Genomic DNA, 71,333 nt, shown 5'->3' on the forward strand with positions numbered 1-71,333 from the left:
ACAACTGATCTAAGTGGTCATATTTATGAGTCTAGTGTTGCTCATATTAGCCTTTTATTAACCTTTTCAGGCCTGCAGGGCATGCAGTAACATCTCTTGTTCATTCCTAATGATAAATCGGTGTCCTCACTTTTTTTGGTCAGTCTTGCGAAAGGTTTTTTGAATTTATGGATTTCCCCCACAAAGAACTAACTCTTTGGTTTCATTGATTCTAAAAAAAAAATTTTTTTGTTTTGCTTCCGTATAAGTTATTTTCTGCTCTTATCTTGCTCTCTTTTTTCTTTTCCTGAGTTTAAGTTCGTTTTGCTCTTTTCCTCTAGATTGTTGAGGTGGGAGATTAGACCACCGAGTGGAGACTGTCCTTCTTGTCTACTGCGTGTACGCGCTGCTCTCCGCAGTGGGTTAGCCGTGTCCCGCACAGCTTAAGATGTTACGCTTTCCGCTCCATTGCCTTCCATTTTGTTTCCCTGGGACTCACCCTTTGACCCATTGATCACTAAGAAGGGTGTTGCTCATTTCCTAGTGTTTAGGGGGTTTTCTGTCATTGACTTTGACCTTGATTCCACCGTGGTAGAAGAACACATGCTGTATGGTTTCAACACTTTGATTTTGTTGTCGTTTGTCTTGTGGCCCTGGACAGGCTCTATCCATCTTGTTCTGCTTGATCTTTGTTCCACAGACACGTGAAAAGAGTGTGTATTTGTCCTTTCTGGGTGGAATGTTTTATAAATGCCGATCAGCTCCTGCTGCTTGACAGTGATCGGGAGTTCTGTGTACTTGCAGGTTGTCTGTCACATTGTTCTGTTGCTGAAGCGGAGTGCGCAAGTCTCCAGCAGAAGCTCGTGTCAATGCTCCTTCGGTTGATCAGTTTTGCCTCATATTTTTGCAGGTCTATTGCTTGGTGCATGCATATTGGGATAAAATGTTCTTCTCTATCACTGGGAGCTTTCTTTGTTCTGAAGTTTATTTTATTTGATCGTAATATAGATAATTTTGCTATCTTTGATTAATGTTTGCCTGATATCTTATTCCGTCTTTTTACTTTCAACTTGACTGTTCAATCTTAAGTTGATATTTTTTAATCCACTCTGCCAATTAATGAGTGTGTTTAGGTCATTTATAGATACTGTAACATTGATCATACTAATGCCAATATTTAAGCTTTTCAATTTATTTTGTGTTTCTCTTCTCTGTTTTTTTCATTGTTTCATTTTTTTCTCCCATTCTGTGAGTCACCCGAACATTTTTCAGAATTCTATTTTGATTTCTTTGTGATATTGTGCACATATGTTTATGTAATGGTGCGTTTCCTTCCCTTTGTGTTCCTGGAGGAGGCTGGAGGGTAGTGGTTAGGACCTGGCCTAACCACCAGGGGCCCTGCAGGAGAAAGACGGGGCTTTCTACTTCAGGAAAGAGTTCCGGTTTGGGAACTCCCGGAAGCAGTCTGCCGTGTCTTAGAGAGGTGCTGACAGTCAGCATTGACTCAATGGCAGTGAGTTTGGTTTTTGGTTTGGTGTGTCCCTCCCTGAAGGAGATGAGACAACGCCCCATCTCATTTCATCATATTTTATAATTATACGTACATAAATGTTCAAAGTCTACTAGTGTCATATTTATCAGGTTGAATAAAGTTTTAGAAACTTTACTTCCATTTACTGCCCCCAATCTATGACACAATTATCTTAAATCTTTCCTCTACATGCATGTAGAACCATATAAGGTAGCAATATAAGTTTCTCTTTAACAATAAAATCTAATTCTTAAAATGCAAGAGAGAAGGGTACGTCTATTGTACTTAGCCATGTTTTTGTTTGTTACGCTCTTTTTTTCCTTCATGATGCTCTGTGTCCTTCTTTCAGCTCCCTATTTCCATTTAAACTGGCCCTTTTGCCACGCTTAGAGCAGCAGGCCTGATAGCGATACATTGGTGTAGGTTTCATCTGAGAACCTTGATTTCCACTTCCCACTTCAAGGTTATGTTCACAGGAGTAGGATTCTGAATGGAGTGCTCTTTCTTTCAACATTAGGAAAAGGTTGTGGTACTCAGAAAGGGGAGGGATCCATTGTACTGTGTACAAAAGCAGGGTATTGAGTGGGGGGGGGGGAGGTGCAATAGGAACTATTAAGAGAGGGCACCCATAAATCGAGCAGGTCACCTTCTTTGTCTAATCTTAAAGGGGCCACGCTCCCTGGGCCCAGGGCCCACTTACCAGTCAGAAAGAGTCAGGTGGCAGTGTTGCCTATTCCTAATGTTCCAGGCAGACTTCCTCCACAGGGGCTGGAGGAAAGGGAGACAGTGCTGTCAGCTGCGGCCACGGCTGACTCCCTCGTGTGTAGTGTTTCCCTCATGATCACCTGGCAGTGAGGGTGGCCATGCTCAGGAAATGTCAGGGAAAAAGATATTTTCTTTTGCATGACTTTGAATTGACTAAGGAACTAAGCACAGTAGGAATAGGAGACAGATATGAAAGTCGAAATGGTGGTGATAGCTGTATTTAACCTTTCCTAAAGGAACAGTAAAGAGGCATTAATACTTTCATAGCGGGGGGGGGCACCCCAATGTGTGCAAGATGAACCAGGCATTGCTGACAGAGCGACTTTCCGCCTGAAGGAACCGTGCCAGAATCCATCTCTAATCCGAGAGAAGGGTAATGAGCGCGCATTGTGGATGACGGTCACGTTCTACATCCCTACAGGCCTCGCTGGACAGACTGTCAATTACCCTGACCTTAAAGGCAATGTCCACACGAAGGCTTGGGTTTTTATGAACAATCTATCTGGATAGTCTGACCTGGCTTTAGATAAAATAAGAAATACGTAATCCATGAAACCAACTGAGCCACACAGAGCCAGGGTGTAGCGTGATGATTGAGTCTGACGGTTTTCTTACTGCACACATTCACAGGGGGAGGAATACTATTTCCATAAACAATAACCAAATCCAAGTGCAGTTCGGAAAAGCTACGCTTTGTCCCCTGCTTGTTTGGGCTCTTGTTAAAATGAATAGGCACTTGGGGTTTTCCTTCAGGTTTCCAGACCCCCGTTGACAGCACCATTGCATGTTTGTTTGTGGGCAGATGATTGACAGTGTGCTAGGCCGGGCTAGGGGGTGGAGGGGTGGGAAGCAGTAAGTGCTGGCAGAGGGAGCTCAAGCCTAAAAGGTCTGTATCAGGAGGAGGGTGCCTGGGGAATGAGGCACTGAGATGCTATGCCCACAGGGACCTGCCTGCTCGGCACACCACCGTGAGTACTGCAGGCCCCACCCCTGTTGTTTCCCTGTGGGCTCCTGAGTGACGCTGCTGCTCTGAACTGTCCATGGCAAGCCCTCGGTCGCGCTGGACTTGGTGCTAGTGGCCAGCTGATCAGTCCCTTCAGCTTCCACTCCGGCAGGAACAACTTTTAGGCCATCTTGAAGCCCCATTGCCACACTTGAAGCTTCCAGGGAGCCAAGATTTTCCCACACAGAAAATGGGGTGGGGGTGGTGATCAGACACTGGTATTCACTGTGGCTGAGTTAGAAAAATAAACAAACAAAAAGCAAAGTGTCCCCATCTGCCGTTACTATCTCTACCCATTGAAATCTGGCCATTCTTAATAAACTCTTCTCCAAGAAGCTGTCCTCAATCTCCTGAGGACTTCTCCCCCTCGTTTCTGATCCTTCGGTGGTCTTGACGGAACTCAACAGCAGGGAAGTCATTAGGGAGCAAGAATCTTCACCTGACAGCGCCTTGCACCCTGTAGGTCTTCTGTAAATAATCATTTGCAAGAGCAAAATGGAACTCTTCATGGCAAACTCATGTAGCACCTTATATATAGTAGCTGTCTAAGAGCCCTCCCTTGACAAAGAGGGAGATTTGCATTTATAGTAGAGTCACCCAAATAAAATTTGGGTTCTACATCTCGCATGCTATACAAAATCATCACCGATACAAAAGGAATGCTTAAAACGCTGTCAGGAAAGAGCCCGGCTAGAGACTGACTGCATAGGTTTTCCGAAAGTTTAACACAACCATTTTTTCCCTTTGACTATTGTTTCTTGGGTTAAGGACTGGATAAAAAGCTCTGAATAACACACCTGTGTTATATTTAATGAAGAAATGACCTATTTCTAAACTCTAAATCTCATTTAATGAGGCAACAACTCATCTTAGGGGAAGTAAAAATAAACCAAGGACAGTTACCTCCCATAAAGAGTTACAGTCTTGGAAACATGGGGTCACTATGGTAGACTCGATGGCAGTTTTTGTTTTTGTTTTGAGCATGTCCATGATGTGGAACAGCGAGCATCATTTTGGGGGTTTTCCCCCCGGAGTTCAAATAGCTGAATTCGTGTAAATTTAAATATATGATGCAATCCTACTGTGTAACACAGACTAAGGAACTCACCCAGTCAACTCACTGTGAGTTCTGCTTAGGATCTTGTCCAGCACACTAGCTTTTCAGTGGATTGTTATTGGAAGCGGTAGGGATGAGACAATGGGGGCATAATTCATTTGTGGAAAAAAAATGGCCTAAAGCTGCATTATGAGACCTTTTATTGTAATCTTGACTATTTGAAAATATGGCTATGTTTCTTTCTACCTTCTGTCCTAATGACAGGAGCCCTGGTCGTGTAGGGGTTATGCATTCAGCTGCGATCTTAAAGGTCAGCAATTTAAAACCACCAGCTGCCCCTCGGGAGAAAGGTGGGACTTTCTACTCCCGTAAAGAATTACGGTCTCAGACACTCACAGGAGCAGTTCCACCCTGTCCTATAGGCAAGGACCCAATGGCAGAGCGTTTGCTTTGGTTTCGTCCTAATGACTAAAGCAAAACTGATGTTCTTCCTCCTCCAGAGCTCCTAAGCGGCGCATGCTGCTCACATTCTCCTTAGTGTGCCGCAGGCGGTGGCCTACTCTGGGGGAACATCCGCCCAAGGAGGGGTGCTTGTGCGCGTAGGTGATGCTGACACATACAGAGGGACACTTGGTCCTTCGTATTTTTTTGTTTGATCATTTGGCTGCAAGCCTCTGAAATCTATAACTAGCCCTACTCTCTTTGCTGTAGGAAGAGTGATTTTATAGTTACTTCAAAGAATAATCATCCTGGATATATTTTGACATCAAAAACTATTATATTAATACGGTATTTTTATTATTGTAACAAGCTTCTTTAGAGAAGGGATGTTATCTATTTTCAAATCCCCATTTAGTGGTTATGCATTGGGCTTAATCCACAGGGCCGGCAGTTCGAAACCACCACCAGCTCCAATGGAGAAAGACTGGGCTTTCTACTCCCATAAAGAGTTACGGTTTCAGAAATCCATAGGGGGTCGCTATGAATCAGCACTGACTCAACGACACAGAGAATATCTACCCCCATAACTTCACATGATTCTTAGAACATAGTAGGGCCACTGGGAAATGTTTAATGATATATTGCATTATCTATATTACAAACTGGGTGCTTGGGGTTTTAACTTTGGTCCATAAAGCTTGAAATCGTATAAAAAACTGTGTGTATGTATTACTCTGGGTACTTTAGAGAAACAAATACACAGAAACTCATGTATAAGAGAGAGTTTTATATAAAGGGTCAGTGCGCATCAAGAAAACATCCCAAGCCAGTGCTGCCCAAGCCCTCAAATACAACATTAGCCCATATGTCTGACACAAATCCACAAAGTCCTCCTTCATCTCACAAAACACATGCAATGATGCCAACTGCAGGAGGAAAGCTGAATCAGTGAACGTGTAAGCATCTCAATGCTGGTAGTTGTCTCCACACGGCTGCTCTAGCACCCAGGGCTGCATCAGGGCAGGTCCATGTGGCTTCTCCTCAGGGATGTCTTGCAGGAAGTGAGCCTTGCCAGCTAAAGCAGGGAACTGGCTAAGGCAGCTGCACTCTGATAAGATCATCAGAAAACAAGAGACCCAAGAACTTGAAAGGTGAGGTTCACCGAGCCATTTATATCTCCTCCCTTCAATTAGCCCCAAATGTGTTTCTCGGCCAGGTCAGGTTGGCACAATAAATGTTAACTATCTCAGTGCACTTCTTTCTTCCCATGGAGAAGAGTTCCTGGTCTTCCCAAGGGACATTAGTAACTGCTGTCTGCCTTTCCCTCATTTTCGGATCTGTATGGTGGGGAAAATGCAGGGAAAAGTTGAAGGTACGTGATTGAAAGTCAAGGTCCAGGCAAAGCCAGATAAAACAACAAAGGAAGTCAAAACCAACAGAACAATAACAACAACCAATAACAAAAACAAAATAACAATAACAAAAAGAAAACCACTGACAAAATGGAAAAGCTTATAAATAGTTCAAGGTCTGTTGGCCTTTACGAGTGTTTTCCAGTGACGTCTGATGGGGTGCCACACTCTGTCTCCCAAGTGTATTTTTGGTATTCCCCGGGGTTTCATCACTCTGCTCCCCCTGCTGCATGCCCCCAGTGCCTTGCCCCAGCGTGATGGGGCCAGACCATGCACTATTCCTGCACTGTTTCCAGTGCTGTCCCCTGAAGCACCATGGTTCAGTGAGGGACACCATGTCCCATGGTGGGGCCAGCCCTACAGTACTCCCCATGCATTGTCTGCTCTGAGCAGGAACACCGTCCTTGGGGCTTGGTGGGCCAGGATGTCCTCTCCTCCCTCTCCATTCCTTTGCGTTTCTCCCATGTACTCTAATCCGATGTGCCCCTCTCCCCAAGCTATAGCCCCAGTGCTGTCCTCTGAAGTGCATTCTTCTGTATCATCTGTCTAGATAAGATAGGTGGGATAAATTATTCAGAGATGAAAAGAACAGGCCCAATGGTTCCAGGGCAATACATGAGAAGGGGAGGTGGGAGAAAGGAAGGGGATGGGGACCAACCCAGGAACAAGGGAACAGCAAGTGAACTAAAATCAATGGAAGGAAGGCAGTAGGCTGCCTAGTGGGGCTCAATCAAGGGCAATGTAGCAGTGAGGAATTACTAAACTTGAATGAAGCCTGAACATGATGGTGGGACAAGAGGAAAGTGAAAAGGAAATAGAGGAAAGAACCAGGAGGCAAAGGACATTTAGAGAGGTCTAAATACAAGCGTGTGTGTGTGTGTATTTATAATGAGAGGGAAATAGAACTATGTACTCATATCTATATGCTAAGAGTTAAGGTTGCAGATGGACATTGGATGTCAACTCAAGTACCCCCTTAACACAAGAACACTTTGTTCTAACAATCCAGCATTCTGTGATGTTTACCTTCCTGACACAATCGCTAAAGACAAAATGGGTGCATAAACAAATGTGGTTAAGAAAGCTGATAGTGCCTGGTTATCAAAAGATATAGCATCTGGGGTCTTAAAGGCTTGAAGATAATCAAGCAGTCTTCTAGCTCAGCAACAAAGGCCACATGGAAGAAGCACACCAGCCTGTGTGATCATGAGATGTCAATGGGATCAGGGATCAGGCATCTAAGACCCAAAATAAAACGTTACCCAAGGTGAAAGGGGGTGGGGTATGGAGTGGAGACCCAGTGCCCATTTGTAGACAATTGTACATCTCATCAGAGAGGGGTCACGGGAAAGAGATAATCCAGTCAAGGTGAAGTATATCACCGATGAAACACACAACTTTGCTCTAGCTCTTTGATAGTTCCTTCATCCCACTATTATGACCTCAGTTCTACCTTATAAATTGAATTAGACCAGAGCGTGCACACTGCTATAGATAAGAGCCTTCAACACAGGGAATCCAGGATTGATAAACCCCTTAGGGCCAACAAGCAGAATAGAAATACCCGGAGGATTAGGGGAGGGTGGAGGGAGCAAGGGGGAATCGATCACAAGGATCAACCTAGAACCCTCTCCCAAGGGGACAAATAACAGAAAAGTGGGTGAGGGGCGAGGGAGGATGATGTAAGAGATGGAAAAAAACAATCTAAAACTTATCAAGGGTTCGTGAGGGAGGGCAGGTGGAGAAGGGTGGGGAAGAAATAGGGAGCTGATATCAGGGGCTCAAGTGGGAAGAGAATGCTTTGAAAATGATGATGACGGCATATGTGCAAATATGCTTGACATATTGGAGGAATGTATGGATTGTGATAGGAAGTGTAACAATCCCCAATAAAAGTATTATTTTAAAGAGAAAAGAAAAAAGAGTCAAGGTCACTGGAAATGCACATGAGGGGGGAAATTTGTGAAAATGTTATCCTGTGACATCACTGGGAGGCCGTTCTCACCTCCTTTCAGAATGTAGCTCTGCTGTGTGCTACTGTTACACTACACAGGTCCTTGAAAATTCAGCCTAGATCTCTTCTCTCCATTTTAATTCAGACTAACATCATCAGTCTTGGCTTTCATCTTCAGAATGCCTTTATTAAGACTCAATTATAAACTCCCTCAGAGGCTTCTGCTTTCTGTTAAGGGCAGGCTAAGTTATTCAAATTAGCATTCTTGCTGAACACACAAATAGAAATTCTGGTCAAATATATTTAAATAAATATCACTACCTTAAAGGAATCAAAGATCTGAACATATTTTCTAGGTCTTTCAGGTCCATATCTGGGTGAAAACCTTTCCCCAAAATGATCAGACTATTGGATGAGAGGAACCTAAGGGCATTTGAAAATACTATTATAATCCCCGGGTGCTTAAAGGTCATAGCCTGGGGAGCACAGGAACTAGAGTGTTACAAGAGATCTTCACTAAGTGAACACACTCTTCGATTAAGGATAGGGGCCCTGGTGATACAGTGAGTCACACATTGGGCTGCTAGCTGCAAAGTCAGTAGTTCAAAACCACCAGTCACTTCGTGGGAGAAAGATGCGGCTTTCTACTCCTCAGCAGATTGGCAATCTCAGAAATCCACCAGGGCAGCTCTCCTCTGTCCTACAGGGTTCCTATGAGTCAGCCTTGTCTCCGAGGCAGTGAGTAAGTTTGGTTTTAGAGATTAAGGATGAACCAGATCTAAATCTGCCTCCACTGCCCTCATTCCTAGGGGCTTCAGGAAAGCATGCCTTGGCATTGGACAAATAGGGGCGAGGGCAGTTCATGAGAAGCCTTGGCCATGTGAAACTGTACCTTGGGCTCACTTAGCCTGGGCAGGTTAATGGCCTTTCAGCCTGGAAATGGTGTGAGGGTACCTCAACTGTTATTGCCCCAGGTGCCTTGTGAAAAACAAAAGAAAAACTCATCAAAGTAGGATATATCCAAACCAAGCTTCATAGTATCTCCACAAATATTTTAAGAACAATGACCAGCAATGAAAGACAACCAGGCATCAACAGAACAAGAACCAATAAATGACAGAGAGAAGAAACAGACCTTCACATACTTCAACTATCAGACTTAGGCTTAAAAACAACTGTTTTAGTATTAAAAGAAAGAAATTATGAAGTTGAAAAATGATAGAATATAAAAAGTTACATATTATATTTGAAAAAGAACTAAATTAGAAATGATGGCAACTGAAACAAAATCCCAATGATTACATCTGTGACGTGTTGACAATGAAAGGGAGAAGTAATGGACTGAAATGGGAGCAAAAGACATTACATAGAGCAGGGGTCCTCAAACTTTTTAAACAGGGAGCCAGTTCACAGTCCCTCAGACCTGTGGGAGGGCCGGACTATGGTTTAAAAAAAAACAACCCCTATGAACAAATTCCTATGGACACTGCACATATCTTATTTTGAAGTAAAAAAAAAACAAACAAACAGGGCAAAAACACCCAGCTGGACGGATAAATGTCCTCGGCGGGCCACATGTGGCCCACGGGCTGCAGTTTGAGGACCCTTGATATAGAGTGTAGTACAAAAAAGTTTGTAATGAAAATATTACATAAATAAGCATGAGAGATATGGGAAATAGAGCACAAAGTTCTGACATCGGCATGCCAGCAAGAAATGAAAGAGAGAAGAGGGTAGAAATTGAGAACTTTTAAGAATTTATGACAGACACCAATGCACGGCAGAAGAAACTCATTGAATTCCCAGCAGAACAAATGGACAGAAACCTACCCCTAAAAGCCTAGTAATGAAAGGAAATAAAGCCGACGGCATGTAAAGCAGCCAGCAAGGGGAGAAGCATGTACAAATGAGCGACAACTGATGTTCAACAGCAAACATGGAAAGCAGGAGAGCATGGACTGATGAAGCTTTGGTGTGCTGAAAGCACATTCGTGTAAACAGAATTCTGCAAACACACAAGAAAGTACCATTCATGGATGAAAGTATTCTTTGGTGGCCTATTAGATTCCAGACCCAGAGGAAGAGGGTTGGAATGTATGTGGTTACAGAAAGTGCAGGGAGGATTTAACTGGAGAGAGGGCTGGGCTTCTGCTGCACAGACTGATGCAGGATGTCCTGCCTGAGCGGTAGTGTCAGCTGGTGGACAGATTGACTCCAAGGTGTTCACACTGATGTGTTGGGCAGATAAGAAAATTTGTAAAACAAGTTCTAGCTCCTTGGGATCCTAATTAAGCCACAGAGGGAGGAGTTACCACAGAAAAAGAAAAAGCGAGAGGAAACCGTAAATAAACTCTGAAAATTGCCTGCCTATAAGATTTTTGGGTTTGATTTTTGAAGAAAATAGTACAGACAAAAACATCAAATGCTGTGAAAGAAAGTTAATAACCTTGAAAATCCCATTGCCTAAACAAAAAAATCACAAGCCATACGAAGAGCCGCAAAATGATGCCCTTTCAAAATAAAAGATTTCTTGTAGGTGTGGCAGGGAGAGACTGGGGGGAGAGGTGGAACAAAGAGCCAGTAACAATGAGTGCATGAAAGAACAACATGTTCTAAAACGGATTGTGGTCATCATTGTACAACTGTTCTTGATGAGCTTCAATTATTGAACTGTGTGTTAAGCCGGGTTGACTAGAGAAACAAATCCACTGACATTCATATATGTGTAAGAAAGAATTTCCTATCAAGAAGCTTTATGTATCAGGAACATATCCCAGCCCAGTCCATAAGTTTGCTTCTATTCCATAAGTCCATCTTCAGACTCATGCAGTCACAAGCAATGTTGCTGAATGCAGGAAGATCACAAGCCAGTGGGTGCAAAGTCTTGTGAATCCCATGGTGGTGGATGCAAGCACAGGGCTCTGGCTGGTATCACAGTGGCTCGCCAGTAGGAAAGTGAAGGCAGAGAGAATGAGGGAGGCTCCCAGGATCCTCCATATGAGAAGGTCATGCCCACAAGGAGAAACCATCAGGGCTAGGCTCCACCCCTACATTCCTATATAACTAGTTGACATGAAATTATGTAACAGCCACAATTGTATGAGATACAGATTATGCACCAATAAAACTATTCTTTTACAAAGAAAATACCAAAAGATAGTGTAATAGTTAAGGTTTATTGTGCCAACCTGGCCAATAAACACATATGGGATTAATTGAGGGGCAGAGAAATAAATGGCTCGGTCAGCCTCGCCTTTCTTGTTCTCTGTTCTCTTGTTCTCTGATGGGCAGACCAGTTGCAGCTGCCTTAGCTAGTTCTCTGCCTCAGCTGGCAAGGCTCACTTCCTGTGAGACAGCCCTCAAGAGAAGCCACATGGACTTACCCCGATGCAGCACTGGGTGCTGGAGAAGCTGCGTGGAGACCCCTGCCAACACTGAGATGCTTACCGGCTCACTGATTTGGCTTTCCTCCTGCATTTGGCATTATTGCATGTGTTTTGCAAGTTTGAAGAAAACTTTGTAGATTGGTGTTGGACATATGGGCTAATGTCAGACTTATAGGCTTGGACTGACCTGGTTTGGGATGCTTTCTTAATGTACACTTTCTTAATGAACCTTTTACATAAAACTCTCTCTTATATACATGTGAGTTTCTGTGGATCTGTTTCTCTAGTCTACTCAGCCTAACACAAAAAGAATATATAAAGATGTAGATGCATTACATGTTATAAAACAAAGGGGTTTTTTTTGGGAAATAAAAAGAGAAAAAGAGCATCTAAACTAGCAGTTCTCAACCTGTGGGTCACGGCATTAGGAAGGTTGAGAACCACTGAGCTAAACCAAACCAAATCCCCTGCAATCAAGTTGATTCCACACTTAGTAATCGTCTATGACAGTGTTGACATGCCCATGTGTGTCTTTGAAGCTGTAAACTTTTATGGGAGTAGACAGCCTCATCTTTCTCCCTAAAAATGGCTGCTGGGTTTGAACTATCCACCTTGTGGCTAGCAATCCAACATATAACTTATTATTATGCCATCAGGGCTCCGTGAGAGTACATTTCCAAAACCAAACTAAACTCACTGCCAAGTCAATGCTGACTCATAGCAAAACCCCGTGGTTTTCCAAGATGTAATTGCTTATAGGAGGAGAAAGCCCAGTCTTTCTCCCTCAGCTTCTGGTGGATTTGAACTGCCAACCATATGGATTGCAGCCCAACGCATAACCACTACACCACCAGGGCTCCCCAGAAAGTACATCTAGAGATGACCAAATACACCTACCTCTCGCTTACCAACTATCTCATTATCTGACATGTTGCACTAATGAAAAAGTTTGCCAATGGTCTAGGCCTGACATAAAGATATAGCTAATCCTAGGTACCCTGCACTGGCCCTGCTAGACAACATGCCACAGGCCCTGGTGACAACCACACCACATGAGGAATGGCAGCTGGGCCGTAAGGTGTGAGTGCTCTCTTTTGTTCACAATTATCTCAGTCTGGCCACTGAGGGTGTGGGGAAAAACATGAGTTCATGGGTAGGATGGAGGAGACTGGGTGAAGGTTTGAATGTCCTAAAGATGTTAGTGCGGGAAGGGGGTAAGGTGGAAAGGGAGGGGACTGCATATGCCTGTCATGATAGGCAGGTGGAGAATGAGTGGGGTCCCCACCTAGGGTGGGCAGTAGAATACAGTGGGAGGTGACAACACCTAACCACCACCAACAACCACCCCACCCCCTGAGTCCGCCATGGTTGTGGGGAAGGCATATGAGAAATGGGTGCCACTCCAGGAGCATCGCAAGACCCTCGAGGGCCACCTGAGGGACAGTGATCAACCTGGGGCACATTGGTGCTGAAACTAGGATAGACCGTGACCCTCACCACCTACTCAACCTCGCTCGAGGAGATAGAAGATCTCAACAGACTCATTCCAAGTGAAGACATCAAACAAGGGCTCGAAACCCCCCAACAAGAATTGTAGGCTTGGACCACATGGCTTCACTGGGGAGTCTCCTAAATGTGTAAAGAACTGACACCAACGCTGTTTAAACTTTCCCAACATAGAGAGAAAGAAGAACCAATCCATAACTCATTCTGTGATACACACATAACCTTGATATGAAAACAATGCTGAAAACTCCAAGATTTACAGGCTTGGAAACACCACATAGGGTCACTACAAGTTCGAATTGATGTAAAGACAGTCATTTGGGTCTGGGTAACTGTGCCGGGTCTTGATATAGATCTCTTTGGGTTTTCCTGCTTTGGGATTAGCAGCCAAACACTTAATCTACTGAGTCAGTAGGCCTCCTAAAGCCATATAATAGGTTAGCTTAACTAGCAAAATATCTTCGTTGAGCATTATACTTCTGCAATATCTATATATATGGAATTAAAGAGACAATAACTCAAGAGATGAGATAGGAACTTTAGGGAGCAGTGAGAGAACAACTCAGGAAAGGAGGCCGAGAAGGGTCGCAGAACTCAGAGGGCCATCCATGCCACTGAATTGTGCATGCAGAAATGGTTTAATTAATATATATTTTCTTTGTCTATTCTCAACAATTTTTAAAAGGTGGTGAGGTAGGTAATGAGTCCATCAGATTTATGTTTGATAAAGCTACAGAACAATGCTCTGAAATGACACACAAAGGGAAACAGGGGTGTTATCTGAGAGTTTGGAGATTGTTGCCAAAGATTCATCAGCCCGACTTTATCATTTGTCCTATTGTGCATATGCCTTTGCTGTAAAGCACCCGATTTCTCCTTTCATTGACTTCTATCTTGAGGCATAAAAGACCCTTCATTTGCCTTACCTTACAAGCATTCATATTAAAAATATTTAACAATACCAGGACCCAGGTGCTCATCAGTCAGAAGAGATCCCCAATAACAGACTAGAGACTGGCTGTTACATTGGATTATTACCCCGTTAGTGAGGAAGATCCCTGATTGTGCGATGGGCTGTGATTCGAATGGTGGGCAGTTCAAAACCACCAGCAGCTCTGTGGGAGAAAGACTGAGATTTCTACTCCCGAAAACACTTACAGTCTCAGAAACTCACAGAGGGGGTCACTGTGAGTCAGCATTGACTCAATGGCAGAGAGTTTGGTTTTGGGTTTCAGTGGGTAGGTTGTGCAGTAGCAAAGGGCAAGGACTTGCCCTGCTAGGCAGTGGAGACATTCACGGCAGCAGCTATTTAACAACTAGTAAGGAAGAGATGCTCTATTTTAATGCATGTGCGGCAGAACCAGGACATACTAGCTGAGGATTCTCTCTGCCTGCAGTCCTTGCACCAGGATCACCGGATGGGCTCATCCTTCCTCTGCACCCTGATCACCGGGCTCACCTTCCTCTTGCAACTTTAAACCTTCCAACAAAGTTATTCTCCATCCAAGTGTACTTGGATGAACCCTTAACAACACCAAAATCCACAAGACAACTTTATTTGGAACATTCACAGAGATGGCATTTTCCCATAAGTCCAGTGTATGTCCATTAATCCCTCTCCAGACTCACATAGAACATGAAATACTGCCGAATGCAGGAAGATAACGGGCCAGGGGGAGTAAAGTCTGTGGTTCCCATGACCGTGGAAGCCTCTCCAGGGCTCTTGCTGGTCTCAGTGTGGCTCCCTGTGACTCGTCAACAGAAATGGGAGAGTAGAGAGAGGGGTTGTCACAGGTCTCAACAAGTGTCTGAGTGTCTTGTCAACAGGAAAGTGAAGGTAGAGAGAGGCTGGCTTCCAGAGAGCCATTTATCTCGGTCACCCTCCAATCAAGCTTTGAAGTGTTTGAAAGACTAAATCCCACCACTTCACTCTTAATAACCTCAAGTTGGCACGAGCTTATGTAACTACCACACTCGACATAGCCATATCTTTTTGGGAGGGAAATAAAAATCCAGATTAATGCACTATCTCAGAGGTATATCCTTACACGTGGATTAAAGCCTCCAGTGAATTCCCTCTGACCACAGACCGGGGATGTAAGTAGATGTGCTGTTATGCAGAGTGTTTGGAAAAGTAGATTAATATAGATGCAGTTAGGTAAAAACTAACATGCATTCTTATATAACCCTTCTCAGGACAAATTACATCTATCTTCATTGTCAATGTCGTGCCAATATTAAGCAGAAGAAACCATTTCTTCTCTCTAGACACCCCTCCCCTTTTTTCTTGAGTGAATGCATCAAGCACTGTCAAAGTGAAGTTGCTTTGCCGTCAGATGAAGACTTGTGCTGCAGTGCCGCCCAATAAGATGCGGACTAGCACCTTCCGGTACACAAGCTCCTTTTGTGTTCAGAGCCCATGGACTTCATCTGCAGGCCTGGGGCTGGGACTGCACTTGAATTCAAAGTGAGCCATGCCCTTAGAACAACTTCAGCTGACACATTCTTTAGAAGCGAGTGGAATAAGGCAATTTGATGAAAATTACACTGTGCGGTGCCTTGTCACTACAAATATTTCACTGCTACGTTAAATATTTTTTCAATTAATTTAAAGGTAACTGCTAGATGCCAGATAGCCAGGCTATTTGTCATTATTATTCAGTTATTTATATGCAGCTCTGTCATTTACAAGGACATAATTCTTGAGAAGACCTAATTGCTCTAAACCTATCAAGTTGCTTACGCAGAACTTGGCAGAATCTTTCCCCTGGTAAGGAAGTCAAGAACTAGATGCAGGGGAATGTTCTCTGGGAAACTCTGCATGGCATGCACGCTCGGACTTCTGCTCCTGGCCCCCTGTTCACCAGCTCCCTAACCTGAGCCCGCCGTCCTGGGGTGTTCACAGTATCATCCTAAGCAGAATGAAACCTCAACAATATTTTGCTGATTGAAGGTAGCTTCCAGAGAAGAAAGGGCCGTGCATGCCATAAAGTACGCGGTGGGAGCCATCACCTAAACGAGCAGCGTAAGAACAAAAACAAGTGTCCACTGATGGGCACTGCAGCGACTCCCTCCACAAGGCCATTTAGCAGAACATAAAAACCTAGACACCACAGGCGAATAAAGCTTGGGGTAGGAGGGCCCTTGGAGCCCCTGCTGCCTAACATGACTTTGGAGACGATGGAACTACAACCCAGAGAGGTCATTCTACAAGCTAGCCCGTGGATAGCAAGTCCTCAGTTACTGGTCAGAACTTACCAGCTCCTCTGCCCCATGTGTAAAGAGGAGGGTACAGAATTGGAGCCCCTACGGGGGTCCCTAACCCCGCAAAGCTCTACTTTCTTCTCTGCAACGTGCGCCAATTCCCCTCTAGGAAACTGTTTCCGTCAGTTATTCACAGCTGACTGTACACCCTACGTGCTCCCAGCATTTGTATCAAAGAGACTTGGAGGTAATGCATTGAAGGGTAAAACTATGCCGACATCAAAAGCAGGACCAACAAGTCTACATTTGGGAGTAAAAACATAATTTTTAGGTCCTCTTGCATTAACGGAATTAAAATCTTCGAAAGAATTCCTAGGAAGCGCCTAGCACATGTAGTTGGTCAATGCGTTTGCCATCAAACCTTTGCCTCGAGCGTCAGGACAACCAGCTCAGTGGAACGCTAACTCATTTCAGTGTGCTGATGGCTAGGATATGACTAGGTGGTCACCACTCACTTTCATTCACTTCGTGTAGAAATCTAGCCGATCCCCTTAACATTTCCCTTAATGGAACAAGGAACTGACATGACACGATCAATCAGTAATGGAGCATGAAGATTATCTGCTTATCATTCCCCAGTGGCTCCTCGGCGTCTTCAGGATAAGGTCAGGCTCTTTAAACTGGCACGCGTGGATTAGGAGTTGAGCCACATCTGGGTTTATAGGGCGATTTCTCAACTCCCAGTCCCTTCTCACTTTCTGGCTTAGTTCCCTGGGAAAAGCAAACCCTGTTCCCTCCATTTAGAATGCCCTCCCCTTCCTCTCTCAACATTAGCCTGGCGAATGCCTACTCATCCTGCAAACACCCGTCCGTTTGCCTGCAGACATCGATTTCTAGTGTCATCATGAAGAAGTTACTGTCTTAACAACATCCTAAATACAGGAACAATTAACCTACATTCAGCGAGACACCTCGCACCTCAACATGTGCCCTTTCATCACCAATCTCATGGTAACAATCTTTTATCCTCTGCCGCTCCATCCTCCCGCCGTCCTCACTCTCCTGCATACCGGCTTTCCCCAGCACCTCTCAGCTGACAGCTCTTGGGGTCCTCCTAGTCTTTCTATTCATTGGCAAGTTTTCCTAAATATTCCTTAAATTTTCTAAGCCATCCAGACTGCTAATCACCCTGTTCTCTTCCCTTCTGTAGCGTTTCCTGGACTCTCCTTACTCCCATCATCCTTTCTCTGTCATTTACTAGCTTCACTTCTTCCACCAGTTCTCTAATTAAAGATACTCCTCTGGGGTCATTAGATTCACAACATCAAGACAAGGTCATTTTGTTACACCGTAAGTGGGCCACTGTGTCAAGTGACAATTCGGACAGGTGCTTCTTTACAGTCCAATCCATAATATACTTTCTTCGAATGGCAAGCTCTTTGGACAAAACACATTTAAATAATTTGTGTATCCAGTTGATTCTACATTCTCAGGGAAAAGGAGGACATCCCAGTCCAGTAAAAAGGGCACCGGTTTTAGAGACGGACTTTGGTTCAGATCCTGGGTTTGCCATTCCTTCTCAAATGTGTGGCATTGAATATGCTACATAATCCACTTGAGCCTCAGTCTATCATCTATAAATTAGGGAAGTGTTTTAGGGTTCGAAAGAGGCCCCGCATTTTGAATGTAATTTGAGGAGAACATTTGTTCAGCCGTAAACAGAAAAAGACAAGACTAAGACACATCTGGCTGAAGGAGACCATTAGCCCCAGGTCGTAATACGGAGAACCGCTGCCTCAAATAAGGCTCGGGAGGACAAGGAAACTGTCTTAGCAGCATGATTGCTGGCAGATCCATACCTCACAGCTGCAGGCAGGATTCTAGAGATGCAAAGAGGAACACGACTGGGACAGGTGATGAGGCTAGACGGGAGAGCTTACAAAACAGATAAGAAAGACCATCAGGACATGATTCCTGACTATTTCCTATCAGTGCCTCAGTCTCCATTAAGGGCAAACCCAAGCCAGCCCTTTCCCCTCCCTGGGCTGTTTGGGGAGCTGTAATAATCCACTTTCTAAGCAAACTGCGCAAGCCCAGAGTGTTCACATTCTGGCTAATGTTAATGGTCAGAAAGAATTCAGTGGTGGCATACTCCACGTGGGGATTCCGCGTGGGGATTTTGCGCCTTTCACTGTTATCTGTAAACAAATGCAAATAGTGCTCAGAATTTTAGCTCTAATACAGAAGATGATACCGTTCAGAATTACCATCTGACTGGCAAAGAATACAAAGTGCACAACTCAAGGCCGGGTACACAGTAGACCCTCCAAAGTTGGTGACTGGCACTATGGTTTCCAAACCCCGTTCCTCCACACGTGTATCCTCCTGGTCCCAATGAATTCCGTCTCAGGTGCTGTGCCTATCAACAAAAGGGAAACAGCCTTGACCCCAGATAGCAGCAGATTTCTTTTTGGACTCAAAGTTTCCCAGTTGCTCGCTGAATAATAATAATGAAAATAAAACAAACAAAACCCCTTAAAAACCAAATTGACTACTATCGAGTCCATTCTGACTCCTGGTGACCCTTTAGGGTTTATGAGACTAACTCTTTACAAGAGTAGCAAGTCTTATATTTAGGAATCTTCAGGCTCTGAATGAAGCTCCAGCCACCCCCGCCCCCCTTCCAGCCTCTTCTCACCAATTTTCTAAAAGAACGTCTTTCTCCATGCAAATGGCTTTTCCTGAAGCACACGGTGCAGTCTTCATCTCAAGGGAAAATGCACATTTTACCCTCTTTATGGAACCGGTCATCTCTCCAGATGGATATTGTATTTCCCGAGTATCTTCTGGTAATTCTCTCTGAGGACAAAGGCGTTTGCAAATGGCCAGCTAGAATATCGCAGGTTTGAGTCCACCCAGGGGCTCTCCAGAAAAAAAGATGTGATGGTCTATTTCTGAAAAATCAGCCACGGGGAACCTCGGGAGCGCGTTTCTGCCCCTTGACATAGATGAATTTGCCTGCACTTGGAACCGACTCAAGGGTAGCTGTTTTTTACCCCCTCTGACGGCATTCATATCACGCCAGTTATGCATTTATTTGTGCATGACGGACCTGCCTGTGTACAGATCATCATCCCATTAAAGGGACAAACTGGGTTCTCATTCCTGCGCTGACTCACCCCTTTGCCAAATTATGAGGCATGTGGATTCACACACACACACACACACACATACACACACACTCACTCACACACACACACACTCACACACACACACTCACACACACATACACACACACTCACACACATACACACACTCACACACACTCACACACTCACACACACTCACACACACACACACACTCACACACACACTCACATACACACACATACACACACACATACACACACACTCACACACACACACACTCACACACACTCACACACACTCACACACACATATACACACATACACACACTCACACACACATACACACACACTCACACACACACACTCACACACACATATATACACACACACATACACACACACACACTCACACACACATATATACACACACACATACACACACTCACACTCACACACACTCACACACACACATACACACACACATACACACACGCTCACACACACATATACACACACATACACACGCTCACACACACACTCTCACACACACACTCACACTCACTCTCACACACTCTCACACACTCACACACACACACACTCACACACACATATATACACACACACACTCACACACACACATACACACACTCACACACACATACACACACATACACACACACACACTCACACACACATACACACACACTCACACACACACACACTCACACACACACACATCTGTAAGATATTATTTTCACTTCCTCAGCTCCTCAGGAAGCATGGGGCTAGGCCTGGGAGGGAAGGGCGCCTGCAGGGGATAGTGCTGATGGAGGTGCTGCTAGCTGAACTTGGAATGAATTCTCCTGGCAGCGGCGGCAGCAGCAGGAGGAAAAAGGCAAGGTCAAAAAGCCATCCTATAAATTAAACAGGGAAGACTTGAAGATTTATTGGTCAATTGCAACCAGCCTCTTGGGAACCCCTTTCCCATTTTGCTAAGCTTGCCCATATTTCTTTTCTTCCCCAGAGTTCTTTTCCTAACCTTCCAATCTCCTCTAAATCAAAGAATAAACACACAATGTCTTTTAAACCTGCAGCTGGACAAAAAGGAATCAGATGCACATATGTTTAATGTTATTTTATGTATCCTTCTGTGTTTGAGACGCTTACATCTGAAAATGAAATTTCTTTGCATAAGAATCTCAAACCAGACAGCTCTTCAAAGTCCAACTCGTTTTATCTTACGGCCGTTCCTACGACCACTCTTTACATCAAACACCGCACATTCAGGGTAGACTGGCCGAAAGCACGAAGGATGAATCCCCAGCCCATAGCTGAGGAACTTCATTCGGTTAGTTGCAGTGGGGGAACACAAAGAGAAGAAGACATTGTAGCCAAAGTTAGTGACACTGGGACCCTGCCCTTCATCAGTGGACTGTAGGTAGATCCTTGGGTGCTTAGTGGTATGCATGGACTTAAGTACCCCCCAATGGTATACCATTTATTTTATATTAGTTGGTATAGTGCCAAATCTGAAAGTTCTCTAAAATACTGAGTATCCAGGAATTAGAAATGATGAAGTCTCCAATTTTGGAGCAAAGTGGATGTAGTTCATATCGGTAAAATTCTCCCTCAACTCTTATGATCTTCAATTGCTCCACAGAGAAGGCAGAATATATAATTATCAGTTTTAATTTATATATCACAAAATCACACTGCTGGCATTAAAACTCCATTCCAGACGTATTCTTCTTTGACTGGATGTCATAGAAACACAGGACAGTAGAAATGAAAAGACCTTTAGAAATGATCTATTTTATTTATTTTCTACCTGCTAGCACAAACTATGCAGTCAGGGTCCCCACATTTGAGGAAATCTCAGGGGTCAGAACATTCCGAGCGCAACATATCATCCTCACCCTGGACAACCACCTTCATGATCATGTTCTCTCTCTGCCAGGTCAGTATGCTACTTATTCTTTAAGATGAAGGAAACTGAGGTTCAGAAAGAGGACGCATGACTGAGCAGAGGTCACATGACTCAGCTCCTACTAGAAGCCACAGGCAGTTGGTGCAGAGGCCAAGCTGCCCTCTGAACACTCTTGTCCACACACTCACACATGTTTGTAGTTTGGAAACTGTTCGTTGCCGGCTCACGGACTTTGGTTTATGGTGCCCATGTGTGCACAGTAGAGCTGTCCCAAGGGCTTCACTGCAAATCTTCTGAAGCCAATCTCAGGTCTGATCTGCAAGGCATACTCGGTGGGTTTAAGAAGCCCTTGTGGCCTAGTAATTACACATTGGGCTGCTAACCTCAAGGCTAATGGTTAAAAAAACAGCAGCCACCCTGCCGGAAAAAGACACTTTCTACTCCCTTAAAGAGTTACACTCGGAGAAACCTTGGCAGTTCTACCCTGTTCTATAGGGTCGCTGAGTCAGTATTGCCTTAAAAGCAGTGAGCTTGGTTTGGTTGATTTCTCAGTAGACTAAACCCATGGCCTCTTTAGACTCCCCACTCACTGCCATGGAGCTGACTCTGAGACTGTAAATCTTTACAGAAACAGACAGTCACGTCTTTCTCCTGAGGATCCAGGTTTGAGCCACCTATCTTTCAGTTAACAAGCCAGCACAAAACACACCATGCCAGCAGCACTCTCAGAGGTCTGGAAAAGCTCCAAAGCTTCTCTCAAACCAGAGCAAATGCTATTTGGCCAGAGGCTTTTGAAGAGGGGGTGGAAAAAAGATGGGGAGAGAGGGGTGACAGAGAGAGTAGGTGGAGTCAGAGGCTCTCAAATTGCATTGTACAGCCTCGTGTAACAACAGGGTTCAACGATCATAATGAAGAGATACTTTGTATAGTAGGACTTGGAGGACATCTAGATCTGGACTAGTAGGTAACATCCTAAAAGTGGAGGAAAGAAAAGATTGCAGTTGTCAAGAATTTCGTCTCACTTGGACCTAAAAGCAATGCTCATGACAGCAGCAGCAGCGAGATCAAAAGACACATTGCATTGGGCAAATCTACTGTATAAGCCCTCTTTAGAGTATTGAAAAGCAGGGAGGTTACCTTGAGGGCTAAGGTGCCCCTGACCAAAGCCATGGGATTCTCATGTGAAAATTGGACATTGAATAAGGAAGATGGAAGAATGAAATTTAGCACTTGAATTATGGTGCTGCAGAAGAATATTGAAAGTGCCATGGACTGCCAAAAGAATTAAGAAATCTTAGAAGTTTCGCGCCAGTATGTTCCTTAGAGAAAAGGGTGGCGAGACGTCATCGTACATACTTTGGCTATGTATGCGGTCGGGAGAGACCAGTCCTATTGAGTGGAGTGGAGGGGCAGCAAAGGAAGGCCCTCGACAGGATGGATTGGCACAGTGGTTGCAATGATGGGCTCAAGCGCAGCGACAATTGTCATAGCGAACTGGACACTGGTTGGTTGTTGTACACAGGGCTGCTACGAGTCGAACCAACTCAATGGCACCTAACAGCAGGCCTGGGTGCCAGTCCTGACTACATGCGGTTATTGTATGACTTTGGAGAGAACACTTCTTTGAGCCTATTTACCTCATCAGCAAGATGGGTAGAGGATTCGCGTTTGATGCTAGCAGCTGAAGACTGATCCATCTTTTTCAGAAGGAATGAAAAACGCAGGTGATGCTCAGTGAACGGTGAACATATCCGTTTGAGGGTCCCCGCCTCCTAAGGGAGCGACAGAACCAAAGGCTCTTCCGCCCTGACCTTTTCCGCCTCAAACAGCGCCTGGCGGGGCCCCCAGAGATCTCGGCCTCCTTTTCTCGCCCATCAGGGCGCGGTCCTGCACACTGGCATCGCCCCTCCCCCTCCCTTTCCTCTCTTTATGTGGGCATCAGAGGAGGCCCGGAAGAATTTCCTCAGGCGTGACCGTCCAGAAGGGATTAAGCACTTCATCTTCTCCCCTTTTCCTTTTATTTTTCCGGTTCTAGGCCGGTTCAGCAGCTGCATGCCACGGCTCTCAGGGATCAAGCCCAGGCCACGCCTCCCAAGTGACGCGACGTCGGTTCCGTGGAGCGAGAGCCGTCTCGTCGTCTAGGAAACAGGGGAGGGGCTTGGCGAAACGCCCGGCCGGCGCCGAGTTTGCGCAAGCGCACGGACGGTGCTATCTCACTATCGCGAGATTCATCTCCCGGAAGTTCCACGTCAGTCAGTAGGCTGCTCAGCGGGTCGGTCGGTGGGTCTCTCTCTCGGCTTCCGCGGCTGGTGGCTCCCGGGGCCGCGCGGACCTGGACGGACGCAGCCATGGTAGGGCCGGGCGCCGCAGGGGGTGGGAGCGGGGCCCCGCCGGGCGTGGCGGGCTCCTGGGGCTGCTGCACTGGAGCCCGCGGTCAGCCGCGGCCGAACTCTGGTGCGGCCACCACCCCGGGCCTCGCCAGGTCCGGTTCTGGTGTGAGCCCTGGAAGCGGAACGCTCGGGCCGGGGAATCCAGGCCGGCTTGTTGAGGCAGTGCCTGCAGGACAGGAGTCGTTGACTCCCCCGGGAGCCTGGCAGACAGAGCCTCCGGGCGGCGGTGGCATCTGTGGCCCGGAGAGGCCAAGTGTCAGGACATGCTGAACCACGTAAGCAGCTTGGTAAAGTTCGTTCCGTCTGCCCTTCAAACGGCGACAACTCATCTGGGTTCAAGTTGGGTTTGTACCTAGTATGGGGCATGCCGACGTCACGCTACAGAGGTAAATTAAGCCTCGTGTGGAGTCAAAAGGAGACCTAAGGCTCTTAACCGGGCGCTTGGCTGGTGTGCTTTGTTGCATTTGCAGCAGTATGGTGGCTGGTGAGAATGGCAGGCCTTATCACACGTTCTTGTTATTTTTCTTTCTTTTTGCATGCGATGCAGCACAGGACCAAAGGGTTTAAGCTTGAAGACCTTAAAGATGAAAAAATCCAAGCTCCCCATCTTGCAGTTAAATAACAAAACATAGACTTTAGTTTGCACAGCCGATTGTGGTGGAGTCGGCTCTAGAACAGGAGTTCTTGCCATTTTAATGGGCTGTTGACCTCTTGAAGAAACTGATCGAAGTAATGGGTACTCTGAGAGAGCGGCATTAAAAACAAACCTACACAGTTGTACCTAGAATTCCATTGCATGTACAACCAATCGAACAGTTCAACTCCAGCAGTTCTCAACCTGTGGGTCCTGACCTCTTTGGAGTTGAATGACCCTTTCACAGGGGTCACCTAATTCAGAACAGTAGCAAAATTACAGTTATGAAGTAGCGCAACGACAATAATTTTATGACGGGGGCGGGTGTCACCACAGCACCAGGAACTGTATTAAAGGGTCGTGGCATTAGGAAGGTTGAGAACCACTGATCTAAGGTCATTGTGAGTCAGAATTGATGTGGTAGCCTGTGGCAACACACCACACAGCTCACTTCCCATCCCCACTCTCTACACTTTCATGGATCTCCAGGTGTATACATTGCACCCTGTCATTATCCCATGGCCTGCCCAGGTGTGATGTCTGCTATGCTTGCAGTGACAGGCATTTTCAGAAAAGAACCATGGACTTGCCAAATTTAATTCCTCTTACCATATTTGTAGTGAAGAATGTATTTCCACAATGAATTATCATTTCTTTCATTCTTTAGATATTTCTCAATTCGTCATCTCACTTGACAGAGAGTACTTATTGAGTGCCATGTTCTTGGCTGGAACTTTCTTAATTCCCTAATTCTCAACTGCTGTGAGGTAAAGCTACAAAGAATGTTTCCTGGCGCTTGCAGTAGCCCAGGCACTGTTCTCAGGACTTGACATTGAATTTAATACTATGACGCTCCAAACCCAATCAAAGCAAACTCACGACTATCCAGTCAATTCTGACTTGTAGCGACCTTCTAGGACACAATACTCGTCATTCTCAAAATTCGCCTTCCACTAGGGTTCCTGGAATCAGCTCATTTTCCCTTTTTCCCTCCCCCTCCCTGCTCGGTTCCCCCTCCCTCATGAACCCCTAATAATTTATAATTTATTATTTTATCTTATCTTACACTGCCTGGCGTCTCCCTTCACCCACTTTCCTGTTGCCCATCCCCCAGAGAGGAGGTTATATGTAGCTCCTCAAAATCGGTTCCCATGTCTACCCCGCCCCTTCCCTCCTGGTATTGCCACTCTTACCCTTGGTCCTGTGGGGTTCATCTGTCCTAGATTCCCTGTGTTTCCAGATCCAAACTGTACCGCTGTGTATCCTCTGGTCTAACCAAGTTTGCAAGATAGAATTGGGATCGTGATAATTGGTGAGGGGAGGAAGCGTTTAAGAACTAGAGGAAGGTTATTGCTACACTGAACCGGGACCCTCAGAATTTTTAAGAATGTAAAGGGTCTGAGACCAAGACGTTTGAGAGCTGTTGCTATGAACATTTAAATTTTCGATTATTCCCGTTTTTAAAAATGAAAGTGATTGATTTAAATTGAAACTGTGTACCCAACTTTGCAAAGTAAAAATGGACTTTTTATTAACCCGTTATTACCATTTTATTAGCATTAACCTGTTAGTGTGCTGTTTGAGATACTGTGCGCCTTTGGCTTAGCAATCTGAGGTTTTGTTGTTCCTCCGTAGCCACTGCGACTTGACATCAAGAGAAAGCTAACCGCTCGGTCTGACCGAGTGAAGAGTGTGGACCTGCACCCGACAGAGCCATGGATGCTGGCCAGCCTGTACAATGGCAGCGTGTGCGTGTGGAATCATGAAACGCAGGTGGGCCTTCTAAGGCTGGCAGAAAGCAAACGCTCTTCCAGATTATTTATAGTAACAAGAAGAAATAGCAGATCAGAGTCCAGTACCTGGACACAAACCGCTTTCCAAATTAGTGCAAAATATTTTCAATATCGAGGAACTAACATGATCATGGAAGAAATGCTGAGCACTGTCTATGAAATATTCAAGTAACATCGCAATTCTGAGGTAGGTAGGATTAGCCCTGTGAGGAATTGGGGAAACTGAAGCTGATAGAGAATCACTTACTCCAGGTAAAATGTTTGATAATTACTTTTCCATTTGGTGAACCATCTGACAGTTGTAGCAAGGAGATTTGTATTTTACATTTTCCCCCAAATAGTGTTATACAGATCAATTGTATTCAGCCATACAGATCAGATCATGTTAGAAATGTGGTCATCTTTTGATTGTGTCCATGGGACTGTGTGTCTGTATATATGTATATTTATGTATGTGTGTATCTTGTAAATAATCTGCCCTAATTCTTAACATAATTCTCTTTCACCTGAGTAAATGATGTATTCTTTAAATTAGTTTATATCCTCTTGTCCATAGTCTTTATTGATCAGTTGATCTTTCCCCCCACTACAGAATGTGTAGTTGCCATTTTTCAGAAGGAGCCTGGGGAGTTCAGTGTTACAGGACTTGACTGCCCCTAACGCTTGGCAGGTCAAGACTGTCAGCTGCTCCGAGGGGGAAAGAAGTGGCGGCCGCCTCCGTACAGATTTGCAGCCTTGGAGATGTAGGAAGGAGACTCTGCTTTGTTCCTGGGGCCACTCTGACTGCTGTGGGTTTGGCTTCGGTTTACCACACCTCAACATAGTTAGGCAGCTCCTTGAACACCATGCTTATGTTCAAATTTAAGTCCGGCTAAATTTACATATGAACAATTTATCTGAGAAAACAGGATTAGGAACCAACTCAGGAGGTAGATAAACCTGAAAGCACCCTGGAATTTGTTTATTCACCAAAACGGAGCAGTAAAGACTAACACTGCTTCAGGACCTGTCAGTGACATGTGTACACCTCATGTCCACCACTAGCTCCCCGGTGTCGCTAACAGTCTAGTAAGTGTGCAGTAATTACTTGTTGAACTGGTGAATAATTAGCATTCAGTTTACCCCTGAAAGCATTTCAAGGTTTCCATCCTGCAATTTCAGATGTCTAACTGTGAATTCCGTTCTCCTTGATGCAGATAATGTGCATACTAATAGGCATTAAAAACAATCTAATTCTCCATCTAAATATTTAAACTTTTCCTGATTTTCTGCCTTCAGAGCTCTACCACGCCATTTACCCCTCTCTTAGCTATATTATTTCACTGTACCGAAACCAAATCCACTGCCGTCGAAGGATTCCAACTTATATAGGGTTTCCGAGACTGAACCATTACAGAAGCAAACAGCCTTGTCATTCGCCCACAGAGCAGTTGGTGGTTTTGAACTACCAATCTTGCAGTTAACAGTCCATCACGTAGCCCAAAGTGTCACCAGGACTCCTTATCATTCATTGTAGGATGTAGATGTACTTCCCATAGGATTTCCCTTTGGGAAATCATTGTATACCTTAACTTTATCTGGTCATCCTGTTCGCTTGGCCTCCCTTTTTCTGTTGCACTTTCTTTGCTCTCCAACTTGCTCTCTGCTTCTCCTTTCGTAATTCATCTCATTTGGTATTTTATTTCATCTCCCTCTTCCTTCCAAAACGGAAGCTCTCTGAACGCAGAGATGATCACACTAGTGTGATCAACACTTTGCTCCAGAGTAGGGCACGCTGCCTGGCGTGGCGTCTGATTCACAGTGGATGCTCAATACGTCTTTCTTAAAGCATTGCTCCATCTTTGATTCCCTCGGAGTTTTTCTCTTAATTATTCCCAGCAGGAGTTACTATGCATTCAAATACACTGAGAGCAAAATTCTTGGAGTGGGCCAAAAAAAGAAGGGAAGGATGTTTTGGAAGGAAGTTCAAAATACTAGAATTTCTAATAGGATAGTTATGTCTTCTTAGGTGGGTGCAATAGTAGAAAAGAAAAGAAAACAGTGTGTTAGGGTAGGACGCCAACTTGTTGATGAAGTGACCTGAACAAATCGTTTAACCCTCTGAGCTTCAGTTAACTTCTTTGAAATAAAGATGAAATGCTGCTTTCCTTACATCACAGGGCTGCAAAGATCCAGTCAAGCTCGGTAAAGTTGGGTGTGTGCAACCCAAATAGAATTAGTGACTAAGTATCAGTGAATGTTTTTTCTCACCTGACACTGAGCATTAGCACACATTGTCCGTATGCAGACTCCCCCTCACCCCCCACCCACACACTTTAGATTATTTAGTTCCTAGGGACATGAGGTTCCTAGCTCCACCTGTGAGTCGGAGCTGACTTGATGGTGTCTAACGACAGAGACACAGCTGTTCCTCCTGTCAGTTGTCACAACCAAGGCACTTAGACATGGTGTGGAACCATGACTGCCTGTTCCATATCTGTCTTATTTTCACTGCTCACCTGATCCTGATCCTTTGGTTGCTTCTCTATGAGCCTTTGTGCAGTTTTCTACCTTGTAGCTGGCTGTTCTTTCTGACATCCTTTTGCCCTCACTGTCTCAGAATTACCAGGTAACGTGAGCTGATGCCCTTGTTCATTCGATCTTAGTCTTTGAAGTCTGACTTGGGAAGCAAGAGTAGACCTGCCAGTTCTAGAGCAGATCATTAGTCTTACAGTCAACAGTTCATACGCGTTTTGTTTCCACTCGTTTGTTGTGATCCCCGCAGTGTGCCGTCACTTACTCCATTTCCCCTTGTATTTCTTGTTTCCGTTCCTCCTCTTTCCCTGACCTTCTGAACTTGGTAGTTGGTAAACGGCTGCCGTTTGATCTTAATTGGTCGATTGCTCTGTCACAGAGGTGAGTTCAGTTCCAGACTGCAGGGGGAGCATGGGAGCCCCACTAGTCTCTCTCCAGCCACTCAGCCTGGCCCGTGTTATGATTGGGGGTTTTGTTGCACATCTTCCGCCCATCCTGTCCAGGACCTTCTCGTGTGACCTTTTTAGGTCAGTTGGCTGGGGTAGGCGGCAGTAGCTAGTTCTTCCGTCTCAAGGTTGTGGAGACTGTCCCAAGATGGAGGCTGTGTACAGAACAAAGAGCTTGACATGTTGATGTTTTTGCTTAGTAAAGGTCTTGTGATTTTTATGGGAGTACTTTTTGGTACTAGTTGTACAGTATGGAACTGATAGCCTCATTCCGTCATTTTCCTCCCATTCAATTCATCACAATCAGTTTTAGAATATTTTCTTTTTTCTTGTACTCATTGTTATTGGCTCCTTGTTTCCCCCCAACTGCCCTGCCGTGTCCCTAAGAAACTATTAGTCCATCTGCAAAAAATCATACGAAACAAAAAAACCCCAAGAACAGTAACAAAATCAGAGAAAAACCTCAATAGAGAAGAAAGCAGAAAATACTAAAAAACTAAAGCAACTTTAAAATGGGTCAAAAGGGAAATCAAATGATAAGGTGTTAAATATTAACCTAATTGCATCTACCACAACCGACATTCAAATGTGCTTTATCTGATAGCAAGACTTTACTTCCCTGGTCAGTGGTCAGAGGGATCCGCCAGAGGCTTAATCTGTATGGGGACTCTGCAGATGGATTTTGGGATTTCACTGTCTTTTTTTTTTTTATATATATATATTAGATTTTTTTCACTGTCATTTATAGCCTTCTGCAAACTGGGTGCTCAGCATTCTATTAATCATTGTGTGGATTTTTATATTTTGACCTTGAGCTACTTGAAGGAACTCAAAATCACTCTGATTTCATACTTTAGTAACATTAGGAGAGAAGCATGTTGCCAAAGTGTGCAAAAGATCCAGTCTTCTTGTTGAGTCACTGCCATGGGTTTAATTTAACATAGAAACTGAAGCTTTTTCAAGTATCTCAGTTTTGAAGATGTTAAAAGATGATCAGTTGCTTGTTTTTAATTTGACATTTAGATTTTGTGTTAGGCCAGGTAGACTAGAAAAACACACTCATAAAATTGCATATTGTATAAGAAAGAGTTTTATATAAATAGAAATTGTATATTGAGAAAACATCCCAGCCTAGTCCAGATAAGGTCCATAAGTTCGATTGCAGGTCATATGTCTGATACCCATCTATAAAGTCCTCTTCAGACTTGTGCAACAAATGGAGTGACGCCGAATGCAGGAAGATCACAGAGCAGTGGGTGGAAAGTCTTGTGGATCCAGTGGCAGTGGAAGCATGTTGGCGTTGGCAGGGGTCTCCACGTGGCTCCTTCAGCTCCAGGGCTCTAGCATAGCTCCATGTGTCTTGTCAACAGGAATGTCTCACAGGGAGTGTCTGTGTGACCCCTCTCCAGCGGGCTATTTATCTCCATGGTGCCTCCAAATGAGGTCATCAAACTGCGACATGATTGACAGGCTAAACTCCATCCCTTCACTCTCCAGTCTCAGGTTGACACCAGATTTTGTAACTGCCACAGCTTTCATATTTTATAGTCTGACAGTATTTTAAAATTCAAAGTGGTCTCTCTCTAGCCACAGGAACAGCCTTACTATCGATTTTGATTATACACTTGGCCTGTTGACCACCTATGGACGTGACCTGAATTTGTTCTGGTTGCAAGTGTCTCTTACTGGTTCCATGACAGAAATTTCTTCCCTGCTTTTTGAATGTTGGTGGGGATCTTCTCCTTCTTAACACATTATTTGTATTTTTGTCTTTATCCTATTATGATTTTATCCTTACTACCTTAGGGCGATTTTGTTTCTTATTGTTTTCTATTGGGTCTCCATCTGTGAAGCACAGGAGGAGTGGATGCATAACGATAATAAGTGATACAAGGGGACATAGGGATACAGGGTGGGGCTGTGTGATAGGGAGGGAAAGGGGATCTCGGGAGTAAATGAGGGAAGCGATTGTGGTGGTACAGCTCATTTTAAAAGCAAGGTAGCTGCTATGAGTGGAGTGGGGGGGGATGCGCTAAAATTGATGTGATATTAGATGATTTTCCTCATAATTGAGATATTGAATTGTAAACTATGTAAATTGTAAAATATTGATATGGAAATTGTGTCAATAAAACTGTTGGGGGAAAAAACCTGAAAATATAAATAAATAAACCTAGCAAATCACTACTAACAGCAACAAAAAAATCAAAGTGATCTAAATAACTGAACGATCTACATGTGTTAGAATAGTTTCCCAGCTATTTTCTCATAAGTATATTTCAAAAGTCTCTATTCTTGTTGAATTTTTAAGACGCTGGTGAAGACTTTTGAAGTGTGCGACCTTCCTGTTCGCGCTGCGAAGTTTGTTGCAAGGAAGAACTGGGTTGTGACAGGAGCGGTAAGTGATTCCCGGAATCCCCTTCCATTCCAAATTGACCACAGTGGTGTAAATGAATTGCAGAAATGTAATTCCTAATTTTAAAAAATTGACACAGTATTTTGAAGCCCGGCCTTCGTTCCTTGAGTGAACAATGTAGCTTTCGTACTATTGATGTCACGACCGTGATGATAGCGTGATCTTTTTCATTCCTAGGATGACATGCAGATTAGAGTGTTCAATTACAATACTCTGGAGAGAGTTCACATGTTTGAAGCACACTCCGACTACATTCGCTGTATCGCCGTTCACCCAACCCAGCCTTTCATTCTAACCAGCAGTGGTAAGAGCTGAGCCCTTCTTGATGTTCATAGCTCTGTGGGTAATTCAGGTTCATTTGGGGCAACGTGCTACCATTTGTGTTTTAATGAAATTTCAGCTGGTACTTAGGGCTTGTCTAGCAATTGCTGAGATTCTGGTTAGAGAAGGCCTTGAGGTCTGGATGCTTAATCATCTGGACAGAAAGCTCATTTGCATGCTGCTGAGCGCGCATTGGCCGGTTGCCATCCCTGGTCAGATTTGTCTTCAGATTCTATGAGTTTGCTCCTTGCTAGTCTAGAAATTGGGAGCTATTTAGGAGGCCAATTAAGACAAGTAGTACTGAGTCCATAAAAGGCCTTTCAAGCATGTTCAGATTTAAAATTGAGAAGGGGCTAAGAAGGTCTGTGGTCGCCGCTGGCCGCTGAAGAGATAATGATTGTTGTGTGGGCGTTGCCATCACTGCGCACTCACACTGGCCTCTCATCGCACCTGGGCAGGCCTTTTGTCACGCTGGAAGGCTCAGATTGCAGTTTTTCTTACATGTTGCTGTAAGTGTGCTGCTAGTTTGCCATTTAATTTTTTTTAAAACATATTAGGGGCTCATACAACTCTTATCACAGTCCATACATATACATACATCAATTGTATAAAGCACATCTGTACATTCTTTTCCCTAATCATTTTCTTTTTTTTTTTCTCCTCTTTTTTTACATTTTATTAGGGGCTCATACAACTCTTATCACAATCCATACGTATACATACATCAATTGTATAAAGCACATCCATACATTCCCTGCCCCAGTCATTCTCAAAGCACTTGCTCTCCACTTAAGCCCTTTGCATCAGGTCCTCTTTTTTTTCCCCTCCCTCCCCATTCGCCCCTCCCTCATGTGCCCTTGGTAATTTATACATCGTTATTTTGTCATATCTTGCCCTATCCGGAGTCTCCCTTCCACCCCTTCTCTGCTGTCCCTCTCCCAGGGAAGAGGTCACATGTGGATCCTTGTAATCAGTTTCCCCTTTCCAACCCACTCACCCTCCACTCTCCCAGCATCGCCCCTCACACCCTTGGTCCTGAAGGTATCATCCACCCTGGATTCCCTGTGCCTCCAGCCCTCATATGTACCAGTGTACAGCCTCTGCCCTATCCAGTCCTGCAAGGTAGAATTCGGATCATGGTAGTTGGGGGGAGGAAGCATCCAGGATCTGGGGGAAAGCTGTGTTCTTCATCGGTACTACCTCGTACCCTGACTGACCCATCTCTTCTCCTAAACCCCTCTATGAGGGAATCTCCAGTGGTTTGCCATTTAATTTATCGTCGCTTGTCTACAGAGAGTTGCATTCCTTCTTTAGGATAAATAAGGAATTGGAAAAAAATCTCTTCCTTGTCATTCAATTTCTGTGAGTCTCGGGATGTATAATTTAATATTGGTAGGTTTCCTGCCGTAGAAGACACAAGACCTCGGTGTGTTTGTTCTGAAAGGAAAGAAACAGACATTGCAGCTAACTCGAGGCTATCTTTTGGCCTAGATGACATGCTCATTAAGCTGTGGGACTGGGATAAGAAATGGGCATGTTCACAAGTGTTCGAAGGGCACACCCATTACGTCATGCAGATTGTGATCAACCCCAAAGACAACAATCAGTTCGCCAGTGCGTCTCTGGACAGGACCATCAAGGTATGCCCGTGGTCTGCTGTTTGTGACAATGATGGTTACAGTGGAGGGAAGCGGTCAATGCCTTACTACTGGCTGCCCAGAAAGTTATTCCTGCCATCAGTGAATTTTGAAATAGAAAGAGATCTTCTCATTTTAATTCAAAGGTGATATTCTACTTCAGAAAAAATGTGTGGCAGTTGTAGCCCATAATGAAACTAATTTTCCTTATGAATATGCTGTAAGATATTTTAAGCCTCTGGAAACCCAGAATAAAAAAATAGACTTGTTACCTATAAATGTACTGTGGTTGAGTCGATTCCAAGTCATAGCTCATAGTGACCCTCTAGGACAGTAGAGCTGCCCTGTGGGTTTCTGAGACTAACTCTTAGCAGGAGTAGAAAGCAGTTGCTGGTTTCGAACTACTGACCTACAGAATCACCAGGGCTCCCATTTGTTGTATACAGAGTTGATATTAGTTGAGACTGACTCAACAGTCCCTAGCCCCAGAGTTAAACATGGTGTTGGCTTGTGTCGTGAGAGACAGGGCCCAGGCTGACCGGCAGATGCTTTTGCTCTCTGAAGGTGTGGCAGCTGGGCTCTTCATCGCCAAACTTCACTCTGGAAGGACACGAGAAAGGCGTGAATTGCATCGATTACTATAGTGGTGGCGACAAACCCTACCTCATTTCAGGGGCAGATGACCGGCTGGTTAAAATATGGGACTACCAGGTACAGCTTTTCATGACCTCCCTTGCCACGTGTCAGGTATGGTTGTCACCGCTGCTCACGGGAGCGCGCAGCCTCGGCGTGCTGATCTCCAGTCAGCATGGTGTCCCGAGGCCGCAGGGTGTTCATCTAGGTGGCAGCCCCTCACTCTGCACACAGATGAAAAGAAATGGAGTCACGATTTCAAATTGAATGCCAGGCTATTACTTTTCACTTAAGAGTCATTGAAATCAATTCTGACTTCAGTCTTCTCTTTGGCAAAACATTTATTTTTGGTACTAGCAAGTCCGTGGTTACCCTTGTGACATAGCAAGGGTAGGTGTCATTTTGCCACCTAAAACTTTTACAAACCTAGTTACGAACTGCAGTTACTGTGCTCTTTTATGGCTTAAGGTTTTCTTTTGTTTTTGCCTCTCCAGTGGGAATATTTCCTCAAGCAGTTAATTAAATGAAATATACAAAAACAGTTTTAGTTTGTAGCTTATTAAAATTTGTGCTGAAATCCACAACATAAGTATTAAATGCTAAGGGCACACTGTTCTACGTACCACAGAGGGGAAATTCGTTATCCTGGGAATACAGGGAATGATATTTGGATGAGAACCATAATCTTCCAGTATGTTTTTTTCTCTTTGAATGTGATTGTTACGTTTGTATTTGCTTGTATGTTGCCTGGATGGTTGGAGAAAATGTTCAGAGGCATAGCAAGAGCACTTTCTTTTCAGTGCTTCCATATGGAATACTATTGTGATCATCATTTATAGTGTGCCTGTGCCCTGGGACGATTACGGATGGCTTGCCTGTGTTTCTCTAAGAAAATATGTTTTCTGCACACAGAATAAAACATGCGTGCAGACCCTTGAGGGGCATGCCCAAAATGTGTCTTGTGCCAGTTTTCATCCTGAGTTGCCAATCATCATCACAGGGTCAGAAGATGGTAAGTGAGATTCATTCCCCCCCTTTTGCTTGTAAATATTAAATAATATTTTTAAGCCAGGAAGTGCCTCTGTCTTGTAGCTGGAGGCTTCTGAGAATTGTGTTAGACTTCAGCTATCGAACCAGATAAAGGGGCATCACCATCCAAATGTGCTTTGGCAGCAGATTCCACCCCTGCTGCTCTGTGGAGAGGTGGATCTAGTAGATTATGAAACAGAACCAATATCCATTCATAGGCAGAGGGGTGGCGTCTCCATGAGAAGAGACTTGGTGCCTGGTGGGCCCTCAGCCCCAATCCTGTTAGCAGCTCACACGTAAGGTCACATTCCTTAGGTTTTGTTTCTTATACTTTTTTCCCTAGGTTTATTTAGGTTGCTTTAAAAAATCACTTATCAATGACAACCAAAAAAAAAAATTGTCCATCAGCTGCCAGGAAGTATTTCCTATTTGAAGAAAGACTTGCCTGCAGCTGTTTCCCCTGACGGGTCCTTGGATGTTCAAACCAAAGGGAGCATTCTCGTTGCTCTTTTTAGGGACCGTGCGTATTTGGCATTCAAGCACCTATCGCCTCGAGAGCACGCTCAACTACGGAATGGAAAGAGTATGGTGTGTGGCCAGTCTGAGAGGGTCCAACAATGTCGCCTTGGGCTACGATGAAGGGAGCATCATCGTGAAGGTACGGCCCTGAGTTCCCCTGCCCAGCTAAGTAGTGGACCGAGGGGCAGCGGTTTCCCTGCGGCAGGGTCGTCGTTTCTGAGACAGCGGTGTTGCTAAAGGGCACTTCTTCCTTTCACGCTCGAGAGTCAGTGCTGCAGACTTGACATGGACAAGGCACTGGAACAAGAGTGTCTGCTTTGCTGAGGTTTCCTCTGCTTGCTTTCCTGTCCATTGCTAAGAGCCATTTGTCATTCTTCCAGCTTGGGCGGGAAGAACCTGCCATGTCCATGGATGCCAACGGGAAGATCATTTGGGCCAAGCACTCAGAAGTCCAGCAGGCCAACCTGAAAGCAATGGGGGATGCTGAAATTAAAGACGGGGAAAGATTGCCGCTGGCAGTGAAGGATATGGGGAGTTGTGAGCTATACCCTCAGACTATTCAGCACAACCCTAACGGACGGTGAGTGAACACAGTGGTCTCTCTGAGCACCTGTGGATGTGAGGAAAGAGGGCACCTCTGCAGGGCACGTGGCAGCTGGTGGGGCCGGCATGTCCCATCCGTCCTCTGGCCTTCCCTGTGCCACACCGTTCTGAAGAGTTAAGTGATCGCATGGTTACTCCAGTTCCCAGGGTCGTGTGCCCCTCTGAGTGAGGACAAGCACGTGTCTTACCCCAAGACTCAGTAGGTGCTACTTACATCCTGACGGACTCGTCGCTCTTAAGGCATATGTCTCTTGAAAAAAGCATGGGTAGTAACTGCTACTTATTTGGAATTTAAGCTTTCAATTTTGTGTCATCTCCTAAGGCTTATTAATCACTGATGACAACTCGGTGACCCTGTAGGACAGGTTAGGGCTGCCCTGCGAGTTTCTGAGGCTGTAACTGTTTACAGGAGTAGAAAGCCCCCTCTCAGACCTGCTGCTGGCTTTGGACTGCTGCCCTCGTGGATCACAGCCCAGCTTGGGAGTTTCAACTGAGTAGCTATAGAAATTATTTTACAGGTCAGAGCCTAACACTACCCTAATTGCTTCAAAAGACTGATACCTAGTCCAAGAGTTGGTACCCGTGATCATTTTGATGGAGCTGTTTTATGAGGATTAGGGAGACATTATCTGGTCCTCCTCACACCAAGGACTTTCCTTGCCTTGAATGCTACCTTTAGCAGTCCTTTGGGAACAGCCAATAGAGTATTCTAAATGGCAACTGAGCTGGTTGATGTCTTTTGAGAAATTTTTATTTGAGTGTACATGATGTTACTTAAATGTGATATTTTAAGTATTTAAATGTTAATATATCCTGTTTATTTTTAATACATTAAAAAACTAATAAAACATTTTTACTTCCTTGAATAACAGCTTTAAAGTGAAGGTCGTCTTATAGCAAGATAGGGCCTTCCAGTCAGGTAGATGGAATGAACAGACTGGTAGCCCTGCCGATGCTCAACAAATCCCAGTTGAGAGATTGGAGCACACATCCCACCCCACCCGCATTCTGCAGCCTCCCCAGTCTTTCCTTGTTTTAAGAGAAGGCCATTGCACGAGCAGAAATACTTCTCAAGCTCTGCTTTCAGAGACATGTGTAGTGTAAAACATCTTCGATTTGGTTAAATTGTAACCCTCAACGGCAACAGCATTGGTTAGCAGATCAGGTGAAGCTTTGGCTCTTGGTTTCTGCATGTGTGCAGCTCCCTGAGCCCCCGTCTGACTCTCTGCTAGGTTTGTTGTGGTGTGCGGCGATGGCGAGTACATCATCTACACAGCAATGGCCCTGAGAAACAAGAGCTTCGGGTCTGCCCAGGAGTTTGCTTGGGCCCACGATTCTTCAGAGTAAGTTTTCCCTCTTGTGAAACCCAGCTCGCCCTGACTGCCACCAGGTGATCTGTGTTCAAGTGCAGTATGGGGATCCGCCTGGCTCAGCCTGGGCTTCAGGTCTCCGTGTTAAAGACCGCCTGTGGGCAGGGTAGAGTTGGGGGCAGCTCTCTGCCCTCTGGGCTGCCTTTGTGCTCTCTGCATTTAGTATGAATCTGGCAGACCAGAGCTGATCTCATAATCCCACCCACGTGGCCTGGTGATTATGGCCTTAAGGAAGGGGAGTCCTCAAGTGCAGTCCTCGGCGGCCTTCCTGCTGGTGCCTGCAGATTGCCTGCCCTGTGCACGCTGGTGGGAGTCGTGCTGTCACCCAGTCAGAACCGCACGGCATCTTTGTTCAAACTCATTTCTGTTTGTGATGCCTATCCCACACCCACACAAACGCCTATTTTCTCAAAAATAAATTTATGTTTAAATTATAATGTTCATCAAATATTTTCTCTGAAAACAAAATCATTTAATGAATTAATATATTAAAAAGTCACTGCTCGGTTCTATTGAGTCCTGTGTGAAGCAAGGACTAAACACCAGCTTTGGGTATTCTTGGGCCACGCAACTGAGCGGCCCCAAACCGCACGTCACAGCTCCCTGCTGATTTTCTTTTCCCAGCCATTGCACTTGCCCTGCCCCCAGGAGGGTGGCGTCAGCCTTCGTATTGCACTGTAAAGTGAGCAGATCTGTTTGGTACATTCTAAACAGTAAGATTTACTGAGAGATCAGGAATGATTTTCCTATTTTCATCAGTCTCCTAAGTACACTATACACAATTTCATATAGTTGGTCAGCTGAAGCAACATTCCAGCTCAGGAATTGCTTGCCCTTTAAAGTGAGTTATGCATCATAACCAACTGGGGCTGCCCTCTAAACTGACTTATGCATCATGATCAACTGGGGCTGCCATCTAAACTGAGTGAGGTTATGCCTCAGCATCAGTGGCGCAGCCAATTCTGATTTTTTGTTCCACTGTCCGCATCACCAGTTTGTTTAAACCTTCACCTGCTATGAGTCTGGAGGTATTCCAGGTTCTAAACCATTACACATGCTCTAGCAATCTGTAATAGTGTGAAATCGGATTACTTTTTGTCCTGGGGAAAGAACATACTAGGGAATCTGCTAATCTTTGAATTTGTATTTCTGACATTTGGTGGAAGTATGGTTTAGTTTGTAATGTCCTTTGTTTGCCTTCCTCCTCTCCCGCAGATATGCAATAAGAGAGAGCAACAGTGTTGTAAAAATATTTAAGAACTTTAAAGAAAAGAAGTCATTTAAACCAGATTTTGGAGCAGAGAGTGAGTATGTTTATGCATAATGCAGATTTCGGAGCTTTGTTGTAGCTCAGAAACACCTGAACAATCTTTTCTGTCCTTTTAGGTATCTATGGAGGCTTCTTATTGGGGGTCCGATCTGTAAATGGCTTAGCCTTCTACGACTGGGACAATACAGAGCTCATACGCAGAATTGAAATTCAGCCCAAACACGTGCGTGTTCCTGCCTTTGTTCTGTTCGTAGCATGTGGCTTTGTGATGGCCTCGGGGTCCCTGTGCCCAAGGAATGTCCTGTGCCCTGCTGCCCCTGTTACATTGTGTCGGACACATTGCCTATATATATATGCATGTCCAGTGTGGATAGATGTTATATATGTAGACACACACAGATACACATGATACACAGTGGTGTATTTACGTTTCATAGGGATGAGGTACAGCTGGGGAGATGGTGTCTAGGCTCCTTTGGGAGGTGATAATGAAAAGGAATTGGGAAAGAGTGTTCTTCAGGCACTGAGAATAGACACTGTTGCACTGACTGACAGCTCACCCAGGCTGCCTGCGGCCCCGCAGTCTTTGCATCACCAGGTCGCATGCAAGTGCCTGCAGTGCCTAGATGCACGTAGTAGCCACTACCTGGAGTTCTTGAGCACACGCCAATGATCTTATTCTGAGAAGTCAGATCTTGCACGAAAAAACATATATTCTTCTGTTGCTACTCAGAAATCCCAAATCCCTTGTCTGTTTTTGTTGGCTGTTGCAGATTTTCTGGTCTGATTCTGGGGAGCTGGTCTGTATTGCCACCGAGGAATCGTTCTTTATCCTTAAGTACCTGTCGGAAAAAGTCCTGGCCGCACAGGAGACGCACGAAGGAGTCACTGAAGACGGCATTGAAGATGCCTTTGAGGTAACGGCATTCGTGAAATTTTGCTGTTTTCACATGATTCATATTCTGATAACAACTCCACGGATTGCAATGTTTGGTTATAAATTCAGTTTGGGAAGCTAAGCCTTTAAGGAGAACTTGGTGAAAAGGGAACATTAAAATCTTGACTCAAAGATCAGACTTTAAAAGCATATATGCTTAAAAGAACTTGTTGCTTTGACTTTAGGAGATCTTTGTTCAGATACTGAGATCTGTTTCGCCCAAGAAGTGTCCATCGAGCCCCTCCACTGTGCCGAGGGCCTGCATGCAGTTTTGAAATTGTGTTACTAACATTTCATGGGTGTAAGGGGCCTCGACCATGCCCCAGCTCTGAGAGGTCACATTATAAATGCTTGTCTGGAAATTTGTTCTTACAGGAAGAAAGAAGAAACTTTTTTTTTTCTTGAAGCAGAATTTTACTCTCCTTATCTTCCCTTCCTGCCCCCAGTTTATATTCAGCTCTAGTTTCTGGCTGGTTCACTAGTATGGGTTTTTATGTTTATTTATCTTGTTTTGTTTTGTAGGTTCTTGGTGAGATTCAAGAAATTGTGAAAACAGGGCTGTGGGTAGGCGACTGCTTCATTTACACCAGTTCCGTCAACAGATTAAATTACTACGTGGGAGGAGAGATAGTCACTATTGCTCACTTGGACAGGTAGCTGAGTATCTTCCTGCTTTCCTCTCCAGTCTCACGAATTTAAAAGCATGCTTTAGACCACCCCTTGCTGGCTTACAGCACGAGGACAAACAACCATTGAGTCACTTCTGACTCGTAATGAGCCTGTAGGACAGAGCGAACTGCCTCTGTGGATTTCTGAAATGAACTCTGTAGGAGTAGAAAGCCTCGTGTTTCTCTTGAGCAGCAGCTAGTTGGTTTGAACTACTGACATTGCCATTATGAACCCAACATAGAACCCATCACACCACCAGGCTCCTTATAGCAAGAGTAGAGTAGAGCCTGATGTTTCCATGTGGAAATTTTAGTAGATGGACTATTATTAGTAAAATGAAATCAATCAGATGGGAAGTTTGGGCAGCAGGCACAGAGATACCTCTCATTCAGTATACAGCAGGAGGGTGGGTGTGCTTATTCACATTAACTAGAGATTTGGGCTCCGTTCTGAATTGGTTTCTGGTTTTATTGCAGGACCATGTATCTCCTGGGCTATATTCCAAAAGACAATAGGCTCTATCTGGGGGATAAGGAGCTGAACATTGTCAGCTACTCCCTGCTGGTGTCTGTGCTGGAGTACCAGACTGCTGTCATGCGGAGGGACTTCAGCATGGCTGACAAGGTCCTCCCCACCATTCCTAAAGAGCAGAGGACCAGGGTGGCGCACTTTCTGGAAAAGCAAGTAAGAGAAGTTTTTCTTTGCTTTTAAAAACAACAAAGCAATATTAGGATGGGTTTGGAAAGCTCTTTGTAATTGCCAGCCATTGGCTTATGCAGTGGAAGGTCTCCTGCAAGTTTCCTTTAGGTGTGTTGTTCTGGGTAGACTAGAAAACAAATCTACGGAGACTCGTGTATAAAAGAGCTGTATCCCAACAGAAATTGTACATTAAGAAAACATCCCAGTCCAGATCAAGTCCATAAGTCTGATATTACCTCATATGTCGATACCAGTCCATAAATTCCTCTTTAGACTCACACAAATGCAGGAAGATCACAGACCAGTGGGTGCAAAGTCTTATGGCTCCAGTGGTGTGGAAGCATCTCAGCGCTGGCAGGGGTCTCCATGTGGCTCCGTCAGGCTCTAGCGTAGCTCCATGTGTCTAGTCGCAGGAATGTCTCGCAGGGAGTGTGTGTATCCCGCCTTCAGCGAGCTATTTATCTCCTTAGTGCCTCCAAATGAGGTCAAGCTGCGACCTGATTGACAGGCTAAACTCCACCCCTTCACTCTTAATCCTCTCAAATTGACAACAGATTATATAACTACCTCATTAGGGTTCTTCCCAAGGGAGTGTTTATACCTGCCCACCTGCTTTTCAGGTGCCAGATGTTGTTCCTACCGTCTCCTTTCCCTACTTTTTCCTTGGGAGTTTATGCCTGTAAAAAAAAAAAAATTCCCCTTTGGTGTCATTTCAGGGGACTTGCGGGGAGGGAAAGTAAATGTGTGCTAAGTTCACCTCATCTCATCCTGTTTCTGAAGCATTCCGTGATTCTTCCATCCTCCACTCTTGGATTGCCGAATTACATAACTCAAACTCTCTGCCATTGCGCTTATTCCATCTCACAGTGACCCTGTAGGACAGAATAGAACTGGCCCTGGGAATTTCCTAACTAGCTCAGCACAGAGCAGAAACCCTCCTCTTTCTCCCAAGGAGTAACAGGTGGTTTCAAACTGCCAACCTTATGATTAATAGCATAGAGGGTAACATGCCACAAGGGCTCCTCATTTCTTGATCCAAACCAAACTTGCCGCCAACAAGTCAGTGCCAACTCCTAGCGACCCTATAGGTGCCCCTGGGATGTTCCCAAGACAGGAACGCTTTACAGGAGCAGAACAGCCCGTCTTAATGTGCTGGCCTGGTAGTGTGCAGCCCAGCCCGTACCCACTGTGCCTGCCACCAGGGCTCCTTTGTCAGAGCGAGGTCAGTGCTAGCAAAGAAAGTACTCCTTCTGCCCAGTGCTGCTGCGTGCGGTGCTCCTGGATGCGTGGGCGGCTGACCGTTTGCTTTAGCGGGGAAGTCCAATTTGAAATGCAGACAGAGCTAGGGCAGGAGCCAGGCAGAATTTGCACCACACTGTAAACATAAACATGTGTAAACACGTCTTTTAAATCTGTTTAGGGCTTCAAGCAGCAAGCTCTTACCGTGTCCACAGACCCTGAACATCGCTTTGAACTTGCTCTTCAGCTTGGAGAGTTAAGCATTGCCTATCAGTTGGCAGTGGAAGCAGAGGTGCGTATTGATTCATGATTTTCCCTTAGTGGCGCAGAGGTTGCTAGGCACTTTTGTGCTTGGTTCATAGTTAGTGACACAGTTGGTGGTGATTACCTCAGGTCTTTTTCAAACGTGAATGCGAATCTTTGCATAACTTCAGTGAATTCTGTTGGAGATGGCCGTAGCGCGCTCATTGGTCTAAGGAAGAGCGTTCTCTACTTGTGAGAGCTCTCTTGGCCTAGAAGGAAAGCTGAGACTAGTACAAGGCAGTGTGGGAATGCTGAAGAGTGCAGCCTGGACGCAGCAGAAACCTGAGACTATCCCCAGCTTACCACAGCAGGCTTTCACCACGGAGGCCAACGCCATTTGTGTCATCCTTGTGTCTTGAGGGGTTTTCATTGTGGCTCCACTCTCGTGCCACTGCTAAGTTCATTTCAACCGCACAGAAACTTTAGGTATGTTAAAATACAATGTGCGTAGCATTTTAGTTGATTTCTGAGAGGCTACAATTGACAGCTGATACTTATTGCTAAATATTTAGGGACATAAGTTTCTACACTTTTCAATTAGCATTAACTTGCTTATTGAAATAATTAAGAACTCCCACTTAGATGGTTATACGTTATTTCACTAGAATTACAAAATAAAAATACATTGGGTTGATGATTATTCATACATCATTAAAATTATTTTGTGTTGGAATTTATTTTATGTGAATATCTTTTAAAATATTTTGTCATACATATCAACAGAGTAATGCTAAGGTTAACAGAATTAGGTGGCGATTTCAGTATTTTCAAATATGCTGACCTTGGAAACTGTCTCTTACAGTCAGAACAGAAGTGGAAACAGCTGGCCGAGCTTGCCATTAGTAAATGTCAGTTTGGCCTCGCCCAGGAGTGTCTGCACCACGCCCAGGATTACGGTGGTCTGCTGCTTTTGGCCACTGCCTCGGGAAATGCTGGTATGGTGAACAAGCTAGCAGAGGGCGCCGAGAGAGATGGCAAGAACAATGTGGCATTCATGAGCTACTTCTTACAGGGCAAGTAAGTATTCATCCAGTCTACAAGGAATTTGCAAAGTAATGAAAAGCAATTCTAAGTTGAGAATGGATTTTGAAGAAGAATCAGCCCTGGAGAGGAGATGGAAGGGGGTGGGGTGGCCTGTCATTGACTTAGCCTTAGCTAAAGTCACATTTCTTAAATATGATAAGTGCCCCCATTAGTGTCTATTCTTGGTCACTCAGCTCTTATTTTTAATCTGTAGGCTTGATGCTTGCCTAGAACTCTTGATCAGAACCGGACGACTGCCAGAAGCTGCCTTCCTGGCCCGAACTTACCTCCCCAGTCAGGTTTCAAGGTACAACTTTTAACTTTAGGGAGCAGTGTTTCCATTAAGAACAGAGCACACCTACTTCGCCTCTCTTTGGTTTCATACCTGCAGGGTAGTGCAACTCTGGAGAGAGAGTCTCTCAAAAGTCAATCAGAAAGCTGCAGAGTCCCTTGCTGATCCAACAGAGTATGAGAACCTCTTCCCTGGACTGAAAGAAGCCTTTGTGGTTGAAAAGTGGGTGAAGGAAACACACTCTGCCCTGTGGCCCGCCAAGAAGTACCCACTAGTCACGGTGAGCGGCTAGGCCAGAGCGCTTTGTGCCTCTGGGCGTGAACTGCATGAAAAGACTTCTTGTTGGGCTAAGAGTTTGCTTCAGGGCGAACTCACACACTAACTGGTTTCCAAATACTTCTGACAGCCCAATGAAGAAAGAAATGTTATGGAAGAGGCCAAAGGGTTGCAGCCCTCAAGACCTGCAGCCCCACAGGTCAGTAGAATACTGCATGTGAACGTCAAGCTGTCACTCATGTATGCATCTTAAGCCCCGCTTCCAAACCCTGATATTGCTTTGCTTGGGTGGGACATTTCCAATTGCTGAACAAATTCCCTTGGCTTCATCTGTGTCCACTTGGACTTTCAGGAAGTTGATGGGAAGCCTGCCTCTCCTACTCCAGTGATAGTGGCCTCCCACTCACCCAACAAAGAAGAACAGGTAGGTCACACACCAGACCCAGACCTCCTGTCGGAGTGCACTCGGCCGCTCCCCACTTCCTCCAGTCTAGCTCGGCCACCGCTCCAGAGCAGGGGGAACATTTTGGATTCCCAAACTGCCAGTATATTTCACACTTAAATATAGCGCTCCATTGTCCTCTTTTCCTTGCAGAGTTTATTTGAACTGGAAGTAGATTTGGATAATTTGGACTTGGAAGATCTTGACACAACCAATATCAATCTGGATGAAGAGATTTTGTGTGATTGAACTTAGTGTTCCCCACATATCCGTGCAAACAGAGCGTTGAAATGTATTATCGACCTTGATCTTGACCCGACCACAGTGCATTAGACTGTGACAAACTCCTCGGATTTTCACACGCAGCAGCTGTGCAGCATGGCGCGGAGTGCCTCCTGCAGCTTCTGAATCCCCACATTTCCCTGGTTAACTAAAGCAGACATGGGCTTTGTTTTTCATACGTTCATGACGCCCAATCTCATAAAATCTTTTGAATTAATGAAGGTGCTTCTGCTTCCTTTCTGAATGATGAAAATAGGTTTTGGGGTTTAACGTGAAACACCCTGGTTTTGGCTACTGAGGCAGAGAGCAACACCTCACCGCAGCCAGGTTCAGCCAAGACTCTTTCCTTTGTACCATCATCACGTCCATCTGTCTAAGGACTGGTACCCATGCTGCCATGCCCCAAGCCCCCTCAGCCTCTGCAGCGTGGCTGCCGTGGGTTCCTACCGTAGGCCCCGCGTTTGCCCAAAACTCCCCACTCCTGGAACTGGTGTAAATGGCCAGCTGCCGCCGCACCATCCACACTGCTTACTGGCCGGATTGGCAGTACAGAAAGGCCTGTGCTTTTGTCTTGGATGGGGTGCTTATCTAACCAGAGAAATTCACACCTAGGCCCGTGGATGTATTTTCCGGTCAGAAAGGGGTAAAGTAACATTCTCTTTGTATTTCTTTAGAAGCTCTGTCCAGAATTTAGAATTAAACTGTACACATCAGTACCTTTTAATACGAACATTTATAAGCATCTGGTTCAAGATTAAAAAAGAGAACTCTTAATAGGAATTAATAAAATTTACTTAAAAATTTTTTTTATGAAGCTGTGGAATGGCTAACGAATGCATCTTGATAAGCCTGCAGTGTTAATTCTAAATATGCTCCATTCTGTGCTTCTGTTTTTGCAAAAATCTGTAAAATTAAAAAAGAAAAACCATTAAAGCAACAGAATGTAGACTATTTGTATAGTTTTCAACCTTGAGACATGTCTGTAATTTTAGCAAAGAAAATTTTGCTTTTTAAATCTTAAGACTCATTACAGTATTTAATTTTTCCTAATAAGCAGTATATGAGACAGGAAAGGAGTACCCAACCAGCTCAAGGCATCCAACTCAGAATCCCCGGAGGGCAGATTAGAACTGCCCCTTTAGGTTTCTGAGACGGCATACCTGTATGGAAGCAAAGAGCCACACAGCCCGCTGCAATCGAGCAGATTCTGACTCATTCCAACCCCCACGACAAGGGAGAACTGTCCCTGTGGGATTCTGAGCTGTACGGATGGGAGTAAAGAGCCGCCGCTGAGCTGATCTTGCCTAACCAATGCCAACAGTGCTCGTTTCTGCATTCTTCCCAACTCAAATTACCACCAGTCAACAGAGAGATAAGACCCTTTACCTTTACTAAGTTTACGCCCTCAGCAGCCTGCTCTTTGGCCTCTTGAGCTGACTGGCCACCTGGATGGACCATGTGATACAGCTGGACCAGGCTGGCAGCGTCGTCAACCCTGAGGAGAAAGAATATTTAGTAAAAGAGGTTTTCGTCACATGCAGCACAGTCTTAGCATAACCTATTACTTCCCTAATACGCTCCTTAATTTGTGAGTATTGCTGTGAGTTCTGTGTAGCCACTGCAGAGAATGTGGAACCAGCAGAGAGGGAGAGTGGCAGGGAAAAAGGACTGGTGTCAGGGAGGAACATGGAGACAGGGCTGGCTATTGCCAGGGAGGCCCTCGAGGTGAGCTATGTCCCCGTCCATGCCGCTACTTGCAATTATCTTTGGACTCCTAAAGAAACAGTTACCATAAACTTCTGAGCTGACCTCTTGCCTCTCTGCCTTGAATTTAACTGGCCCAGCAGATCCCTTTGGAAGCCACTGGGATGGCTGGACCTCTCGAGGCTAAGACAAGTTTACTGGGAACTTGTTCGCAGCCATCCACTGTTCTCAGAGACACGTTTTTGTTTGGAATAAAACTGGAGCGCGAGACCCTGCTGCTCGACTCTCGTATAGCCCAGAAGCAAAGCCACTTACTCTTTCAAGGCCTCTAGCCCCGTGAAGGCAACACAAAAGCCAAAACGAGAAAACTAGGCTCTGCGGCTGGCAGAGAGGGGCACAGAAGCGTGCCAGCTTCAGTTTCCACCAGAAAACTGCTTTCCCCGAGAGAGCTGCTGATTTGCTGTGACTGATACAAGAATAGCTCTTCCTTACTAGGGTCACACTTACAGATCTCTCTGAATCTGGTCAACCAGCAGGCCATCAATCTTCTTCTTATTGACAAAATACCAAGCCATCCCGCCGAAGTGCCTTGTTGACCGTAACAGGTCATATTTTCCATGCTTATCTATATCTTCGTAGGTCTGACGATGAACCTGTCCACACAAAATGCAACTGTTCAGAAATGAAAACAAAAAGTGGGCATCATGCTTCAGTACAGACATACTGGCAGTGGGAAAGTACCCATATCCTTGGATCTACTTCTGGCTGCCTCCACTCATTAGTCACAGCTACCAATCACCACAACTCACCTGCGGTGGGAAGGAGGACCCTACCAAGAAAGAAGAATCTGGAAAGGATGGCCAATATCTGCTTTCCCCGTGGAAAGGGAGAGTGGCCTGAAGCAAGTCAGGCCGAACATTTATTAATAGTTACTTTTATCCACCGAACACTGCTTATTAAACACCTGTCATATACATAAAGGCCCACTGCCATCGAGTTGATTCACACAGCTCAGGTAGTAGTCTAATGCTAACCCCAAGAAGGGCAGTAGAAACTGGTAAAAAGGCGAAACGGTCTGCTCCCATCAAGACTTACAGCCTCAGAAACCTATGCAGGGTCACTGAGAATCAGCTCGATAGCCAGGGCTTAGTTTGGTTTGGTTATGAAAACAGAATTCGAGCAGGGGGCTCTAGTATTGCAATCTAAGAAACCAGACTGCCATATCTTTCTCCCCTAAGCAGCTGGTGGGTTTGAACCGCCAATCTGTGGTTAACAGCCACGCCCTTGAACCAGTGCACCAGCAGGGTTTTCACACATGACTGGAAACAAGGATTACTGACCACTCTCCTTCCCTCCATTCCACCAACCAACCATCCCATTCCATCTTAGTAAGAGACAAACCCCACTGCCATCCAGTCAATTCTGACTAACAGAACAGAACTGCCCCCTTGAGTTTCCAAGACTAAAGCTTTATGGGAGCAGACAGTCTCCTCTTTCTCCCACAGAGCTAGTTTTTGGTTAGCAGTTGAGCACGTATCCCCTGTCCCCCCAAGGCTCTGTGGCATTCCTTCACTTCTCCCAGGTGCTCTTCCTAAAGAACATTCCTCTTTCACAAAGCTTTCAGAGGTCTGATGAGGGAAGCCCAGATCCCTGAGCCTATCGGAAGTCACCTGTGACATGGCCCCATCCACCCTTCCAGCTTCAGTCATCTGAACCAGCCTCTATGGATACTGCATCGACTAGCCAACAGGACCACTGGCCATTTCTCGAGCATACTGCTTCCTGCCTGCTGCACACACTCACTGGTCCTTCTGTCTGAAAGCCTCTCCTCACTGAGCTCCACCTGACATGATGTCTCTGCCCTTCGAGAACCCTTCTCAGGCCCCTACAAAGACTGTCCCTCCTAAGAGCACTCTGGAACCCCCTCTTAGCACTTAACGTTCCCGGCCCCCAGTGATAACCAACTCAACGGCCCTCCCCCCAAGCATTTCCGACGGCAAGCTTTCAATTAGGGCACACCACACCCCACTCTTCTCCATCACAACCCTACCGTACCCAGCTGAGCACAAAAACAGCGCAGGCGCAGTGGCAAAGTCTTAACTCCTAGCCAGAGGGGTAGGCTTGTGCTTCAGACTGCTCACCTTGATATACTCCGCCGAGTCTGGCTCAAACTGGGCGACGCAGAGGTTGAGGACATCAGCATGCCGGTCGTGGGTGTACATGGTCTGCAACCAGACAGCAGTGTCGCAATTACACGAGCACAACAAAGTGCACACGCCACAGCGAGTCCTGCAGACCACCTGCCACCACGGGCTCGGAGGGGAACCCAAAGTCTCCGTACCTGCAGATTTTCGTCCTTGAAAATTATTGGTGTCAAGATTCTACGACCTTCTTTTGGAAAATAAATTTGGATCATCCGGTCCCGCTCTTCCCAAGAGGCTTTGCGTAGCGTGCCACTCGGTTCTCTGACGACAATAAAACGCTCCTGGAATAGAAAGCAATCAACAATACAAAATGCAACTGGGAAATGGACCGACCGCAATTACGTGTCAGTGATTTCAATGGCGACTCTGAACCCCAAAGACTAGGCAAGGTGTGATACTTCTGACACCACCACTGCGTGTGTAACCGTCAGAAGCTCAGAGTGATAAGCATTTATTACGTGCCAATTGGCCATAGAATGGTTACGAGTGGAGCTGCGAAAAAGGTAGGCAGTTCGAAACCACCAGCTGCTCTGAGGGAGAAAGATGAAAGAGTTAGGGTGTCGGAAACCCACAGAGGCAGTGCTGCCCTGCCCTATCGGGTCACTCTGAATTGGAATCGACTCGGCAGTGAGTATTGTGTAACTAAGGTTCAGCACTTAATGGTGCAACTATGACAGGCTGATCTAAGACTCACCTACATTCACTTTAGAGGAAAGTAGTACTATAAAACCTCTTCAAATTGTTCCACATCCTCATCTCAGAGTCTCAGCAAAACCGGTTTTTTCTTACTCTATGATCTACCTCGGTTCTTGGAATAAAGGGACCCACCTAGGTAAGGAGGTTTAATTCTGCACACCCCTTTCTTCGGCTTTTCCTGTCGGTATTAGCCATAAGCGTGTCAAAGAGAGACCACGGGTCTCGTCACTCCTCCAGCTGCCAATACACAGGCTCTGCCTGCACCAGTCGGCTGGCAACGTTCACTGTGCGCGGTCCTCCACCCGCACAGAGTGTGATACAACTGGAGACAGCAGCAACTGTGGGCTAAAACCTTCTCCCAGCACCCAGAGAGTGATTTGCACAAAGCCTTTCACATTACAAGTAATGATACTCACTCTATGACTTTCATTTGACCAGAAGATATGATTAAATATTTTAGAAGTCTACGCGTCTCTGAATGTGATCTAAGGATGTTGTAATTAACACTTTACCAAGTACCGCAGATGATGAAACCAAAACACACACACAGTTGCCAAAGTAACACAATTGTTCCAGGTTATTTTCTCCTTTAGGATTAAAAATTGCGACCTGACAGCCTTCAAACACTAAAAACATGAGGGAAAGCTCCCAGAACATAACTTCTGACGAAGACGCAGACTGAAGTGTGGTCATTGTGTCATGTGCGCAAACAGCCAGCATGCACACATGAACACAGCTCGAATTATCTTCGAACCCTATGATGGAAGACAGATTAATACAAAGTTGGTCCTTCCCCCTTGCCCAGCATGACGCAGTATTCTATTGCAGGGTCTGGGGATGGATGGAAAATTCCTTCCATTTTCACTTTGAAACACTGAAGAAGAAAACTAGTATTATGTTTCTAACATATCAGGGTGATTTTGAAATTGGCAACCAAAGGAAGTGGGTCAGAAAATAGAAATCAAGAGTCTGTTGGGAGGTCCGGGGACTGGAGGCATCAACAATGAACTCACGGGAGAAACACATCATCTCTCAAAAAGCAACAACTAAGAAGGTCAACAGATGCTTAGGTGGGACTCCCACTGCCAGTGTGTGTGCACACGTGTGTGCAGCCCTCAGCACACCTGTCCCTTTCTTTGCGTCAGTTTGTAACATAGTGTGGCCATGCTCTGTAGGAAAACAGCAATAGGACAGTGTGGGTGGGCTGGGCTGCCTGCCCTTCTCCCTTATGCTGTAACATCCACAAGGCTCTCCTCCAGTCAGGGCAAGACTGGTTTGGAGCATCAGAGAGAGACAAGTCACAATTCTCAGACCCGCCCCACCTGGTCTTTCAACTAGAGATCAGTGTGCTATTGCACATACTCACCCGGTGAGGTACATTATACGATATATCTGTAAACACGTATTTGTTGGCTTCTGTTCCTTCCAGAATCTTATCCTCAGCTAACACATCATTTATCGGTGTGCGCTCTTCCAGAACTGGAGGCATTTTCAACCTTATTTTAGCTGCTTCCACGGCTTTTCTGGTAGCCTATCAAAAGAAGCTATTTTGTAAGGAAAGCCACAGGTTCCAGGATCAAAGGATCATTTGACAATCATAGATACACATGGTAAGGGCTTCAAAAGCAGCAGCTGGAGCCCCACTTGGACTCCTGGTCCCTACCCTCTGCCTCAGTGGTGGAGCTGAGAGCGCCCTGCAGGGTTAACCTCAACAAACAAGGACAGGGCACACCTGAGCCAGAGCCAGGCTCCCAACCTTTACATGAAAGGTTGCATTTACTGGGTCACGGGTTGTGCCAGACACTGACTGCACTGCTCGGTTCGTGCCCGTATGAAGTCAGTGCGGTTGTCGCTGCCTCGGCCTCCTGGGAGAAAAGCAGACGCACCAGATGCCCGGGCATTGCAATCCAGCGGCACAGCACAAGGATCTGAACCCAGGCAGCTCACTCCCAGAGTCCACGCTCTCCACCGCTGACTCTAGTGCTTTCCATCTGCTCAACAGTGGCCACTTGGGGGGGGGAAAGGGCATTCGTGTTGAAGTCTGATGGCACGTAGTGACCCTACAGGGCAGAGAACTGCCCCCAGAGGATTTCCAGAAGCGACTGCCGCCTCGTGCTGCAGAGCCGCGTGGGTGTGAGCCTCTAACTTTCAGGCAGCAGCTGTGTGCTTACGCTTTGTGCCACCAGGGCTCCTTCGTCGGGAGACACTACTGGATAGTCTTTCTTTTTTTCCCTTCTATGACTCCAAATTGCTTTGAATTAGACAACATGTGCAAGAATCCTTCACACGTTCTTACATGAAAGTATTTCCTACCACACGCTCAGTCCCGAGGGCTACATACAGGGGCTCTGTGGTGCCTGCTTAGCAGGCTCTCACGATCACACCAACCCTCCAGCCCCAAAGGAGCTCACAGCAGATGCCCCTCTGGGGAGGAAGCTGGCACAGGCAGGGCAAAGAATACTCCTGCTGCTTGGGAAGCACAACGGAGGCGGTTTCGACATTCGGCTCTGCCTAATTCTGGCATCTCCCCTCCTTGCTCCCCTCTGCCTGCCTGCTCCCAAATTTCTCTGTTCTGTGCCTGGAACTTCCCCCACTGTTGCCAATGGAAGAGTGGCTGTGAGCACCGAGGAGTCCGGGAGCTCTTGTCTAGCCCCTCCAAGAAGCCTTACTATCCAGGAAGGTATTCCTCCACAGCCCTGCATTCACATACCTCTTCCAACTGTTCCTGGGTCATGACCTTGTAGATTGGGGGCTTCAGTTCCTGTACAGCTGGCTTAAAAATCTTCTGCAAACACAAACCTGTCATCTTGGTGAGTATGCTTTGGACTTCCTCATCCATAAATGCCGGCTTCTTCATCCCGGAGTCACCAGATTCTGCTAACATGGATTTTTAAAAATATGAAGCTGCCCCCAAATGACACCATCTCTTTATATACAAAAGAAAGTTAACAATTAAGTCGACTGGCAATAACGTCCACCTCAGTCCTGCATAAAGCTAGTGTCTCTGTGATTCATTTATTCATCTACTTACAATTTACTGAGCATCCATCTTTCCCCAAATGGCATCCAAGTCTAGTGGCCAAGGTTAAAACGGCATCAGCAATGGTTTTCAGAGTAGTGGCCACTGTTACAGTGTCTCCTTGACCATAGATCTCTAAGAATGTCTACAGGAAGCCTTACTGTCCCAATTTTTTTTCTTAAAAAATCATTTTATTAGAGGCTCATACAACTCACCACAATCTATACATACATCAATTGTGTAAAGCACATTTGTACATCCGTTGCCCTCATCATTCTCAAAACATTTGCTCTCTACTTAAGCCCCTGGCATCAGCTCATTCCCCCCCTCCACACCCCCTCCCTCATGAACCCTTGATAATTTATGTTATTTTTTGTCATATCTTGCACTGTCCGACGACTCCCTTCACCCACTTTTCTGTTGTCGGCTCCCCAGGGAGGAGGTTATATGTAGATCCTTACTATGCCAATTTTATAGACAGGGCTCTGCAGTTTGCCCGAGGGCAGCGACCACCACAATGAATCCCCAAACTACCCGTGTTCAGCTTCCCTTCCAGGTCTTGCCCACGCTGTTCTCTCTGCCTGTAGCCCTTCTCGCTTCTTCCCTACCATGGCTCACCAGATCTCCACTTGGGGCAAGCTTTCCAGGACCCTTCCTCATCCTTGCAAGCTAGGCTGATGCCCCTCCCCTGTGCATCGTCCACAAAGCTAGTCCCCCAAGGAGGAGCCCACGTCAGTCTCAGCTCCAGCTGCGGGGCCTCCAGCTCTAGCATGGTGTGCGGCCGAGCCCAGGGACCGCTGGCGGCTTGAATGAATGAACGAACGAAAGATGCCGGCGCAGCACCGAAGAGGGTCCGAAGGTGCCCAGTAGGAGGAGCCGGGCGCCGTCGCCGTCAGAAGATGCATGCGAGTCTCCTGTGACATCTGGCGGGTCACTTACCAGGCGTGGAGGCGAGCCGGCGGCACGGCGATCCAGCCCCGCATGGTCCGGGTCGCGGCTGCAGCAGGGCGTTGGGTCGGAGCCGGGTTTGGGAACGGAACCCCACAAGCTCTGCGCTCCGAGAACAGGTCAGGAAGCCCCACAGTGACACTGGGGACCTAAGGGGCGCCATAATCTTCCAAGGCCACCTGGGTAGGAAGTAGTTGAGAGCAACTTCCGGGTTGCCCGCGGTCTCTGCAGCATTCTGGGAAATGTAGTTTGAGGCAGACAAGGGCGGGAAGCTATGCATCCGTCGGGTCATTGACTCGTTTATCATCTCTTACATAGCTTTTGTTCACAAGCAGAGGTCTCAGTCCTTCCCTACAATTACGCTTTGCACCCTTTTCTCTATGAACTCCCCACCCCACCCCGTGCATTTCTTTCGTTTTCATGGTTCTAAATAACACATTCCCACCTCCTGCACAAGTCTAGGTTCCCAGCCCCCCAAATGGCTGCTGCCCTTAGCCTGGCCCCATCCTAAGTTGGGAACCCGAATCTGGATCGCTGCCACTACCCTCACCTTCCACCAAGTCCCACCGTATTCTCTGTCTCAATACTTCACCCCCTCACCTTTTGATGATCTTGTGATTTATTTGTGGCTTCTTTTTCTCAGCCTGTTTTGTCTGTGTCACGTAGCCCTGCGCATCCAGGTGCACTGCAGACATGCTCAACAAAGGACTGATTGGACCAGGAGATCTACTTGATGTTTCCCAGGTGTCGTAGCTTATCCATTCCTAGACCGTAGCGCAGGAGGTCGCGTGGCTTCCTGGAGGTCCTCTGAAGACATTTTGGATATTTAAAGGCTATGCCAGTTAAGGCTCCCTGGTGGTAAGTGGCAGCAGCATCCCTGGCGAAAACAGGGGGGGGGGGTGTTATTGGAAGGATGTTGAGTAGCTTAGAGAGATCCGGGAAAAGCTGAAGAGCCGACTTTCAGGAGGGACTCGAAGGCCGAGCCAGGGCCGCTGAAGCAGAAACGTATGATGAATCCCTCCAAGAGGCTGCGGCAGAATTACTGGGATCCAACCATATGCTTTTCATCAAATTCAAGTTCCTGGTGAGAAAGCATAATTGGCCTCTGGGTAAGGGGTCTTTTTGATCCCCTGGCTTATGGAACGTGTGACCCTTTCATCGCCAGCCCTAGAGAATCTGACTGTTGCTAGTGGAAGGATTTGTTGGATCTATTAGAGTACGAGCTATGAAGAGCAATAGTGGGTTTCTACTTTTTGGAAAACAAAACGATCGATGTCTTAGCGCAAACTGTGGGCACCCAGTTTGAAGGAAGACTATGGATACCAGTGGAAGGCCCAAATCCATTGCAGGGTTCACTCGTGGGCGAAGCCTCTGATGAGGTCTCACTGACCATAACAAGGGATGTGAATACCTTTGTTATCAGGAAGAGAGCATTGTAAGTTGGATCATGGCACACGTAATTAGGTTGAAATGTAATGTCTTATCTTTTAATCTCCCTATTGGCCCGTTTTATAGTTGTTTCAGTTTTTTAAAAAGTGAGGGGCAAATACATGTGGCTTAAGCCTCTGGTGAACCCTCTGACCATGGACCAAGGATGTGGAGATCCTTGCTCTCATGCAGAGCACATTGAAAAGTGGATTGTTACAGATGCAGTCAGCTTAACAGTTAACACCTTGTCATTTGATCTCTCTTCAATTTGTTCTAGTTTAAAAAATTTTTTGCTTTCTTTTAATTGAGGTTTTTCTATTTTATTTTGTTACAGTTATTGGTTTTTCGTTTGGGGCTTCTTGGGGGGGGGCAGGGGTGTGTGTTTCTGTTTATGGAATCCATGACAGGTAAGTCTATTGAGACAGTAGTTGGACTGGTGGTTCATTGGGGGCAGGGAGGTTGGGGAGGAAATGGGGAGCTGATAACAATGAGGACAAGAGAAGCAGTGTTTTAAAACTGTGGTTATGAGTGCACACCTCTTCTCATATGATTGAACTATTGAATTGTATGATGTGTGAACTATATAACCTAAAAATGTTTTCCAAAAATATTTTAAAGTTAAAAGAACTGTATAGATGTCTTCATTACCCAACTGCCAGTGACTTTACCTGGACCCGGACTTTTGTTTTCTTAAAGGGATTGGAAATTTGACCGAGCCCTTTGGAGTTCTTTCAGATGGGAAGAAGGGGAAATTCAGAGAGAGGCATGGAGAGAGGAAGAACAGGGGCTGCTGGAGAACTGTGAGTCTGTGGACCACTCTGGCCACACTCAGCTACTCCCTTGTAACTTCTCTGTCCTCTTCAAAACCCTTCCGTGAAGCCTTCCCCAAGGCTCCCATCTGCACCAAGCATCCTGTTCTCCTGAGCCCAGGGTCAGAATCCAGCCCCCAGCCACCACCACCCACCCCCATGTTCCAATAGAGATGCAAATTCCATAGCCAGCACCCCTTTCTGTGCTGGGCTGATAGCAAGGAAGAGGGAAGATACAAGCAGGAAAACGGAAAGTACTAGAAGGAGCTTCTGGAGGAGGCTGTCGGGCATGACCCCTAGACAGAGAGGCCGATTATTGATGGGAGGGTCCCTTTGTACCGGGAGGGAAGGAGTGAAAAGATGGGTAGAGTGTGGATGAATTTGGCTCCCTTTTGTCCTCTTTCATCTCTGAGGGATGAGTAGCATGAGATAAGAGTCAAAGGTGGGAAACCTTTAAGTGGCTCCTTGGCCTAGGCATGTGGTGGAGATGCTAGAACTTTCAGCCACTTCAGCTAATCGAGCGGGGGGTGGGGGCAGCCTGGGAGAGTGGGGGTTGGGGAGGCTGTCTGCAACAGTGCAGGAGGAGAGGAGTCCAGCGCCTTGTGATCTGGGATGGTTTCTGTACATCTAGCAGAAAGCATTTGATGGTGTGGACGGCATTGAGAAAATAGCAAGGAAGGTGACAGATGTGACCGAGCATAGTTATCTTCCTTCTTCTTCCAAGGGCGTTGTCTTCTCCTTAGAGCCCTGGTGGTGCAGCGGTTCTGCCATCTGCATGGTTGGCAGCTCAAAACCACCAGCAGCTATATGGGAGAAAGACTGGGCTTTCTACTCCCCTAAACAGCTACAGTCTTGGAAACCCACGGAGGGGCGCTATGACTCAGCATTGACTCCATGACTGCGAGTTTGGAATTTGATTTGTTGTTTAGTTGGTCACACATTGGGCTGCTAAGTGCAAGGTCAGCAGTTCAGAACCACCAGCTGATTCTCTGGTGAAAGATGAGGCTATCTACTCCCCTAAAGAGTTACCGTCTTGGGGACGCATAGGAGCACTTCTACCCTGTCCTGAAGCATTGCTAAGTGTTGGAATAGACTTGAGAGCAGGGAGTTTGGTTTTGTTTTCTCATTAGCTTCATGACTAACTTGTGAGCTTCATGACTAACTTGTGACACATGTAAGGTAGGCACCTATATATGGAACTTCAATGCATTAACTGAGGCTTGGAGTTAGGGCCTTGCCCAAGGTCACCCAACCTTATGCCAAGAGACGGCCAAACACCATTGTCTTCTTAGCTGCTGTGGTGGGAAAACTCTGTTTCACATGTGTTGCAGGGGGTGAGGAAACACACAGAAATGATGCAGACTGCCTTTTGAGCCCAGGATGTGACCTGAAAGAGAGCTGGAGGGGACGTGGTCCTCTTCAGGTGGGAGTGGATGTGTCAGTCCCTCCGACCCGGATCTCTGGTTTTCGGAACGCCCCTTGCTCTGTCTTTCTGACAGCACGTTCGGAGGTACAGTCACCCCCCAAACTGAGCACTCAAAACAGAAAGTCCTTGTCAGAGGCCAAGGCTCCAGTTGCCTGTGCTGATAGAGCCTCCGGCCTGCAGTTCAGGGACACAAATTTCAAGGGCAGTCAGGTCAGCCCCTTTCCTGCCCACAGCCCTCACCCCAATGAAGCAGGCCCAGAGCAAACAACTCATGTCACGGGCAGCATGGGTTTGATCTCTGCAACCAGCACCCGGAGTCCCTGTTTCACAGAGCAGGCGGCTGCCAGGCTTGGTGTATGGAACACTTTGTCAGAGGGGCGTGCTAGCCAGGCCTCAAAGTAATTCCCCTCCTCAAAGCTGGCTGGTCTATCCCGAGGTTATTTTTCAGTTTCATCTGGGCTCAGGGAGTCATTGCCTTGATTCGCAAGCAGTCCCCAGTCTGGAGTCGTGAGCAGAATTTCATTTTAGACCACGACTGTAGTTCCTTGAAGGTCCCCGGGGGCCCGGTGGTAAGAGGTTCACAGTGGGGGCCTGAACTGGAAGAGCAGAATGTGTGTGCGTGCTAGCATGTGTCCATTTGACTGCGCGCTTTGTGCCAATGCATGTACGTATGCGTATCTTTTGGGTGTGTGTGCAGGCCTATGTGCATGTGTATGTTTAAATGAGTGTTGCATGTGTGCATTTGTATGCGTGTGGGTACAGACAGGCAGGCGTGAGTGTGTCTGTGTATATCAGTCTGGGGATGGCGGCAGGTCAAGGGTAAGAACAGAGGCTTCAGAAATTGACAGACATGAGTTCATATTCTAGCTCCACAACTTCTTCGCTGATTATGCCCTTGTTACTCACTACTGGGCTTCTGCGTCACTCACATGGTGTGATGACAGCTCCGTACGGGGCTGGCTGTGGGCCCACAGACATGAACAGAGAGCCTGCACTCAGTCAGCGTGGCTCCAGTGGTAAGTAGTATGAAGATCACTACCCTAATCGGCACTGTGGGCTCTTCTCATCGGCCTCCTTGGATCAGTGACACCCCTTCTGTCTCTTTGAAAACTGCCCCAGGGCTGCGCACAGGGCAGGGTCAAATGCACTAACTTGAACAAGAGTCTCTGAGAAACGAGTGACCAGACCCACTCTCCTCATCCTTTCTGACTTGGGCTGCATCTGTACATCCCAATAGCTTCCTCAGTCAAGTGGCAGCAAGGAGACATAACTGACAGCTATAGCTTTTGATCTGGTCTGCACCTGTGAAATCATAATGACAATCAAGAGAAAAAACAAATGCATCATGGGAAAGGAGTCAGCAGGCGCCTTTATAACTCCTTCTTCCTCCATTTTCCTGTAAAGCCCTCCTCCACCCCAGGCAATAGCTAATTTAGTTTGTACCTTCTAGAGTTTTATACAAAAGGAATCCTAAATATGTACTCTGGATTTCTGGGTCTTTTTTTTTTTTCACTTAGCATGACTATTTTAAGATCCCTCTGTGCTGTCGAGTTCATCGATAGTCCACTCCTTTTCATTGATGAGCAATACTCGAGTTCTATTATATGAATTGACCGTCATGTGGTTATTCATTTATGTGCTGAGGACCTTTGCGGTGATTTCTAGTTTTGACTATTCACATAAAGTTGCTATGAATATTTGCGCGTGTTAAAACCTAGACATTCATTTCTCTTGAGTAAATACTCAAGGGCTTGCTAAATCATATGGTAGGCATCTGTTTCACTTTTACAGGAACTGTTCGAAATGTTTCCAGAGTGGTTGTTTGGCTTGACATTTCCATCGGTGGGAGCATCTCTTATCGCAATCCATACATTCATCCAGTGTGTCAAGAACATTTGCACATATGCCGCCATCATCATTTTCAGAACATTCTCTTCCCACTTGAGTCCCTGATATCAGCTCCCCATTTATTCCCCCTCCCGCTGAACCCTTGATAAGTTATAGATTATTATCATCATATCTTACATCGTCCTATCTCTCTCCTCACTGACTTTTCCATTGTTCCTCCCCCTGAGGGGGAGTGTTCTAGATTGATCCTGGTGATCGATTTTCCCCTTTCTCCCCACATCCTCCCCTAAACCTCCTGGTATCTCCATTTTCCTTGTTGGCCCTGAGGGGTTTATCTATCGTGTTTTGGGCTCTTATCTGTAGCAGTGTGCATGTTCTGGTCTAATCTGACTTGTAAGGCGAATTGAAGTCATAATAGTAGGGGGAAGGAAGCGCCAAAGCCCTAGAGGAAAGTTGTGTGTTTCATCAGTGCTGTACTGCACCCTGACTAGTTCATCTCTTCCCTGTAACCCCTCTGTGAGGGGATGTCCAATTGTCTACAGATGGGCATTGGGTCTCCACTCCATGTACCCCCCGCCACCCATTCACATTGGTATGATTTTGTTCTGGGTCTTAGATGCCTTATACCTGATACCATTTACACCTCACAATCACACAGGCTGGTGTGCTTCTTCCATGTGAGCGTTGTTGCTTCTCAGCTAGATGGCAACTTGTTTAGCTTCAAGCCTTTAAGACCCCAGATGTTGTATCTTTTGCTAGCCAGACACCATCAGCTTTCTTTACCACATTTGCTTATGTACCCATTTTGCCTTCAGCGAGCCTGCTGGAAAGGTGAGTATCACAGAATGCTGGATTGTTAGAACAAAGTGTTCTTGTGTTGGGGGAGTACTCGAGTTGAGACCCAATGTCCATCTGGAACCTTAATGCATAGATATGAGTACATAGTTCTATTCCCCTCTCCTAGATATTTGCATATGTATATGCCTGTATTATATCCATTGAAGTAGGTGCATTATGGTATCCCTTCAAGAGCATTGGTGAGAATGGTGATACTTGGAGGGTGGAGGGAAGGTTGGATAGAAAGGGGGAACTGATTACAAGGATCTACATATAACCTCCTCCCTGGGGGACGGACAACAGAAAAGTGGGTGAAGGGAGACATCAGATAGTGTAAGACATGACAAAATAATAATTTATAAATTATCAAGGGTTCATGAAGGAGGGGGAAGTGGGGGGGGGAGTGGGAAAATGAGCTGATACCAAGGGCTCAACTAGAAAGCAAATGTTTTGAGAATGATGATGGCAAAAATTGTACAAATGTGCTCTACACAATTGATGTATGTATGGATTGTGATAAGAGTTGTACGAGCCCCCAATAAAATGATTTTTTTAATTTGCCTGGTTGTTGACTTGTAACTAAAATTTGAAATTGCTTACATATACTGGAAATAAGTTGAATATGTCTGCAAATAATATTTAGTTTGTAGACAGCCTTTGTATTCTCTTAACAATGTCTTTCAAAGAACAGAAAATGTCAATCTTACTCAAGTCCACTTTACAAATGAGTTCTTTATTCGCTTCCACTTCTCACGTATTGACATAATTAGGTTTCAAAGAACAGGTTATTGTGCAAAAATTGCTGTTATATGCAAATGGAGGATAACAACAGCAGATCACAGAATGGAGGATGACCACATCATTACCAAAATCCAAACCAAACCCACTACCATTGAGTCTGTTTTGACTTAGTGACCTGTTAGGTTACCGAGACAGTCGATCTTCGTAGGAGTAAACAGCTTTGACTTTCTTCTGAGGGTTTGAACTTCACCTTGGTGTTTGTTATTCCAAGATGTACTCCATTAGTGCCCCAAATAGTCATGCATACTGGATTTTTTAAACAATTTTTGTAAATGTGAAATTTCAGCTAATGAGAGATAACTTAGTGAGGAGTAGGCATATATAGTTACACATATATATCCAAACATATATGTATATGTACGTGTGTGTCTTCTTTTGGAGGAACTGCCAAGCTGGGCTGTTTTCCAAAGTGACTGCACCATTTATATTGTGTGAGGGTACCATATACATATACAAAATCTTTTTTAAAACAGTTTTATTGGCACTTAACCCACATATCAAACAACTCAATAGTTCAATTAGATCAAGAAGAGTTGCACAATCATTACCACAATCAATTTTAGAACACTTTATTTTTTATTTCCCCATGGTTAAATCACTTTTAAAATTAGTTGAGTAATACAGTGCTCTCTCCCCACTCCCACATGCATTGTTTACTCCGCCCCCCACCTCCCACCCTCACCCCACCTCTCTCTCCTATAAACCGTTGCTCAGTTCTTATCTCTGTCTCTACTCCTTCTGTGCTTAAAAGAAGAAACAAAATTAAGTGGCAAGGATAAAATAATAATAATACAAAGATAAAAATACAAACAGTGAATCAAAAGAAAAGGCCACCATGACTATTTAAAAGGAGAGGGAAGAAATTTTTGTGATGGAATTAGCAAGAAATACTTGTACCTAGAAGAATTTCAGGTTGGGTCAAGAGGGAGGTCAACTGACCAAGTATCAAGTTCAATCCCAAAGATAATGATCCCTATCTGATAGTAAAGCTGTTCGAGACCCTTGCCTATGGCTAGTGGGGATCTGCCAGCAGCTTAATCTGACTCGATACTCTGCAGAAGGGTCGGGGCCCCCATGTCCTCCATAGCCGTCTACAAATTGTTCTCCATTTAGCCTCTGATCCTTTTCCCTTTGGCGCAGCTCATCTTTGTTATTGTCGTCTTCAGATCATACCTGCTGGTGTGCTTCTTCCGTGTGGAATCAGTTGACTCCTTGTTTAGATGGCTGCTTGTTTGAATACAGCTTTTAAGACCCCAGACATTATTCTAATTGATAGCCGGCCACTCTCTGCTTTCCTCACCACACTTTGCTGTAGCACCCTTATCTTCAGTGATCATGAAGGTGAGTATCAAACAGGACTATGTTATCAGGACTAATTCTTCTTGAATTGGGACTACAGTTCAGTGGGGGCCCATAATCCACCTGCCTGTCCCTGGATATGCATGACTAGGGTTTATTTTGGCAGTCAAATTATGACAAATTCAAAACCCCATCAGCCCAACTACCCCACCAGCAGCAATAAACCACCTAAGACAACAAAAGACAAACAAACTAAAGCAAGCAAACTAAAGGCAGGGAAACAAAAGCCCATAGAGGCAGAAAAATAGAACCGTGTCAATCATCCCCCTGGGGTATAAGGCAATTGCATGGAACATCACCAATTTTCCCAATGACACATCACTCTGGACACTGTAGGTATGAGGAGTCTGCACAAAACTGTTCCACTGTGAGCCGCGCCCCTGAGTTGTTCCCCACAGTTGGATCGCCCATCCGATTGGGCTGTGTTGACCGTAAGCAAGAGGCTTGGTAAGCTTCCTGTATCAGTTCTTCCAAATTCAAATCCCTACCCAACAGATCAAAACCTGTCATGTCACTGCGAGGATGGCATTGAGATACAAAATATATGGTGATTCGGGGTTAGACACCACCAAACCAGGTGTTCCTCTGGGAAGGTCCAATGACCACCACTTCCAAAGGTCTGGAGCAGGCAGCCACTCTGCTTCCTCTCCCATCCGAGTACCCCAGTCATCAGGCCAAAGGTGCAGGCATCTTTGAGGCTGGGCTCAGTTCATTCTGCTGGCCCTTTAAGCTTAGCTCTTCCAGTGTAGCCTCAGGATTATGCCATGCTGCCCTCAAGATCAGCACCCAAGGTCAGCATGGTGTTCACTCCATGGCATGTTTCACTGAGGGTTGAGTAGAAACATATTCGTAGTCTCGACCCAGGACCATAAAATCTGCATCATCCCCCCCCCCCCAGGTTCCCTACAGCCAACGCTTAGCACCCCTTCCTGGTGTGAGGTTACTTCTCCCCAACACCCACCATACTCACCAACAGAGCTACCAGTGTCTCCTCCCAAAGGTACGTGCTCCTCTCCCCTGGTCTTGGCTTGATTCTTTTTGTTTTGGCTTGGATCACTCTATGTATGTATGTATGTATGTATGTATGTATGTATCTATTTTATTTACGAAATCATTTTATTCTTCAGCAAGGTTCTCTTTCCCTTACTGGGGGGGGGGGAGGTTGTTGATTTTTCCCAGCCAGTCTCGATGTTGTTAACCTCAAGTGGACAGCCTCTTCCCATCACCCCCTCTTGAGGGAGTGACCCCAGACAATGTGAGGTCTCCTCCATCAAGGTGGTTCTTGGAGGTGATGTATGGTTCATCGCCAGCAGGTAGCCTTCTCAACTTTTGCTCAGGAATTGGTCTCTTAAGATTTGTTTAATTGGTATTTCTTTTTATAGTAGTGGACTCATACAAAACTTATCCTTTTGTGATTGGCTCACTTCACTCAGCATAATGGTTTACAGGTCCTTCCATGTCAAGTAGTGCTTCATGCTTTCATCACTTTTTTTAGGGATGCATAGTATTCCATCGTGTGTATGTACCATAGTTTCTTTATCCATTCTTCCACTGAGGGGCATTTGGGCTGCTTCCAGTTTCTTTCTATGGTGAACTGTGCTGCTGTGAACATGAAGGGGCATACCTCCACTTGCACGGTGTCTCTGATTTCCTCAGGGTGTATACCTAATCGTGGTATTGCTGGATCATTTTCCCCAGTGCTTTTATGTATTTACAAGTCCACCAACCGTGTATATGAGTTCCAATCTCTCCGTGTCACCTCCAGCATTTGTTGTTTTCTGTTTTGTTTGTTTTTAATTTGGGTTAGCATTATTGGAATAAAGTGGTATCTCACTGTGGTTTTAATTTGCATCTCCCTGATGGATAGTGATTGTAAGCATTTTTTCATGTGTTTGCTAACCATTTTTACTTTGTTTTTGGTGAACTGTCTGTTCTTAATTGGGCCTTTGGCTATTTTGTTATTGAGCTGTTTTAGAGTTCTGCATATTTTGGTTATTAGCCCTTTGTCCGATATGTTGCTGGTAAGATTTGCCCCCCAATCTGTGGGCTCTCGTTTCACTCTCCTGATGAAGTCCTTTGATGTGTATAAGTGATGTCATTTCAGCATGTCCCAGGCATCTCTTTTATCTTCTGCTGTGTGTGCCTCCTCCATCGTGTTGTCTGGGTAGACTAGGAAAACAAACCTGAAGTCACTCATATATTAATGTAGGAGAGAGTTCTATTCCAGGAGAAATTGTGTGTTAAGAAAACACTCCAGCTCAGTCCAGACAAGTCCATAAGTTCTATATTAGCCTGTAAGTCTGATACTAGTCCATAAATTCTTCTGCAGACTCACACAGCATATGCAATGATGCCGAAAGCAGGAAGATCACAGGACAGTGGGTGAAAAGTCTTGTGGAAACATCTCAGTGCTGGTGCGGCTGTTCACTTGGCTCCTTCAGCTCCAGGGCTCTGGCTGCCATCAGCATGGCTTCATGTGGCTTGTCAACAGAATGTGAAGCAGAGAGAGTGTGTGTCCTGCCTCCAGAGAGGAAGACAGGAGTTCCCAGAATCCTCAGGAGAAGGCCATGCCCACACAGATGCCTCATTGGCTACGACCTGATTGACATGCTAGACGCTACTCCTTTGCTCAAGTTGGCAGGTGATTACGTAACTGCCATATCCATTATACTTGGTAAACTATGTGCCCCGCAATAGAGCCCTTAATTTGTTCCAGTGTTCTCACTGGTGATACTGAGAGCTTTGGGGGTTACATTTAGGTCTCTAATCCATCTTGAGTTTATTTTTGTGCATGGGGAAAGATATGGGTCTTGCTTCATTTTTCTGCATATAGACATTCAGTTTATCCAACACCGTTTGTTGAAGTGGCCGTCTTTCTCCCATTGGGTCTTTCTAGGTTCTTTGTCAAAGATTAGATGGTTGCTGGCTGATACGTTCATGTCTGGGCTTTCTGCTCTGAGCCATTGGTCTGTGTGTCTCTTGTTGTACCAGTGCCAGGCTGTTTTGAATACTGTGGCTATGTTTTTAGGTCAGGCAGTGCTAGGCCTCCTACGTGGTTCTTCTTTTTAAGAAGTTCTTTGCTTATCCTGGGTCTTTTGCCTGCCCATACTAAATTGGTAATTAGTTTTTTTCCATTTCTTTAAAGAATTTGTTTGGGATTTGAATTAGTATTGCATTGTATCTGTAGATTGTTTTAGGAAGTAGTGTCATTTTCACAATATTAAGTTTGCCTATCCATGACCATGGGATATTCCTCAGTTTATGTAGGTCCTTTTCAGTTTCTTTACAGTTTTAGTTTCTGTACTTTTCTCTGTGTAGTTCATTTGTCTCTTTAGTTTAACTTATTCCTAAGTATTTAATCTTTTGTGTGATTATTGTAAATGCTAAGGATTTCTTTATGTCCTTTTTGTAGATCTCTACACTGGCATACAGGAATCTCATTGATTTCTGGGTATTAACTTTGTATCCTGCGACCTGGCCAAAATCTTTGATTCTTTCAGCAGGCTTTTTGTGGAGACCTTTGGATTTTCTATATACAGGATCATATATCATCTGCAAAATAGGATGAGTTTCACTTTTTCTTTGCTTATTTGTATTCCCTTGATTTCTTTTCATTTTCTTTTGGCTCTAGCTAAAACTTCCAGCACAATGTTGAATAAGAGTGGTGATATGGGGCATCCTTACCTGGTCCCTGTTTGAAGTGGGAATGTTTCCAGATTTTCCTCACTGAGAATGATGTTGGCTATTGGTGTCTCATATATGTTGAGATTATTGAAAATATATGCTTTTATTAAGTTGAGAAATCTTCCTTCCATTCTTATTTTGTTGAGTTTTGAACAGAAATGGGTGCTGAATTATTGTCAAATTATTGTCAAATTTTCTGCTCTAGTGATATGATCATGTGGTTTTTATTTCCTTTATTGTTTATGTGGTGGATTACATTGACTGTGTTTAAAATATTGAACCATCCCTGTATACTTGGAATGAATCCCACTTGGTCCTGGTGGATTGTTTTTCTGATATGCTTCTGTATTCTACTGGCCAGAAATTTTATTGAGGATTTTAGCATCTATGTTCATGAGGGAATTTCAATCTTTGTGGATTTGGTATGGTTTGGGTATCAGTGTTATGCTGGTTTCATAGAATAAGTTTAGGAGTTTGTTGTCTTTTTCTATGTTTTGGAAGAGCTTATGTAGTACTGGTATCAGATCTTCTTTGAATATTTGGTATAATTTCTCTGTGAGGTCCGCAGGCCCTGGGCTTTCCTTGGTTGTTAGTTTCTTAATGACCTGCTCTATGTTTTTCCTATTGTTATGGGTTCATGGAGTATCAATATCTGTCTACATTAATTTGACTCGATGGTGTGTTTCTAGGTATCTGTCCATTTCTCCTAGATTGTCAAATTTGTTTAAGTACAGTTTTTCTTAGTAATCTATTTCTTTTTATTTCCTTTGGGTCTGTTGTAATGTCACTGTTTTCATCTTATTTTGGGTATTTGCATTTTTTCCTTTTTCCCTTTGTTAAGTTTGCCAGTGGTCTGTCTATTTTGTTAAGTCTTTCAAAGAACCTGTTTCTTGTCCTGTTGATTTTTTCCTTTATTGGTTTGTTTTTGTTTTCCATGTCGTTTATTCTGCTTTGATCCTTACACTTTCTTTCTTTCCTTTATTGGAGGGATTGTGTTCTTATTCTTGTTCCATTTCTTGGAGATATTGTTTTAGGGTGTTGATTTTAGAATTCTCTTCTTTACCCATGTGTGTGTTGATAGCGATAAATTGGCCTCTGATTACTGCTTTTGCTGTGACCCAAAGGTTTTGATATGTTGTGTTGTTCTCATTTGACTCAAGAAATTTTAAAATTTCCTTCTTTATTTGCTTTATTATCCAGCAGTGTTTTTGGTTTTTTAGTATTATGCTGTTCTATCTCCATATGCTTGTCCTTATGTTTCTGTTTATTTTATTGTTGATTACTAATTTTATAGCTTTGTGGTCTAATAAGATTGTAGGATCTAAATCTCTTTGAATTTGTTTAGGTAAGATTTGTGACCTAGTAGGTGGTCTATTCTTGAGAACATTCCATGTGTGTTGGAGAAGAATGTATACTGCTGTTTTGTTGGATGAAGCATTCCCTATATGTCCACAAGGTCATTTTTTATGGATTGTGTTATTGAGCTTTTTGTGTCTTGGTTGAATTTTTTCTTGACATCCTATTTTTCCTTGGGAGTGGCATATTACAGTCTCCTGTTATTATTGTCGATATGTCTATATTCCTTTTCAATTCTGTATGAATTTGATTGATGTATTTGGAAGGTCTCTCATTGGGACATATATGTTTATTAAAGTTAAGAGTTCCTGAGCTGTTGTTTCCATTATCATTATATAAAGTGCATTCTTATCTCCCATCACCTTGTTTGCTTTGAGGTATATCTTTTTGGAGATTAATATTGCTACCCCTGCTATCTTTTGGTTGCTGTTTACTTGGTGTACTTTTGTCCAGCCTGATTTTTAATTTCTTCATGTCTTTGCTTGTGAGGTGTGTTTCTTGTAGCCAGCATATTGATGGGTTTTGTTTTGTTATAAATTCTGTTCTTCTCTGTCTCTTTACTGGTGCACTTAGTCATTAACATTCAGCGAGATTATTGATATTATGTATTTGTTACTTTCATTTTGGTTTATATATGTCTGTGCTGTATGTGTGCGTTGTGTGTGTGCTTTGTTCTTCCTGCATCATTTCTTTGCTTTGAGTGTTATTCTGTGTGTATTGGTTTTTGAAAGGAATCGTCTTGTATGTTGGTTTCAAGTTTGTGTATTTTTTGTATTTAATGGTGGTCTTGCTTTTTGAATTCTTTTATTTTCTCCTTGTCTTGAAATACTTTTATTTCACCATCATATTTAATTGATAATTTTGCTGGCTACAGGATTCTAGATTTACAATTGTTTTCCCCCCAGTATTCTATGTATGTCACCCCATTGTCATATTGGCTGCATGGTTTCTGCTGCGAAATCTGAGGTTATTTTAATTGCTGGCCATTTGTATATAATTGGTCTTTTTTCTCTGCTGCTCTTAGAATTTTTTCCCTTGTCATCTTGACTACAATATGCTGGGGAGATTTCCTTTGGGATCTCTCCTTGCTGGACTCTTGGTTTCCTGAGTCATTATCGTTTCCTCCATTATACACTGAGGATATGACACAGGTTGTTCCTCTTAATAGTGTCCCACATTGTTCTCAAGGTTCTCTTGGGCTCCTTTGCAATTTTTGTTATTTGTTCTTCTTTTACATAGGAATTTATAGATTTGTCTTCCAGCTCACTAATTCGGGTTTCCATCTCTTTAGTTCTATTCCTCTGTTCTTTTATAGCCTCGAGCGTTTCCTTTTATAGTGTTGTTTAATTCTGCTACTGTAGTGTTTGATTTATGTGTTTCGGTTTGGACTTTCTCTAGTGAGATTACTAGCTTTTCTATTTCACTATTTCTCTTAGATTCTTCATTCAACTGTTCCACGAGAGTTATCATCATTTTAAGTTCTTTTCCTGGTAAATCCGTAACTTGCTCAACGTCAGGCTTTGCGTTTAAGTCTGGCTGGTAGTCAGTTATTTGTTTTTGCTTCTCTTGTTTTTGGGGTTGCACCAGTATCTTCTGTTGTTTCCTTGGCCTCTTGGAGTTGCCATTAGGGATGTTAGGTAGTGGTGTTATTTGGGAGTGGATGCCGCTGTTACGTGGTGCAGTAGAGGGTGATGGAAAGTTTGTGTTAAGTATCTGGGGAGAGTGTTAGATTAGGTGTTAGGGGAGCGATCTGAAAGTAGGGGAGGAAGTGTTAAAGGAAGGAGAGCGAAAGGAGTGGTAGGTAAAAAAAAGTGGGAGGGATTAGGTAGCATTACTTGGTAAAATACAGGAATAGAGAGTAGGCCCCCATACTGCCTGCTTTGCAATGATGGAGGAATGGGTACTTGATAGGGAAAACCCTACTACTTTAAAAGAGGTGGCAATGGTGCCAGCTTTGGGCTTTATGAGGATGCGACGGTAAGAAAGGTGTGAGGAGAAGAAGAGTGAAACTCAAAGATGGGCTCATCGTGTTATGAGGTGAAGCTTTAGATATTTAGATTAAAGAGAGGAAACAGGAAAGGGTTCGAGACAAACATTTTAAGAGTGGTAATAGGAAAAGTAATACTAGAGGAGAGCTGCTAATGTGTGTTTCTGCTCCAAGCGCTGCTCAACAGCTCAGTCTCTATTGTGGGTGCTAACTGTGGGGCCGATGGTGTGTTAGGGGAATAGAAAGTGAACACATTAAATTTGGAGGAAAACGGTAAAGTAACATGTATATGTTTCCCTCTTGTCCTTCCTTGCTCATTTACCGCAGGGCCCGGTAGGCTGTGTTGTCCCTTCTATTGGGGATCCCGGGCTGTTGAGTATCCACTGGGATTTTCTGGTCTTGGCAGACAGCCAAAGCAATTAATTGTTTTCATTCACCCCAGTCCCAGTCTGGGCCCTTAGAATTACCACCCTGTTGCTCTGTGGCACCTCCCCTGCGCCTGGCTCCTTGATTCACAGACCAGGGAGTGTGTCCTCAGGGGAGATGTTCAAGGGATGCCAATTGGTAGATGTTGCTGTGGTCTAATTTTAGGAAATGTGTGTCTACTTATCTTTATGTTGGAAATCCTGTGGTCTGGAAGTAATATCCCTTTCGGTGGTTCCTTGTGGACTGTGGGGAGTCCCTGCTGTATGTGTTACTCAGTTGCTATCTTGCCAGGATTTCTCCAACACTTAATTCCGTTTCCAGAGACTACTCTGGCAAAGTGGCTCCTGGTCCAACAGCTGCTGGAAACACCAGGTGAGTGCCAAGCCCAGCAGCAAAATGCCATGTCGCCCTCCTCAGCCTGTTGCCTCCTCCACTTGCCACTCTGGGACATCCTCCCACCTGCAGCTCTCCACATAGTAAATCTTCACTTAACCTAAGGTCACACAAACATCCTCCTGTCTTATAGAAGTTTTGGGCTTTTAGAATGCACATTTAGAGCCATAGTCCATTTTGAGTTAAATTTCTTTTAGTGTCATTAACACAATCACACTCTTTAAACATGCACACTTCAATGGCTTTTAGTTTAGTCACAAAGTCACACACCCATCACCACTGCCTAATTCCAAAGCATTTTCATTCACTTGGCAATAGAAGTTACACTCTGGAAAATTCACAGGGTCAGTCCTCTCTTGTCCTAAAGGGTCGACACGATTCAGCATCTACTGGATGGCAGTGCATTTGGTTTTGAAAGGGAACCCATACCCATCAGGGGTCACTTTTCATTCAACGTTCCTCGCAGCACCTGGCAACCACAAACTTACTTTCTGACTCCATCGATTAGCCTATTGGACATTTCATACAAATGGAATCATGTACTCTGAGACCTTTCCTGGCTGCCTTCTTTCACTTAGTTTAATGTTTCAGAGTTCATCCATATTGTGCCATGTATGACGGGCTTCAAAAAGTGTGGGCACAGTAGAATTAAAAGATCATGGAATTTAACCCAGGACTTTGGGAAGCCCCTCAGTACAGTAATCCACTCCTTTTTATGGTTGAATTTTGTTCCATTCTATGGACACACCGCATATTTGTTACCCATTCATCAGTTCATAAACATTGGTATTGTTTCCACTTCTAAGCTATTATTGATCATTATGAGAATTCATGTACAGGTTTCTACCTGGAGGGGGCTCTTCCCCACCCCCCCAAAAAACCCCAGAGTTCCCTCCCAAAGTCTTGTCTTCAATTAAAAAAAATACTTTTACTGGGGGGGCTCTTACATCTCTTATCACAATCCATACATTCCTCTAGTGTGTCAAACACATTTGTACATATGCCGCCATCATCATTTTCAAAGCATTCTCTTCCCACTTGAGCCCCTGATATCTGCTCCCAATTTCTTCCCCTCCATCCTCACCCACCCTCCCTCATGAACCCTTGATAAGTTATAGATTATTTTTTCCCATATCTTACATCGTCCTCCATCACCCTTCACCCACATTTCCATTATTCGTCCCCCTGGGAGGGGGTTATCTGTTGATCCTTCTGATCGATTATATTTAAAATTTTTATAGAACAACTTCATCACCTTCAAAGTACTCTCCATAACCCTTAATACATTTGTAAAATCTGTGATTCCATTCTTAGAAATATTTTTGAACTCATCTGTTGGGATGGCTGACAGCACCT

The 71,333-nt window shown here is 45.0% G+C and overlaps 2 protein-coding genes and 1 non-coding gene across 4 annotated transcripts; 1 reads left to right on the top strand and 2 right to left on the bottom strand.

Annotated features, from left to right (window-relative positions):
- Positions 1-21,185: 21,185 nt before the first annotated feature.
- Positions 21,186-21,353, bottom strand: LOC142447370 (U1 spliceosomal RNA). The gene has a single exon (XR_012784100.1). It is a non-coding gene; the product is annotated as a U1 spliceosomal RNA (small nuclear RNA).
- A 2,168-nt stretch (positions 21,354-23,521) lies between these two features.
- Positions 23,522-45,269, top strand: COPB2 (coat protein complex I subunit beta 2). The gene is made up of 22 exons (XM_075546840.1): positions 23,522-23,666; positions 25,975-26,112; positions 31,404-31,490; positions 31,686-31,812; positions 33,321-33,469; positions 34,031-34,177; positions 35,012-35,111; positions 35,644-35,786; positions 36,028-36,227; positions 37,483-37,593; positions 38,836-38,924; positions 39,007-39,113; positions 39,664-39,807; positions 40,350-40,480; positions 40,973-41,180; positions 42,616-42,726; positions 43,540-43,754; positions 43,975-44,067; positions 44,152-44,332; positions 44,459-44,527; positions 44,681-44,752; positions 44,924-45,269. The coding sequence occupies exons 1-22, from the start codon at positions 23,664-23,666 to the stop codon at positions 45,017-45,019; spliced, it is 2,721 nt and encodes a 906-aa protein (XP_075402955.1). The 5' UTR covers positions 23,522-23,663; the 3' UTR covers positions 45,020-45,269.
- A 176-nt stretch (positions 45,270-45,445) lies between these two features.
- Positions 45,446-53,797, bottom strand: MRPS22 (mitochondrial ribosomal protein S22). Of its 2 annotated transcripts, none has more exons than XM_075546843.1 (8): positions 53,615-53,797; positions 52,367-52,530; positions 51,023-51,187; positions 49,098-49,241; positions 48,898-48,981; positions 47,264-47,409; positions 46,439-46,547; positions 45,446-45,955 (listed from the first exon to the last, which is right to left on the bottom strand). In XM_075546843.1, the coding sequence occupies exons 1-8, from the start codon at positions 53,784-53,786 to the stop codon at positions 45,860-45,862; spliced, it is 1,080 nt and encodes a 359-aa protein (XP_075402958.1). In that variant the 5' UTR covers positions 53,787-53,797; the 3' UTR covers positions 45,446-45,859. The 2 variants fall into 2 exon arrangements, with proteins under 2 accessions (XP_075402958.1, XP_075402957.1); XM_075546842.1 differs by having other exon boundaries at positions 45,752-45,955; positions 52,367-52,533.
- Positions 53,798-71,333: the final 17,536 nt, after the last annotated feature.

The sequence above is a fragment of the Tenrec ecaudatus genome, chromosome 4, assembly GCF_050624435.1.
Source record: "Tenrec ecaudatus isolate mTenEca1 chromosome 4, mTenEca1.hap1, whole genome shotgun sequence".
NCBI lineage: Eukaryota > Metazoa > Chordata > Mammalia > Afrosoricida > Tenrecidae > Tenrec > Tenrec ecaudatus.

Excerpts from the sequence above, each read along its gene's own strand:
- COPB2 (XM_075546840.1), top strand. Across the intron at positions 35,787-36,027 it reads AAGGGAGCATCATCGTGAAG|CTTGGGCGGGAAGAACCTGC; the intron begins GTACGGCCCTGA and ends TCATTCTTCCAG. Across the intron at positions 39,114-39,663 it reads TTGAAATTCAGCCCAAACAC|ATTTTCTGGTCTGATTCTGG; the intron begins GTGCGTGTTCCT and ends TGGCTGTTGCAG.
- MRPS22 (XM_075546842.1), bottom strand. The coding sequence starts at position 53,786 with ATGGCGCCCCTTAGGTCCCCAGTGTCACTGTGGGGCTTCCTGACCTGT. Across the intron at positions 47,410-48,897 it reads ACTCGGCGGAGTATATCAAG|GTTCATCGTCAGACCTACGA; the intron begins GTGAGCAGTCTG and ends TTGTGTGGACAG. Across the intron at positions 46,548-47,263 it reads GACCAGATTCAGAGAGATCT|GGTTGACGACGCTGCCAGCC; the intron begins GTAAGTGTGACC and ends CTTTCTCCTCAG.